Source organism: Aquarana catesbeiana, linkage group LG05 (genome assembly GCF_042186555.1).
Source record: "Aquarana catesbeiana isolate 2022-GZ linkage group LG05, ASM4218655v1, whole genome shotgun sequence".
Taxonomy (NCBI): Eukaryota; Metazoa; Chordata; class Amphibia; order Anura; family Ranidae; genus Aquarana; species Aquarana catesbeiana.
In genome coordinates, this window is record NC_133328.1 from 195,398,281 (window position 1) to 195,466,864 (window position 68,584).

General features: G+C 43.6%; 1 protein-coding gene across 1 annotated transcript; it reads right to left on the bottom strand.

Moving 5' to 3' along the window:
* Positions 1-10,449: 10,449 nt before the first annotated feature.
* Positions 10,450-47,730, bottom strand: KBTBD2 (kelch repeat and BTB domain containing 2). The gene is made up of 4 exons (XM_073630464.1): positions 47,477-47,730; positions 21,541-22,025; positions 17,469-17,634; positions 10,450-13,190 (listed from the first exon to the last, which is right to left on the bottom strand). Exons 2-4 carry the CDS (start codon positions 21,708-21,710, stop codon positions 11,658-11,660), a joined length of 1,869 nt encoding a protein of 622 aa, XP_073486565.1. The 5' UTR covers positions 21,711-22,025; positions 47,477-47,730; the 3' UTR covers positions 10,450-11,657.
* Positions 47,731-68,584: the final 20,854 nt, after the last annotated feature.

Consider the following 68,584-nt stretch of genomic DNA (forward strand, 5'->3'; position numbering starts at 1 on the left):
TAGCTGACCGCCGGCCGAAAACGGGGATACCGGGGTTATGGCAGCTAGCTGCTGCCATAACAACGATATCCGCCGCCAAACTTAGGACGTATATGTACATGCGGCGGTCGGCAAGTGGTTAAGGGGTATAGGGGGCGTGTGCTCGCCCATCGTGGTACTGATGAGCCCATGCACGTGCCCGGCAGCAGCTATGTCTGCCGGGCACACGCGATCACTCTTGACAGAGCCAGAACAAGGATCTGTGTGTGTAAACACAAATCCACATTTTGACGGGGAGAGGAGACAGATCGTGTGTTCCTAATATATAGGAACACCGATCAGTCTCCTCCCCCAGGCAGTCCCATCCTCCCCACAGTTAGAACACACTGAGGGAACACATTTAACACCTTAATCGCCTCCTAATGTTAACCCCTTCCCTGCCAGTGACATTTATATAGTAATCAGTGGCTATTTATAGCTCTGATAGCTGTATAAATGTCAGTGGTCCCAAAAAAGTGTCAAAAGTGTCCGATCTGTCCGCCGCAATCCCACTAAAAATCACAGATCACCGCCATTACTAGTAAAAGAAAAAAAATGATAAAAATGCCATAAATCTATCCTCTATTTTGTAGACGCTATAACTTTTAGAAGAATACATATCGGCCTAAACTGAGGGAAAAAATGTTTTTTTTAAAAAAAATTGGGGATATTTATTATAGCAAGAATTTAAAAAATATGTTTTTTTTTCAAAATTGTCACTCTTTTTTTGTTTATAGCGCAAAAAATAAAGACAGCAGAGGTGATCAAATACCACCAAAAGAAAACTCTATTTGTGGGGAAAAAAGGATGTCAATTTTGTTTGGGTACAGTGTCGCACGACTGCGCAATCGTCCGTTAAAGCGATGCAATGACGTATCGCAAAAAATGGCCAGGTCAGGAAGTGGGTAAATCCTTCCGGGGCTGAAGTGGTTAAATATACAAAGACATTTTATTGCCAATCCTACTAAACCACAGTCTGTGGCTGTTTCAGGAGGAGCTGTTCATTCAGGCCTCTCTAATCCATCTCTTTTTAACCCCCGTCTCGACGGCCCCTTCTATCAATGTTTTTCGTGATTTAGTTCTCAAAGACTTCGGGAAATTGCCTATTAAGAAAGTATGTAAACACCCAAGATATTAGATTAGGTTTGAAACAACTATGCGAAAGGAAAAAATGTAGTAATTTGCCCTGCCGATAAAGGTGGATGCATTATAGTTCTCGATAAAATTGATCAAAATGAGATTTTAAGGTTACTTAACAATGCAAACACCTATACCCAATTACCCAGTGATCCTACCATTAAATACAAGAGAGAATAAGTTGAATTGGTTGAAAGGTTTTGGTAAAGGGATTCTAGATAAAAAAGAGAAATCTTATTTGGTACAAATTGCCCCTAGAATTCCTGTCTGATATTACCTCCCAAAGGTTCATCAAGACTCTCTACATCCTCCTGGACGGCCGATAGTCAGTGGCATAGACTCCGTTACTGCCTGCATAGGAAAATACATGGACTTTCACCTTCAAGCCCTAGTTAGACAAGTACCCTCTTACTTGAAGGACACTAAAGATACAATTAGATTATTAGAGAACGTTGACTACCAAAGTGAGTGTCTTTTGGTGACAGCTGATGTTGCGGCTTTATTTACATGTATCCCTCACCATTTAGGCCTCTCAGCTCTGAAATATTAGTTATCCAGAGTGATACTCTTCCCCTTTATCAACAAGATTATATCATGGATTTATTGGCGTTTGCGATAAAATATAACTACTTTTAGTTCAATGACACTTTCTATTTACAACAGAGAGGAGTCACCATTGGGGCAAAATTTGCCCCCAGTTTGGCGAATCTGTTTATGGCCAAGTGGGAGGAGGATGTCGTCTATGCCCAAAATAGACCACAATGTGTCCTCTGGTCAAGGTACATAGACGACATCCTCCTCCTATGGAATGGTGACCATGATTCCTTGAACAGTTTCATGACACAATTGAATAATAACAATTGTGGTATCTCTCTAACGTATGAGGTCAGCAAAGAAAGTATTCATTTTTTAGACTTGGAGATTACTGTAATCAACCGTCAGCTTTAAATGAAAACTTATTTCAAGCCTACGGACCGCAGTGGTTATATTCCAGTTGACAGCTGCCATCACAATGCATGGCTGAAGGCAGTCCCGCGGGGTAAATTTTTCAGATCGCAATGTAATTGCACAAATATATTTCTTACTTTGAATACTAATCGCAGGTTCTGCAGTGTAGATTCCTCGAAAAGGGCTACCAAGCTAATGAAATGGATATAGAAATACAAAAGGTGTCCCTTCTTGATAGGAATACACTGCTGATGGATAATATACAATCAATTAATGATAATAAGTTTAATTGGTCATTTTTCACGTCCTTTTCGATCCAACACAGACAAATTAAAGATATCATTAATAGGCATTGGAAAGTTCTTAAAATAATAGGTTTTTGGGTCCTGTTCTTCCCGATCACACTGGAGTCATATACAGAGGTGCACCATCTATGAGAGGGAATGTTGCCCCAAACGTTATAGACCCCCCCAATTCAAACCTCATTTTTTCATACTATCTACTCGTCACATCATTTCAGTGAGTGTGAATGAGCATATAGCTAACATTAAGAAAGGTAAGACACCATGTCCCTAAACATTACCTTCGATATCACAACAAGGATCTGACAGGTACTCTGTTTTTTATTATAGACAAGTTCATACCCCATTGGAGGGGAGACTCTTAGAGCCAGAAACTGACCGGAAACTGCATGGTGTGAACTAGAGCCATTGGATTACATGGAAAACACTGTGTATGCAATTTTAGTGCAGAAAAAGAAACATTATGGATACATGAGCTTAAATCTTACTAGCCTTTTGGCATGAATGTCGATTGGGACAACAATGCCTTTATTAACCACTTGCTTACTGGGCACTTAAACCCCCCCTCCTATCCAGACCAATTTTCAGCTTTCAGCGCTGACGCACTTTGAATGACAATTGCGCAGTCATACAACACTGTACCCAAATGAAATTTTTATCATTTTTTCCCCACAAATAGAGCTTTCTTTTGGTGGTATTTGATCACCTCTGCAGTTTTTATTTTTTGTAAAAAAAAAATGTAAAAAGACTGAATTTAAAAAAATTTTTTTTTTTTATATTGTTATAAAAAATTTAAAACAGGTAATTTTTCTCCTTCATTGATGTACGCTGATGAGGCGGCACTGATGGGTGGCAATAATGGGCACTGATCAGTTATACTGATAGGTGGCACTGATTGGCACTACTGGTGGGCATTGATAGCTGGCACTTGTGGACATTGTTAGGTGGCACTGTGGGCACTGTTAGGTGGCATAGATGAGGCAGATGTCCCTCGCATCTGAGCCGGTGATCGGCTTTTTTTTCTACTCGCGCTATCAGCGCGAGTAGAAAAAAAAAAAAAAAAGATTACCGATGTTTTTACATCATTTTACATCATGTGATCAGCTGTCATTGGCTGACAGCTGATCACATAGTAAGGGGCCGGGACCGGCCCCTTACTCGGATCGGTGATCACCTGAGTCTCAGTGACTTGGTGATCATAGCGCGCTCGGCGCACGCCCTGCAGGGAGCGTGCAAAGGGGAGGCTGTCATATGACGGCCTCCCAGGAATTCAGGTCCGTGCTGTGGCTGTCGTTTGGCCATAGCGCGGATGTCAAGTGGATAATAAAGCTTGACCTTTGTCCAAATTTAGTTATCTAGGGTGTTCACATTCATATTAATCCTTATTTCATTTTTATAAATATATTTGTATTGTGTATTGCTAGCGGCGATTTTAAATAATTAGCTGTCTTAGCACAAATGATCTAGTATGCATAGTTGTGATTTAATATTTCTCTAATAGGTGGCATATGGTGAAGCTTTCCTAGGTGTTCCATGATCTTAGTTGGCCAATTGCATAGCCCATACAGTTTCTTCAATTAGCTGACTTTGAGGCTGGATTGTTTACATGTGGCTTAATATCGTGGGATTACCGCGGTATGTCACATGATATTTGGCCAAAGCGAGGCTTGGTTCACATGTTGGACGGTCATATTGCTAGTGCCTTACCGCATATTAGCTTTTATATTGAGGAGTGGATTGCACGCTTAGATGCCATGTTTGATTAATATCCAGCACCATGAGCGGGCTGTGTAATTGATTGAGCAATTGATTTTTTATATATATATATATATATATATATATATATATATATATATATATATATATATAAGCACAGTACATGGGGGGGCTAGCTCATACCCCAGATGATGTCCTAGGGGATGAAACGCATCAGCTCATAGTGAGCTAGCTCCATGTTATTGCACTTCCTGGATTCAATTGTGATCACATTTTCTAGGTGCCTGAACTTATCATTGATGTAAGTGTTTTACCTTTTACAATAAACCCTTAGTATGTGGTTTTACACTATGTGGCAGCTTCTTTCTTTTATGAGCGGTGGAGTTCAAGACTTCTGTTGATGAGATAGTGTTGAAGTCGATCCTCTAAGCTGTCCCCTGCAAGTGACTACATTCCCAGTTCTCATGCTTGTTTGATTCTTTGCCAATGGCATGGGCTCCACTTAGTCCAGTAAGAGTATTCATTCTCACTGCTTGGCGGTGGATGTACAGTGAATTACATTGGATGGTGGTCTTTCTCTATAAATTCCGAATATATCTCCAATTTACCCTGAACTGTTCGCAGCCCTCAGAGATTCATTTCTCTGTTCTATACCATCAAGGGTTAAAAGAAGTTTTTATACCCATAACTTTGTGCTTGATGTTTCACATGTGGATTTATTGTCTTGCAAGGTGCACTTCAGTTATTCATTATTTGTATTTTTGCACAGTCATATGTTTATTGATTGCATATTTCCACATTATTGCTTGCTTACACATGCAATATTGAATAGCGCACTTTATCTGGATTCTCTACCTTCACAATTTGTCTAATTGTAGTGTTAACTGCTTTGCTCATCCTCTTTAGTAGCGCAGTAATTTTGTTTTGTTTTTTACATTTATTCTGAAGGAACCGTTGTTAGTCGGTGTCCATGTACAGTGAATCTGTATAGAAATAATTTTATAATCCTCAGTCAGCTGCTGCACCTGCAGGGCTCTAATGAGGAAAATTGCAGGATCTGCATCCCTTCAGATGTGGTTTCCCCTTGGGAGTATCTCACAAAAAAATTACATTTTTGTTGCAGGGGAGGCTTAAAATCTGACTAGTATCTTAGTGTAACCAATCACACGCAGTAAATGACATTTCTGGGGGGAGGTTCTGTACACAAATTGTGTACGGAACACCTCCAGGTAGCCATATTGCATTTTTCAGAAAATGACAGCGCTGCTGAGTGAAAGGGAATTTTTTTTTTTTAACATTCAATTACTATGTGACTTGTGTCAGAATTATTTACACAATATTTTTTTATTTGCCAATTTTAAGTTTTCCCCACAAAAGTGGAGCTACCCATTCCAATGGTACATTTTCTCAGTTTAAAGAATTGGTGTTTTCTAGAAATAAATATTATATGGGCTTATGAGAGTTTTGTAGATTTTGCACAATTTATCCCGTTTATTTTGGAATTGGGGTTGTTCCTATATAATGTTAAATGACTCATTTTTTTTATTTGTTCATAATTATCTACTATACACAAACATTTTAAAAAGTGCTAGTGTAACATTCTCAGTGAATTATTTCAGCAATATAGTGCTCTCGGAGTCTTGAGGAGTCAACTTAAATTTTGTGATCACGTGTGTGATATTATAACAGAATTCCAGTGATCAAACCTCTGTTTAGTCATTTAAAATAACTTACAATATTGTCCACAACAGGTTGAAGCTGTGCAATCCCCTTCACAAGGTGTGTAAATTCTTCCTATATTATAAAAAAAAACCATACCTGATTCAATCATGCTGCCCACAAAGTGGACAAATTATCATCTTCCTAGGTGTACCTCCTAAATAAAATAAGGTTTTTAGCATGTTATACTTCTCAAGTGCATCCCAGAAGTGCACTTAGTTCTGCATTCCTGTGCCCCAGATTCAGCCAACGGTGGACCAAAAGCCCTGGGTTGGCTAACCTTACAGATCTGCACCAGGCTCTGCAGGGATTTCCCCCACCCCCAGATGTCTAACCAGGAGCTGGCTCAAACTCTCCCCTCACCACCTGAGAGCCTGAGGCAGCTGCTCCCTCCACAGTCCAGCATTGCCTTGAGCGATGAAGGAGTAGAGCAGAGAGCCACTGACTGTCACCAGCTCTCTGCTTACTCAAGACCGAGAACTGAGCAATCAGTTCTCATTGTAGAGCTGGAAAAGAAAAAGCTGCAGCCATCTTTTAAGTGGGAAGAGTCATGTCACGCATCTAGAAACACAGCATCAGTGGCACTCAAGATTCTGCCCTCCAAGCAACGAATGTGAAGTATTGCATTCAGTGACATGAGTGTTTTATGCACTGTTTTATTAAAGTGTCACTAAACCCACAACAGTAAAATCAGTCTGTATATGCAGCATAGCATGCTTGTTATACTCACTGTGGAATTTAAGGGGTTAATCCTCTGCATTGTGTAAAAAGGCTGTTTTATCCTACATGCACAGATCCTCCCCCTCCTGGACTGTATCTGGGGAAAGCCAGCTAACACAGGGAGGATAGCTGATCTGCACATGCTCAGTGTCTTTTATACTGAAGAGAACATTTACTTGTCCTCAGAGCTAACCATCACACATGTGGGCGTGTATACAGGCTGTAGCAGAAATCTTTTCCTACCTGAACTCTCAGCACTGGAGAAACTGTGCAGTTTATCATGTAACCATGGTATACAGATCATCCAAAAAGGTACATAGCAGCAGTATTTTAATGTAAAAAGATCTATAAGCTGTGGGCACTGTAAGGGGGTGGGGGGGGGGGGGGGGGGGAATAACTATTTTCGAATTACTGGGTTTAATAACACTTTAAAGAAGCTATTGATTTTATGGAAAGCACTATGTTCTCTGCTTACATTCTCTCTTAACTGAAGTCAATTGGAATCCTGTTAACACTGAGCTGTATAGCTGTGCACAAATATCTTGTAAAATAGAAGTGTGTGCATACACACACACACACACTTACTTTTTTTTTTTCTCCCTAAGAGGTGATCACATAATCTCTGTTCTCTCTGCTGTATAAGCTTAGAGAGTTGTGGGGGTCACATTAATAGCAGTACATGGATATTCCCAGCGATTCTGGTCATTGAGAAGACAGGCAGGCTATGCTCCCAGCACATCCAAAAAAGTGACCATACCGAGAGAAGTGCTCTCAAGCCTATCATGGTCAGTTTGAAACCGGAAAGCAAAGTGACTGGCAGGAATACCAGGTATCTAACACAAGGAAAGCAATACAGAGAACAGGATACTTACTACTATAAGTACATGGTACAACATGCGCATATCAGGAGTAGGGCTGCAACTAACGATTATTTTCATGATCGATTAGTTGGTCGATTATTGTTTTGGTTAATAACCGTAAAAAAAAAAAGTGTGGTATAAAATTTAGTTAATTTGTAAAGTTTAAAAAAAAGCAATTTATTCTTAAATATCGCTATATGCAGTGGTAAATATAAATAACCAACTATATGGTGAGAGCAAAATCCCTAACCCCCTCTGAGAATAACAGAAGAGATATACTGTATATACTATTAGGAGGAGATATGCTGTATATACTATTAGAGGTTGAATCTGGTAAATATCAGACTCAGATCTTTTTTTTAAAGAAAAAAAAAAAAAAAGACTGTTTTGCAGATTTTCAAACAGAACTGTAATATATTATATGCTGGCCATACGAAAACAATGTCTTCCTTCAAAAAAAAGAAAAAAAAAAACAATTTAATTTTAAGAGTGTTCGTTCGATTTTCGAATTGTTAGTGGGGTCAAATCGATGTTCGTTTTCAACCACAGTGACAGGAAAACTTAGAAATAATAGAAAACTGCTTGGTCAAAGGAATTTTCAGACAGTGTATGTGGTTTTCGTTCATAAATTACATTAGTTTTAAAACAGAATGTTAAAAACAAGTGAAAGTTTCAAACAACATTTTTTCATTCAACAAACGTACAAAGATTTTTTATATGAATATTCTCATCTGAAAATTGAGCCGTGTGGCCAGCATAAAACTCGGTACACACCTATGCAGCTTGCTTTTGATCTGTTTCTACAGCGCTTTTTGCTGTGCGTTAAGTACAGCATAGAGAAGCCCCCAATAGCAGGGTAAAGAAAACTTCTGCCTTTAGAACCACTCACTTCCTGCCCAGGACTACATGTCCCATGAGGCATTGCTCCTCACACATTCACAAGTTCTCAGGCACTTACTGACATGTATGGATGGTGTACTGAGCTGTATGAGTGCTGCACTGCATTTCCTGATATGTAAATAAATAATGCATTCTGTATGCAGGCCAACTAATCGGCTGGCCGATTAATCGATCATGAAAATAGTAATCGATTAATTTAATAATCGATTGACAACTAATCGATTAATTGTTTCATCCCTAATCAGGAGTAATATTCCCTTAACCTTTTGGGGGTGTAAAGCGCTATAGAATTCATTTATTATGAGATCTACCTAGAAAGGTTAGATTCTGTCTACTGTGTGGAAATGTGATTGACACAGAAGGGTGTTTACACACACTGAAAAAGAATTGCACATCTGTATCCTGTTGGACAATGTTGCAACTCGTGCTGTGAATATGACTGAAGATGGTCATACATGGCTCAGATTTTTTTAGTTCAACCAGCAGACAAAAAAAAAAAAAATAAATAATGAACCAATTCCCCCTCTCCATACAAATCAAGGTGGATGGGGGAATTCTGACAAGAGGGGGAGGTAGCTCGACTCCTCCACTGTCAGAACACACTGATCAGAGCTTCAGCATCCATTGGCATCTGCTGTGTTTAATCACGGCACTGCCGGGTCGTCGCCAGCCGTGCGCACCCACTACCAGATCGTGTACCTAGTACATCATCTGGTGCACGAGAGCTGCCTTGCTGCCATATAGGTTATATGGTCGGCAAGCGGTTAAATGATAGTTTTCCAATAAGTCCATTTGTGAGCAGTCGATTGACTTCCCTTGAACAGGACTGACCACAGATAGATCAAAATTTGGCCAGTCCCTACTGAACTGGCCAAATTTCAATCTACCTATGGGCAGCATAAAATGTAGGATTGATCACTGCAATGATGTGTTATAGGTCACAGAAGTGATCACAAAGTTGTGGTTTACAGCCTCGGCTTTTAAAAGGTGCTTTGAAAGTGCTGCCTATTCATTCCAATAGGCAGGGCGTTTTAGGAGCGCTAAGTATAGCGCTCCCTACCCACCAAAAAGCTGCTGCTTGCAGGACTTTTACAAACATCCTGCAAGCACACCTCCCCAGTGTGAAAAGACACACTGGAATGAATAGGAGGTTTTCAGGTGCTTTACAGAGTCTATTTCTAGTGCAAAAGCACCTGAAAACCTCCCCAGTGTGAAAGTGGTCCAAGTGTTAGGGTTCATGCACACTGCAGCGCAAAGGATCTCAAAGAAGCAGCTCCGAAAGGCTTTTGAACTATCATTTTTTTCTGCCTAGAAATTCCCCTCCATGTTAACCAATGTGTCCATGCACACTGGCTTTTTCAGGCATATGCTGTACAGGCAGAAAATCACCCACACACCCCAAACTCGCATTTTTGAGAGGAGCTAGTGCCCCAAAGAGCTCAAAAGAGCTGGAAAGTTTAAAAAAGCTTGAATATGTTTGTTCCAGCTTTTTGGTTTATACAGTGGTTAAGAAAATACTATCTAGGAGGTGTGGAAAAAAAAAAAAACCCACTTATGCTCAAATAGGAGCTCAATAAAAATGTGCACAAGAGCACAAGCTTATTCAAGCTGAAATAAAAACAGCTTTTTTTTTGGAGCTGCAGTGTGCATGAGCTACACCCGTTTTTACATTTTATATAAGTGACATACAAACGCCTTAATTTCTAAACAAATACAGTATTGACCAAATACAATTTAGACATAGATAACTCTTGGATGAATACAAAAATAAAAAATCATTCATGAATAATTGAGTCACAGTAAAATCTACAACACATCATTTTAATTTGCTTTTTAATAAATTAATTTCATTCAAAATACAGTGCCAAAACATAATGCAGCTGAACATGCTAGTAGGGTTTGTCATGAAGCACCTGTGCTCATGTTAAGTTGGCGACAGTGCCCCTCTACTGCTAGTGGTTCCTGGGATTGAAAGTAATGCCAGAGCAGCACAAGATATCTGCTCTCTCATCTCTCATGCACCAGAGTGCCAAGGTATTTATTCCTGAACAGTTCTTTTCCCTTCCCCAGAAAAAATAAAAATAAAAAAAATCTGTCTCGCGTGTGTAACACACGCGAGACAGACAATGTACAAGTCAGGGAAGGGAAAGAAAAATAAATCAGCAGCAGGGTTTTTTGTGATTGAGCAGACACCACTATTATAGGAGGGTGAATGCTCTATTTATTTAATCCCTTCACTGTAAGGCAGCAGTAAAGGGTTAAAGCTCCACAGGGACCCGTACTACGAGGGGCTGGCAAATAGGTTGGATGCCCAGTTACGCCAGAATGAACGTTACAAGGCCATACTGGAAGACCTGTATTCTACAACAGAATGGTACAGGTTTTTGTTTATTTTTTTTTGACAACAGAAACACATGCTCCTTGTACAGCTTGACTGAACCCGCAGTCATTGTATTGACCTGTGTTATCAAATGAGATACTACATTTCCCGCAACAGGAAAGATATAGTTTAGCAAAAAATATATATATATAATATAGATTACATGTTAAAGTGGGACTTTGGTGATACATCACTTTGTAAAAAATAAAACCTGCAGGTAGTCTGCATATTTCCTCTACTGCTTCCAAAGTCAAGCTTGCTGTGGGTCGCTAGACAAACACGTTTTTTTTTTTTGTTTGTTTCATTTTCAGCACTTAAAGAATCCAAGGCTTGAGATATGTTTTCTGGAGATGATATCACACAAAGATTATGCCTCTTTTAGGAGTATATAGTATGCAAAAGAAAAGCTATTTATACAGTAGTAAATGTGAAGAGAAAATCTTGAAGTTTAGAAAAGTAAAAGTCTCAAGTAAACACTTTATCCCTGGAGATACACATAGTAGGATCAGGTCACGTTGCATGTTTGTATGTATAATCCAGCACATCAATTGGATTGCTAAGGAAAAGGAATATGGATAATGGAAGATTTCCCAACAAAGCATCAACATTTACAGTCCCAATAATAGCTTTTGGGTCACAAATTTTCTTTTTCCCTCCAATATGTGAATGGGGGCATCACAGGGATACAGATGAATTGCTCTTGGTAAACCAGATGCTAAGGCTAACATAATGAATGGTTTTCCATTAGCTTGTCAATTATTCCTGATAATGGAAGCATATCTCCCTATATAAATGCATTATAGGTTACAAATGTTAAGTAGGGCATAAAAATAAAAGTCTGAAAAAAGTAAGCGGCGCAAACATATTTCTCAGCCCACTTCCATAACAGAGTAGTTAAAGAGCTCTCATTGAGAAAACAGGAGATCCATGCATACATGTAGACTTGCTTGCAGCCAGCTATACAGGGGGTAATGTAGCCATGTTTCCATCAAGCTCAAAGTCATCTGCACCATCTTGTGAGAAAACATGCGTTAGCGGTTTCCAAGGAGATACTTCTAGACATGAAGGGTATAATTTCCCAACAGTGCACCGGAACTCTTTCCCCAAATCCCAAAGGACACGCTCTGAGATCTGCTGCCGCAGAAACCACTGGTCCAGGTCCATATCATACTGATAGATGGCATACTTTGCTTTTTCATTCATATGTGTCTCTCTGATAAAGACGCACAAGGAACTGGATATGACCACTGCTCGAACGCAGGGATCAGCAAAGCGTTTGGCGGGTATACTGGCTGCCATATACCATTCATTCTTATGAACATCATATATTTCAACAGCTACGGAAGAGCCATCCAATGTGCTGGATGGGTGCCACACACCAGAATTGTTGTCTGTTTGCAGACCTCCGAGGTAGAAGATTTTGCCATCAAAGGCTGCGGCAGAAGCAAAGCATCTACTAGTTTGTCTCTTAGCTACTTCTACCCAGATACCAGACCGTGGAATGTAGCAGTATGTTAGATTATAAGCCATTACATAAATGCAATCGTTGACAACTACTGCAACACTCCATGAAAATGCACATGGAAGAGGGCTCATCAAAGTCCACTCATCCTTCTCACAGTCGTATCTTTCCACTGTTCTTCTGTTCTGTTCACCACCTACGCTATCTCCACCAATTGCATAGATGTAGCCGTCACACCATACCAAAGAAGGCTTAATTCGAACGCATAACATGGGGGTCTTTGGAATCCAGGTATTCTGCTGTGCATCAAACCAGTAGAAACTATTCACAGCCCTGAAAGTAGCCTGCAGTTTGCCAGGCTTGCTGTGATTGCTTTTGGTCGTTTTTACAGGGACCTGTCCTCCAGCAATAAAAATATCATTATCAGGAGTCACCACAGTCCCAACTTTATGTAGCTCAGAGGGTGGGTTGCAAATCTTGTAAACTTTCTCTGCCTGAGGACTGTAACAGATGGTGGAATAAGAACCAGGATTTTCAAGAGCAGCTTCTATGATGATGATCATCTCTTCTTTTGTCATACCAAGCCTTGGTTTAAAGAATCTCGGCATGGATTTGTAAAGTCCTTGCACTACTACAGACTTATCATTTGGTGGCAAACCTTGGAACCATTCACGCTGAACGACCTCTGAAAGAGCATCAATGCGCAGGTGGCTTAAAACAGTGGACAAGTACTGCGAGCGGGATACAGTGTTGTACTCTAACCAAGACATTGCAGCTTCTCTCACCGTCTCCTCTTTTTCCACATTTAGATTGTCACTGCTCACAAGGTCTATCAAAAGCTCCCTAGATAGCTGCATGAAAGCATCCTGGCGGTACACTGTGGTAAACTTGTGCTCCACCATTCTTTTGGCGCACTGCTTCAATTCTTCACAGCTGAACAAGTCAGCAAAACTCATTAGCCGGACACAGTTTTTGGCATTGATTTTCTTAATTAAATATTCCCTACAGAGCTGCAACACATCTTCCACCTAGAAGAAATAAATAGAAATAAATATAAATGCAATAGAAATGCAATAGAAAATCACGCAATTTAGCCATTTAGTGCTGCTCAATATTAGCCACTTGCCAACCTGCTGCCGCAGTTTCACTACGGCAGAATGGCACGGCTGGGCGAAATGTTACCTTACGTTGCTTCACCTTTTGGCCACTAGGGGCGTGCGGGCAATGACTGCTGGGCACCCGCGATCGCTCCTGAGAGCGAGAATCGGAATCTGTGTGTTCTTTCAGGGGAGTAGAGACAGATCGTGTGTTCATTCGAAGTATGAACACAGATCTCTCTCTCCTAGACCAGTGATGGAGACCCTTGGCACCCCAGATGTTTTGGAACTACATTTCCCATGATGCTCATGTACTCTGCAGTGTAGTTGAGCATCATGAGAAATGTAGTTCCAAAACATCTGGGGTGCCAAGGTCCGCCATCACTGTCCTAGACAGTCCCATCCCCTCTACAGTTAGAACACACCTAGGGAACAGTTAACCCCTTGATCGCCCCCTAGTGTTAAACCCCTTCCCTGCCAGTGACATTTATACAGTAATCAGTGCATTTTTATAGCACTGATCGCTGTATCATTGTCAATGATCCCAAAAAATGTGTCCAATTTGACCCCAATATCGCAGTCACGATAAAAAAAAAAAAAAAAAAAAAACCCAGAGGCGATCAAATACCACCAAAAGAAAGCTCTATTTGTGGGGGGGGGGGGAAGGATGTCAATTTTGTTTGGGTACAGCGTCGCACGGCCACGTAATTGTCAGTTAAAGCGACGCAGTGCCATCTCAGAAAAAATAGCCTGTCATTGAGCAGCCAAATCTTTCAGGGCTGAAGTGGTGAAAAAAAAAAAAAAAAAAAAAAAAAAAAAAAAAGCTTTACGATATTTAAAGCTTAAAAAGGATAGTTTCACCTTTACAAAAAACCTGCCTATGCAGGTAAGGGATGTTTGTAGATCAACCACTTTAGCCCCAGAAGATTTTACCCACTTCCTGACCAGGCCATTTTTTGCGTTATTTTAACTGACAATTGCGCAGTCGTGCAATGCTGTACCCAAATAAAATCGATGACCTTTTTTTCTCACAAATAGAGCTTTTGGTGGTATTTGATCATCTCTGGAGTTTTTTTTTTTTGTTTATAGCGAAAAAAAAAATAAAAAACACTTTTGAAAATTATATATATAATATACACACACATTTTATATATATATATATATAAAATTGTATTTCTTCATCAATTTAGGCAAATTTGTATTTTTCTACATATTTTTGGTAAAAAAAAAAAAAATCCCAAAAAAGCGTTTATATTTATTGGTTTGCCCAAAAGTTATAGCGTCTACAAAACTATGGTATAAATTTTGGAACTTTTTTAAAAATGTTTTTACTAGTAATGGCGGCGATCAGCGATTTTTAGCAGGACTGAGACATGGCGGCGGACAAATCTGACACTTAGTGACCACTTTTTGGGGACCAGAGACACAAATATAGTGATCAGTGCTAAAATGCACTGACACTGAATAAATGACACTGGCAGGGAAGGGGTTAACATCATGGGCAATCAAAGGGTTAACTGTGTTCCCTATGAGAGTTTTCTTACTGTGTGGGGGAACAATGCACTAGAGGAAGAGATTCATCTGTGTTCCTGATTAGCAGAATCACAGATGTCTCTCTTCCTGTCCGACAAGACGATCTGCCTCGTTTACATGGGTAGACTGTCCTGTCTGTCCAGCGAACAACCGCCGGTAGCCGGCGGCCATCGCTGCTGCTAAACCCTTTGACAGGTACGTGATTTGGCGCTTAAGGGAGTATTCCAGTCAGGCTTCATAAAGGTATGAAAATGGCCTACACCTATAGAAGGGTGTTATTCAACTTTAGTCAGAGCTACACAGTTTGTTTTTATCTACAAATGCCCCTTATCTGCATAAGCAGTTGTGTGGAAAAGGGGAACTATCCCTTTACGTTTAATTTTTGTAAAAAACAGCACAAAGGATGGTATTTACATTTAATGAAAAAAAATGTCCCTTGTGCATTATGATCGCTATGTTCATTCACAAAAACTGGAGCAGCTGTGTATACTAACAATCAGCGTCTAGCTTCAGCCTGTTTAGGTAAAGTGGTTGTAAACCTCGGACATGAAATCTGAACATAGCACATATTTCTATAATATTTAGTTACCTCTCTCCAAAGCACAAAGTATAATTTCTCTCTGCTGTCTTGTTCTCCTGATATGTGCAGGAGTCAATTCTGACAATTTTTCCTGACACCAAGAAGTAACAGGGGAGGCAGCTCCAGCACACAACCTGTAACTGACAGCCTCGACACTGAATATGTGTGTGTGTGTGCGCGATCGCGAGTGTGTGCAAGGTGCACCTTCCCTCCAATCAGCCCTTAGGGCTTGTCACTACCCTGTGTTTAATCAGCATTTATTCAGCATTTTTAAAACCTCATAACTGCCCTTTTACACCTGCCATAAATATTACAATGGCACCACACACTGCTGTTCACACAGGAGCAGTAGTGTTGTGTCACATTAAAAATTAAGCAGCATGTACTTTTCATGGATCATCAACACTTGTCAGCCGTCTCCATGGATTTCAATGGTAATGCTATATAACCACACCTTAAAAAGCAGTTTTAAAGTCTCATGGCTTTTCACCCTAATGTATTCTATGCATTAAGGTGAAAAACCTTTTGCGCTGCAGCTGCCCCCCAGAGCCCCCCCTTTTTATGTGAACCTGATAGTTACCGCCACAAGAACGAGCCCAGCAGCTGTCTTGGGTCTTTATTGGATAGATTGATAGCAGCAGGAGCCATTGGCTCCTGCTGCTGTTAATCAAATCCAGTCAGGGACTGGCCGAGTCCTGCTGTCTGTGTCTATGGATGCAGCAGCAGGACTCGGGAGTGTGCCCACACGGGTGCCCCTATGGAAAGCGGCTTTCCGAGGGGGCCCCTGATGAAGAGGAGCCAATGGTGGACCCCAGAAAAGAGGGATCGGGGCCGCTCTGTGCAAAACAGGCAAGTATAACATGTGTTTGTTAGTTAGGGAAAAAAAAACAAAACAAAAAAAAAAAAACACACACACAAACCTTTACATTCACTTTAACAGCACCTAGGGCATTTATGGTGCATTAGTGAAGCATCTATAAAGTGTTAGCTGGGCATTGGGGGAAAGGCAGCGGAGGCTCCTGTATCCCAGAATGCTCCAGGAAATAACTAGGGCAGAGCAGCTCCAGCCACTTCCTGGTTGTACAGAGCAGCTGTGTGGCAACAACATTTGCTTCTGTGTGCTGGCAAAAGAATAAAGCCTGCCAGCAATACTGACAGTGCCAAGAAGGAGCAGAGCCATAGAGAATTATTGCCAGTGGCAAAGTTTTTGTGTCAGCAAAGTTGAGCTGGACCAAGCCAGTTATCAAACAAATCAAAGTATACAAATCCATCTTGCAAAGCATTCACAAAAATGTCTAACCTAAGCCCTCAAATTAGATCATTTCCTATACATCACTTCCCCTTTAAGCTAGGGTGGCACCGATACAGTTTTATAGTACCGATACAAAAGCAAAAGCAAAAGCACTGCCTCCTAGAAAGACAACACTGCATTTATTGAGTATTCTTGAAGCATTTTCAATGCTTAATAAACCCAACAAAAATATGTCATAAATGCTATAGGAGATACTACTCCACCCCAACCCCAGCCAGAATACACTGATCAGCGCTTGCAGCCATTGGTTGTCAGCGCTAATTGAATGCTGGTTTCAGTCAATGGTACACACAGAACAAAAAGTTGGCCAGTTCCATGTATACCACTACTCCCTCGGCCAGCTTCTTTTCCCTTGGACAAGAGAGGCTGTGTTGATGGGCTTTTGATTACCCATACAAGTTGATAGGAGAGCAAAACCCACCTAAAGCAGAAAGGAGGTGGTCAAATGCATGATCTCAAAAGCATTATAAAACCGATGCCATTGATACAAGCTCAAAGCCCTATCAAAACATTCCCTAATGGTAAGGATTCAATGCCTGGAGGTAGAGAGATGACATAAGTCGTCACAAATCTGGGCTAGGAAGATGAAATGTTGAGCCAGGAAAAGTTTGTCACCTGTCTGGCTGTGCATTGTGCAAGAGATGTCACACCAGAATTACAAAAACTTATGCAGGTATAAAGTAAAAGGAGTGTATATCAAAATATTCCCTCAAATTATACTGCGAATGCTACACTTTGCTACTTCAGATTTTTAACAAAAAATACATTTAGTATATTACATTACCTGTAAAAAGCATGCGGTTTCATACAGCTGTTCAACAGTGCTTTCATTTATTGCCAAGTTACCCGTGTATGCATATGTGATAATGATCTGCAAAGAAGCTGCATCCACATTTCTCAGATGGACATGCGTTTGTTTACTTTCGCTAAGCCCACTCATAAACATTGCCCTGCAAAAGAAGAAAAATCAAGTTTAAAAAAAACAAAAAAAAAAACAAACAAACACACACAAATCAAAAAGCAAACAGATTCAAGCTGGTCATAAAACTAAGGCCTCTTTCACACGGGGGATCCGTATGTCCGTTTTTCATCCTTCCATTTTCAGATGAAAAACGGACATACAAGTATCCCTATGGAGCGTCGGATGTCAGCGTTGACATGTCCGCTGACATCCGACCCGCTCCGATCCGAAAAGTGTAAACGGAGGAAAACCCTACTTTTCCATCCGTTTTCGGATCGGATGATGACAGACTCTACGGTCCGTCATCACCTGATCCCCCATAGGGGAGAGCGGCGCTCTGACAGGTCCGTCGCTGCACGGTGTGCAGCGACGGACCTGTCATTTTCCAGCTCAGCGGGGATCGGCGGAGCGATCCCTGCTGAGCAAGCGGGTGTTCATGGGGCGGATCATCACCGATCCACCCCGTGTGAAAGAGCCCTTAGACAGGCCATACACGGTAAAGCAGGAACTGGCCAAGATTCAAACCATGTATGGGCCAGCTGAATGTACCTAGTTGATCAATCAACTTAAGCACAACCAGGCTGCCGGATTTTACTTGCGATTTTCGCTAGCGGCTGGTAAAGCCGCTAGCAATAATCACTGTCTTCTCCTGGCGGGGGGGGGGGGGGGGGGGGGGGAATTCAGGGAACAAAGCCATGGGAGAGGCAGGAGGAGCCCAAGTCGCAGATGTCCACAGTTGGATCGGGAGCCAGTGGAACACTGTCATGCAGGCAGGTTTCCCACAATGTTCCTGTGTGAACTCAGGCTCAAAATCACTATGACAAGCCTGGGTTCACACAGAAGCGGTGCAGGAAACAGCATGTGATTTGAACAGGAGCAACACTGCATTCCTGTGCAAGTCGATTGCAATTTTTTGCAGCGCGATTTGCGCCCATTCATTTTGTATGGACGCAGATTGCACCGGAAAGTATCGGTTTCGGGAACATTCTCACAAGCACTGGTGAAAATATGCTTTATCCACTATCGGCACCAATACCGGTATAGGTGCATTCCTACATACAGAGGATGCTTCTGCACATGTTTTTAGCCCACCAGTCCAGGATAACCATTCCTACTACCAGGATACCTTAGTTTTGTAGCAATAAGTACAAAGAGCATGATCATAAACTTAGCTTGACGGGACCTGTGCTTCTTAAAGTGGCTGAAGGTTTTTTACCTTAATGCACCTCTCTTCCTCCTCATAGGCTGACACAGCAGCAGGAGCCAATGGCTCTCAATGTTGCCAATCACAGCCAGTGAGGAGGGAGTAGGGCCCAGCTGGCTGTGTTTATGGACAGTAAACCACTGTTTAACAAATGCAAACAGATCCGGAAAGCATTAGGAGACTAAGCTTCCAAACCCCATACAGGAATAGCTCGAAGAGCACATGCATTGGTCTTTCCAGCTAAGACCTGAGATTGCAGACAGCAGGCTGATCCTCCAAATGATAGAGATCCAAACAAAAATCATTTCCCGCTCTAAGGGCCCTTTCACACTGGGGCGGTTTGCAGGTGCTATTGCGCTAATAATAGCGCCTGCAAACCGACCCAAAAGTGCCACTGCTTTCATTCCAGTGTGAAAGCCCCAAGGGCTTTCACACTGGAGCGATGCGCTGGCAGGACGGTAAAAAAAGTCCTGCTAGCAGCATCCTCGGAGCGGTGAAGGAGCGGAGTGTATACTGCTCCTTCACCGCTCCTGCCCATTGAAATCAATAGGACAGCGCGGCTATACCGCCGGCAAAGCGCCTCTGCAGAGGCGCTTTGCGGTGGTTTTTAACTAGCGGAGGGTAAAACCGGCCCGCTAGAGGCCGCATACCGACGGTAAAGCGCCGCTTACAATAGCGGCGCTTTACCGCCGACGCCCGCCCCAGTGTGAAAGGGCTCTAATAGGTATTCCAAGGTGAGGAGAAACAGGTGTCAGATAAAATGGTGGTGTGAAAGGTATTTATGGTATCCCAGAACTAGGTGGATGCTGCCCTCCTCAGATGGGGTAATCTGAAAGGAAGTACAAGAAAAACAGAAATGGAAGGCACGCACACCTAGTGCATTACCAGAGATGAGACATTTTTGTGTAAAAATGGATACTGATAAAACGCAGCTTTGTCAGATGCATTTTGTGAGTACCCATTTTTATACAAAAATTTCTTATTATTAAATTATCTCTGGTAATGCACTAGGTGTGCACGCCTTCCATTTCTTCTTGTTGATCCTCCAAACGAGTAGCATGTATCACATCAATAACAATCAATTGTGATCTTCAAAAATAAGATTAAGCTACTTGACTCAAACTTCCTTTTCAAAACATACTGGTTGAAGGAAGCTCTTATTAAAAGTTGATTTCAGCTGCTATAAAAACACAAAAACGGGAAAATTTCACTAGGTGGGAGCCATCCAGCTTGAGAAAAGTTGCAGATCAGCTCAAAATTCCATAAATCTTTATTTCTGACAGTAGGTGGAAAGTAAATAGGAGTGGAAGCCAGAAAATCCCCCTTCATCGAGGCGTCAATTTATTAGCCCCAATAAATATATATGGATTTATAGTAGAATCTTATGAAAAGGGATCCTTCCCCCGTCCCCAGGACATTTAGAAAGCGCAGTACGCTTCGCAGTAATGAACGGCTGTGAAGCAGCAGGGCTTCACTGCCGGTTTCCCTTACAGGCAATGGCGGCGGCAGCACCCGAGAGCCTATGGAAACATTGGCTGGGGTGCCAACATCGCTTGATACCAGGACAGGCAAGTGTCCCAATATTAAAAGCCAGCAGCTACAGAAGGTGTAGCTGCTGACTTTTAATTTGCAGGGGTGGGGGGGGGGGGGGGATGGGAGACGACTCTGCTTTAACTTTACGGTTTATGCCACTTAAGTCACACCAAAGTCACAGAAAAGTAGTTCAGGAATCTTTTATCTCTCCCGTCACTGTGACTTGAGTCGCATTGATTAAGACAAGACAGCGCCCATTGAGGTGTTTTGACTTGTCATGCGAGTTAGGGTGTCGCAAGTCGCAGCAGTGTGAACCTGGGCCGCCAACACTCAGGTGGGGGAGGTAGATTATACATGAATTTGCCTTTACAATTCTAAACCACAACAAAGGATTCCTTAGGTACTAATATCCCTTATGTCTGCACCCCCTATAGCCATTTCACTACATCCTGTAATGTATGGCAAATGGATCCAGTTCAGGTGTGCTCACTGGCAGGAACCAGTCACATGAACAGAATAAAGCCTGTGGAGAGCAAGGAATAAGGCAAATATTTGAACTTCATTCTCTCTCCCCCCCTCTTCGGGAAGGGAAGGATTGGTTGGGACAGCACTGTATGTGTACATTTAAAAAAACATCCTGGAGTTGGGCTCTAGGGACCTCATAACACCTGCAATAAGAGCCACTTATTTTCTGTTTAGCAACTAAAACATGCATCAAGAATCATTAATTAGGCATTAAAAACATTCATGTTGTAGGTTTAAAAACACATTTGCTGCTGTACTTTGAAATCTGAAAAATGCAACTTTAAGGCCTCATGCACAATACAGCTAAAAAAAAAAAAACAACATCTGTTTTACAGGTGTTTGACTTTTTTTTTCCCTGCATCTAAACACCCCTCCATGTTAGCCTATGTATCCATGCACAAATAGGTGTTTACAGGCATTTAGAAGCAAAAAAACAAAAATACACTTTACTTGCACGTTCTGAAGAGAAGCGTTTGGGCTTGAAAAAAACTGCACAAAATGCATTAACACATTCAAACGGACAGAATTAACATACTTATACTATATATAGCTTTTTCAGCTGCTTTTCTCTTTCTTTGGAGTATAGTGTGCATGAGACCTAAATGTGTATGCAAATGAAAAATGTTCACCTACCTGAAATAAGAGCTGCATGTTGCAAGAACCATTTTGTGACATGGAAATTCAGTGCCCTCAACAATTAATACTATGTCTGTTAGTAGTTGTTGCTCATAGAACAGTTTTAGCTGCTCAAGTAGAGAAACTGCATATTCAGTATTGATCTGCCGTTCGTCCTGGACAGACATGATTGTATTCCATTAATGTATACAGAGATCCAAAATGCAAAGTCAATGATATATGTTTAGAAAAAAAAAAAAAAAAAAAAAAAAAGAAGTTCAATACTATTGAGGCGTTGGCTTTAAAAATGTAGAAGGCAGTTCCACGTAGTAGCTTCCGAGGCGTTAGCAGCACTAGCCACAATACGGCCGATGAACACTGATCCAAAATAGTTTAGATGCCATCTTCTAAAAGGTCCACAAGTAAAATCCAGTAGCAGATTTAGAGAATTAGTTGCATCACAAGTACTTGCTGTAAAGTAATCCACAATATTTTCCTAAAACCTGGGAAAGGAAACAAACAAACAAAAAAAAAAATATATGAGTAGTGACAGTCGATGGGGCATTTGCATACACATCGGTTGTGTGAAAAATACATACAGTGGATATAAAAAGTCTACATACCCCTGATAAAATGTCAGGTTTCTGTGATGTAAGAAAAAAAAAAAAAATGAGACAAAGATAAATAATTTCAGAACTTTTCCACCTTTAATGTGACCTATAAAAACAAACAAACAAAAAAAAAATAAAAACCCTGTGCAACTCAATTGAAAAACAAACTGAAATATTTTAGGGGGGCGGCTCTGATTAACCACAACTAAAGTTCAGCTGTTCTAGTAGGTCTTTCCTGATATTTTCTTAATCGCATCCTACAGCAAAACCAATGGTCCGCAGAGAGCTTCCAAAGCATCAGAGGGATCTCATTGTTAAAAGATATTAGTCAGGAGAAGGGTACAAAAGAATTTCCAAGGCATTAGATATACCATGGAACATAGTGAACTGGACGTCCCTCCAAATTTGATAAAAAGGATAAGAAAACTGGTCAGGGAGGCTGTCAAGAGGCTGACAGCAACATTAAAGGAGCTGCAGGAATATCTGGCAAGTACTGGCTGTGTGGTACATGTGACAACAGTCTCCCATATTCTTCATATGTCTGGGCTATAGGGTAGAGTGACAAAATGGTAGCCTTTTCTTAAGAAAAATATCCAAGCCCGGCTAAATTTTGCAAAAACACATCTGAATTCTCCCAAAAGCATGTGGGAAAATGCGTTCTGGTCTGTTGAAACCAAGGTTGAACTTTATGGCCATAATTCCAAAAGGTTATGTTTGGCGCAAAAACAACACTGCACATCACCAAAAGAACACCATACACACCGTGAATCATGGTGGTGGCAGCATCATGCTTTGATGCCGTTTTTCTTCAGCTGGAACAGGGGCCTTAGTCAAAGTAGAGGGAATTATGAACAGTTACAAATACCAGTCAATATTGGCACAAAACCTTTAGGCTTCTGCTAGAAAGCTGAACATGAAGAGGAACTTAATCTCAGCACAACAACTGACCCGAAGCATGCATCAAAATAGAAGGAATAGCTTTAACAGAAGAAGATTAAAGTTTTGGAATGGCCCAGCCAGAGCCCAGACCTGAATCCAATAGAAAATCTGTGGGGTGATCTGAAGAGGGCTGTGCACAGGAGATGCCGATGCAATTGGACAGATTTGGAGTGTTGTTTGCAAAGAAGAATAGGCAAATATTGCCAAGTCAAGATGTGCCATGCTGATAGACTCATACCCAAAACGACTAAGTGCTGTAATATAATCAAAAAGGCGCTTCACCACAGTATTAGTTTAAGGCTTAATGTACACGGGACATTTTTACAACCTCCCCTGAACGATTTAACTTGACAGATAATAACCCATGTTTAAAACGTCCGTTTTGCTGCGTTTGAAAAAAAAAATTATTTTTATTCTTTCAAAATAGCTAAAAAACGAAAAACGCCTGTAAACGAAACGTGGCTAAAATGCGAGTTACCGCATTTATATATTATATTTGGGCCCTTATCTATATTTGGACACAGGCACAATTTTCGTTTTTCTCAGGTATTTACCAAAACATATTCAAGCAATCATATAATGGATATAGGCTGAAAGAGCACACTCAGGTTTAATTTGAGGGTATGTAAATCCAAATCGGAGGAAGGGTTTAGGAATTACAGCTCTTCAGAATAGCCAACCCCCTTTTTCAAGGGGCCAAAAGTAACTGGACAATCAAAAGCCATTTCATGGCCAGGTTTGGGCTACTCTGTTATTTCTTCATCAATTAAGCAGGTAAAAGGTCTGAAGTTGATTCTAAGTGGGGTATTTGCATTTGGAATCTATTGCTGTGCACCTACATCATGTGTTCAAAGGAGCTGTCCATGCAAGTGAAACAGGCCATTGTAAGGCTTCAAAAAACAAAACAAATCTATCAGAGTGATAGCAGCAACATTGGGAGTGGTCAAATCAACATTCTGGAGAAAAGAACACACTGGTGAGCTCAGCAACATAAAAAGGCCTGGACGTCCACGCTAGACAACAGTGGTGGATTATCGCAGGATCCTCTCTATGGTAAAGAAAAACCCATTCACATTATCCAGACAAGTGAAGGACACTCTCCAGGAGGTGGGCGTATCCTTGTCAAAGTCTACAATCAAGAGAAGACTTCACAAGAACAAATACAGAGGGTTCACCACAAGGTGCAAACCATTTATAATATAAGCCTGAAGAATAGAAAAGCCAGATTAGACTTTGCCAAAAAACATCTAAAAAAGGCAGACCAATTCTGGAAAAGCATTCTTTGGACGGAAGAAACTAAGATTAATCTGTACCAAAATGACAGAAAGGAAAAAAAAAAAAAAAAAGTGTGGCGAAAGCTTGGAACAGCTCATGATCCAAAGCACCCGTCATCTGTAAAACATGGTGGAGGCAGTATGATGGCATGGGCATGCATGGCTTCCAGTGGCACTGGGTCATTGGTGTTTATGGATGATGTGACAGAAGACAGAAGCAGCCGGATGAATTCTGCAGTGTTTAGATATACTGTCAACCCTGATTCAACGTTGGAATGGACGGCACTTCACAGTCCAGATGGACAATGATCCAAAAAACACTGAAAAAGCAACCCAGGAGGTTTAGAAGGGTATGAAGTGGAATATTCTGCAATGGCCGAGTCAGTCACCTGATCTCAACCCAATTGAGCATGCATTTCACTTGAAGGTAAAACTAAAAAGGCAGAAAGACCCACAAACCAAAAACAACTTAAGGCAGCTGCAGTTAGAGCCTGACAAAGCATCAGAAAGGAGGAAACCCAGTCTTTGGTAATATCCATGGGTTCCATACTTCAGGCAGTCATTGCCAGTAAAGGTTTCTCAACAAAATATAAAAAAATTAACAATTTATGATTATATTCATTTATCCAATTACATTTGAGCCCCCTGTGTATAAAAAAAGTTGCAGTTCCTAAAATTTTTACTTGACTTTTATTTTCAAAGCTGAAAGTCTGCACTATAAAAATTCATTTGGATTGCTGCCTTTTAATTTTATTCTGGTGGCATACAGAGCCAAATGTATTACAATTGTGCCTGTGTCCAAATATATATGGACCTAACTGTACCCAACTCTACACGTGGGCAGAGAAAGAGCGCGAGAGAGAGGGAGAGTATCCCACATTGCATGTAGAAAGAAAAAAAAAAAAAAAAAAAAAAAAAAAAAAAGTAGAGGCAGCATCTTCTTAGATATGTACAATCCATGCCAATTCATGAATGGCAATTATGGCGCTAAGTCTATGCAGAACACACATCTTAGGGATCTCAGGAATGCCTTATTTGATAAAAGATGAAAGCTCAGTGTCTGCAGAACTTAAGAAAAAGCTGACTGGATAGGATCCTTATCAGTTTCAGTACAGCACTCATAGGATATTACCAGAAAGGGAAAGGTTGTAAAATGTACAACTTTTTCACTTTAAAGAATTAAGGCAGTTACATTTATTCTTTAACCACTTGCCCCCCGCCCTATAGAAGAATGACAGTGGCAAAGTGGTTTCAATATCCTGACCGGGGGCGCGCAATTGCGGCGATCGTTGTTGCGGGGTGTCAGTCTGACAAACCGCAACACCAATCTAGGTAAAGAGTCTCTGACGGAGACTCTTTACCACGTGACCAGCCGTGTCCAATCACGGCTGATCACGATGTAGATAGGAAGAGCCGGTGATCGGCTTTTCCTCACTCGCGTCTGACAGACGCGAGTAGAGGAGAGCCGATCGGCTGCTCTCCTGACAGGGGGGGGTCTGTGCTGATTGTTTATCAGCACTGCCCCCCATCGGATTCCACCCAGGACCACCAGGGAAGCCGCCCAGGACCATCAGGGAAGCCATCCACACTGGACCACCAGGTATGCCCCCTAGTGCCCGCTCATTGGTGCTACCTCATCAGTGCCTGTTAGTGCCACCTTATCAGTGCCCATCAGTGAAAGAGAAAACGTATTTATTTAGAAAAATTTATAACAGAAACAAATGCAAAACTTTTATTTTTTTCAACATTTTTGGTCTTTTTTTTGTTTAGCAAAAAAAAAAAAAAAAACCGCAGAGGTGATCAAATACCACCAAAAGAAAGCTCTATTTGTGGGAACAAATATATAAAAATTTAGTTTGGGTACAGTGTTGGATGATCGCGCAATTGTCATTCAAACTGCGACAGCGCTGAAAGCTGAAAACTGGTCTGGGCAGGAAGGTGTATAAGTGCCCTGTATTGAAGTGGTTAAAGAAGAATTCGGAGTATGGATTTTTTTTTTTTTTTTTTTTTAAACAGTCTAATTGATCCAGCTTGGACCCAGAGATGCTGCACATGTCTGGATCGTTTCCAGTACCTTCTGATTTACTCAAATGCAAGGATATTCTGTCTTGATCACTCCTGCACATTTTTACTAGCAAGTGAGGCAGCCCATCACAGCAATGGGTCAATAGGGCTGAGGAAGGAACATCACTAGTGCCGACAGTGCTGGTGCTTTGCCCGTGTGAATAGGTCATCACTTAGGCAAAGGAAGCAGTAAACTAAAAGGTCGATTCAGGTATAGTGTAGAGCTGAACTGAATACGGTCAGCAGTTTTAGTTTTTCATAAATTGACAATATTTTAAACATTCCGTAAAAACGCTGCTAAATCCCTGTAGGAGAAAAAACGTCTTTAAAGTGGATGTAAACCCTCTCCTATACCCAGTGAAGTGAACAGCCTCAGATGATACACAGATATGAAACAGATCTCCCTACATGAGTTTTACATGTATATCTGCTGTCTTCATCTTTATAAACGGTTTAAAAAGTGCACATCGTGTTAGGGGATTTTCTCTTCCTCGTTAACACTGCAGTGATGCCTTAGGCTTTTTAACCTCCCTGGCGGTATGATTATTTCGGATTTTAGGTGCTGAAAGCGGTACAATTATTTTGCATGGAAATTTGGCATTTTATATTGTAGGCCTGTAATTCTTAATAACACACTTAAATCTGTCCAAACATGAGTCTAGTAGATATCCCGGGTATGATGAAGTTTGAAACACAAAAACATAAATTATAATATAATAAATAAATATAAATAATTAAAAAAATAATATAATAATAATAAAATAAATTTCCCCATGATTCACTATCACTCAATTCTGCAAGTGTTCTAATTTACTATCGCTGTTTTCTAGCTGGTCTAAAGCCACTTTTGACATAAAAAGGGACACTTTTTGGTAGCTATGGACAATCTCCAGTTTCCAGGCAGAAAGAACAGTATATATAACATAAAACTGCATGCAGGGCATGGGCCAAAGCACTGGGGACAAAAGGGATGTGAAATAATTTCATACAGTACTGTAATCTGTAAGATTACAGTACTGTATGTGTTATGGTTTGTACATTTTTTGAATTTGCCGCCAGGCTCCGCCCCCGTGTGTAGCAACGCTCGCAGGGAACGGAGCCTGGCACGGAGAGGCTTCGGAGGAGACAGAGCCCACAGACACAGCGGGGGACATCGCAGGATCCTGGGGACAAGGTGAGTAACTCCGCACCAGGATCCTGCAATGTAATCCCGAGTGTGGCTCGGGGTTACCGCTAATGGGACTGAAATTTAACCCCGAGCCACACTCAGGGATTGTGTATAAGTAAATGGTGCTGCGCTGATCCTTAGTGTATAAACAAGTGAACATAGGATAATAAATAATAATAAACAATGCGCTAGATAGGAAAGTGGTAAAATGGCGTAAACGTGAGGGATAATGTGTATTAAAAAATGTTCATTTGAATATTCAATAACTTCAATAGTGCATAAAAAATGACATAAGTATACTCAAACAAAATATCACTTCAATTATCTTAAAAATAAAATCCACATAATAACAGTATAATAACGTGATAGTATCAGAGCGCTAGTGACTAGCTCTGAATTAAAAAATAAGGTGCATAGTAAATGTACATATATACTTGGACCAGCGAAATTTAAAGTGCGGACAAAAGGTGCTAAGTGCAAAAATTGGAAGAATAGTGACTGGCTATTTCTATATAAAGTGCATATTGTGCATGTTGACATCAAATAATGAATAAGATAAGATAAAAAAAAAAAAAAAAAAAAAAAAAAAAAAATTTTTAAATATAATGTGACAGCCACGTGCTACCATGCACACGTTGCAATTAAAGTGCTAAGGAACGCATTCATAAATGCTCAAGTACAGTCCTTGTGTATAGTTGTGACAGCAACGTCCTGGCATGCACACGTTGCAGTTAGAGTGCTGGGTGAGTCACATCTAATTTTTTCTTCGTGTGCTAAACACTTTGGTGGGTAATAGCCCCTTACCTTCAGGTAATGGGGCAAAAGCAGGTAACAAAAAGGTTGTTAAGGGCGTCCGCCTATGGGTCCCAGCGCGTCCCTCTCTATCCTGGATCTTGGGTTGAAGTTCCCTCAGGTATAATGCAGGGGGGTTGTATTCATAGGGGGTAATCCACAGAAGAAAAGCCCAATAGTGTAATCCAGTTTTAAAACGTAACACTCTTTATTGTAAAAAATGCAGGTACTCACATAACGATAGGGAAACAATAATGACAATCCAACGAGCAGCGAGCTCGTGTGCCTCTGTCTGTGTTTGCAGCCTGTCTCGTCCCTACGCGTGACGTCACACCACGTGACTTCATCAGGGGATCATCCCCTGATGAAGTCACGTGGTGTGACGTCACGCGTAGGGACGAGACAGGCTGCAAACACAGACAGAGGCACACGAGCTCGCTGCTCGTTGGATTGTCATTATTGTTTCCCTATCGTTATGTGAGTACCTGCATTTTTTACAATAAAGAGTGTTACGTTTTAAAACTGGATTACACTATTGGGCTTTTCTTCTGTGGATTACCCCCTATGAATACAACCCCCCTGCATTATACCTGAGGGAACTTCAACCCAAGATCCAGGATAGAGAGGGACGCGCTGGGACCCATAGGCGGACGCCCTTAACAACCTTTTTGTTACCTGCTTTTGCCCCATTACCTGAAGGTAAGGGGCTATTACCCACCAAAGTGTTTAGCACACGAAGAAAAAATTAGATGTGACTCACCCAGCACTCTAACTGCAACGTGTGCATGCCAGGACGTTGCTGTCACAACTATACACAAGGACTGTACTTGAGCATTTATGAATGCGTTCCTTAGCACTTTAATTGCAACGTGTGCATGGTAGCACGTGGCTGTCACATTATATTTAAAAATTTTTTTTTTATCTTATCTTATTCATTATTTGATGTCAACATGCACAATATGCACTTTATATAGAAATAGCCAGTCACTATTCTTCCAATTTTTGCACTTAGCACCTTTTGTCCGCACTTTAAATTTCGCTGGTCCAAGTATATATGTACATTTACTATGCACCTTATTTTTTAATTCAGAGCTAGTCACTAGCGCTCTGATACTATCACGTTATTATACTGTTATTATGTGGATTTTATTTTTAAGATAATTGAAGTGATATTTTGTTTGAGTATACTTATGTCATTTTTTATGCACTATTGAAGTTATTGAATATTCAAATGAACATTTTTTAATACACATTATCCCTCACGTTTACGCCATTTTACCACTTTCCTATCTAGCGCATTGTTTATTATTATTTATTATCCTATGTTCACTTGTTTATACACTAAGGATCAGCGCAGCACCATTTACTTATACACATTCATCTAAAAGGTCAGGTGTTCACCTTATCGGTGTATGCGGCTTTTCCACCCACAGCCCTTTCCATAATAGATAGCGCGGGAATAACCTCCCTTATTTATTAAGTCCCACACTCAGGGATTACCGTCAGGGAGGCTACATTGATCAGCTTTGCAAGGCAATTCTTTGATGGCTAACTATATGTACAGCCCTGTCCAAAAGCTTTGAAAACTATAACTGTTCATTTTCACAAAGTCTGCTGCCTCAGTTTTTATGATGGTAATTATCATATACTCCAGAATGTTTCGAAGAGTGATAAGATGATTTGCAATTATTTTCAAAAGTCCCTCTTTGTCATGAAAATGAACTTGATCCCAAAAAAACATTTCCAATGCATTTCAGCCCTGCCACAAAAGGACCAGCTGACATGTCAGGGATCCTCCCCACTTCCAGGAGTCCGGGCCGCGGCCCATGACATCACGGTGGGGCTCCCCCCTCCTCCTCTCCCTGTGGCTGGGCCAGTAGGAGAGAGAAGCGGGGCCTCGCGCATGCACAATAGGGTTCCCGGCGTGAAGACATAAGGCTACACTGCCATGGTCCTTTACCCGCAATGGAAACATCAGTGCGGTGCCGACATCTCTGGACTCCAGGGCAGGTAAGTGTCCTTTTGTTAAAAGCCAGCAGCTGCAGTATGTGTAGCTGCTGATGTTTAATTTTTTTTTGGGGGGGGGGGCGGAACACGGCTTTAAATACTTCCGGATCTTCCCGCCGTCATTGTAGATCGGCTGTTTGAAGTTGAATATCGTTGCTATGGCAGCAGATAGCATTTTAGTGTAAATGTGAGATCTGAGGTCTTTTTGACCCTAGATCTCACATTTAAGAGGTCCTGTCATGCTTTTTTTTCCTATTACGAGGGATTTTTACATTCCTGAGCCAACTGTCGTAGCTATACGTCGGCTCACCTTTTGACCACTAGGGGGTGCGCGCCACGATGCCGGAGCCAATGCCCTGGGCACCCGCGTTCGCTCCACGGAGACAGAACGGAGATCTGTCAATGTAAACAGACAGATCTCTGTGCTATCAGGGGTGAGGAGAGCAATCTGTTTTTCATACTAAGTATGAACAACGATCTGTCTCCTCAACCATTCAGTCCCATCCCCCCCAGTTAGAATCACTCCCTAGGTAACACAGTTATCCCCTTCCCTGCCAGTGACATTTACACAGTAATCAATGCATTTTTATAGCACTGATCGCTGTATAAATGCCAATGGTGTCAAAAGTGTCCAATCTGTCTGCCACAATGTTGCAGTCCCAAAAAAAAAAAAATAAAAATGCCATAAAGCTTTCCCCTATAACTTTTGCGCAAACCAATCAATATACACTTATTGCGATTTTTATTACCAAAAATATGTAGAAGAATACATATTGGCCTAAACTGAGGAAAAAATTAGCTTTTTAAATAAAAAAAAAAAATAATATAATTGGGGATATTTATTATAGCAAAAAGCACAAAATATTGTGTATTTTTCAAAATTGATGCTTTTTTGTTTATAGCGCAAAAAATAAACGCAGAGATGAACAAATACCACCAAAAGAAAGCTTTTTGTGGGGGGGGGGGGAGAAGAAAAGAAGAGGACGTCAATTTTGTTTGGGTACAACGTCGCACGACCGCGCAATTGTCAGTTAAAGCAATGCAGTGCTGCATTGCAAAAAAAGGCCTGGTCATTGAGCAGCCAAATCTTCCAGGGCTAAAGTGGTTAAAAAAGGACAGCGTAAAACTTATAAAAAGTAAAAATAAGAAAAAAAAAATTTAAATAAATTTAAAGCGCCCCGTCCCGCCGAGGTGGCGCGCAGAAGCGAACGCATACGCAAGTCGCACCCGCATATGAAAACGGTGTTCAAACCACACGTTAGGTATCGTCGCGATCGTTAGAGTGGGAGAAATAATTCTAGCACTAGACCTCCTCTGTAACTCAAAACTGGTAACCTATAGAAATTTTTAAACGTCTATGGAGATTAAGGGTCAAAGTTTGTCGGCATATCACGAACGGCCGCAATTTTGAAGCATGACATGTTGGGTATCAATTTACTCGGCGTAACATTATCTTTCACAAAAAAAAAATTAGGCTAACGTTACTGTAGTCTTATTTTTGAATTCAAAAAAGTGTATTTTCCACACAAAAAAAATGGGCTTGCAAGACCGCTGTGCAAATACGGTATGACAAAGTATTGCAACAACCGCCATTTTATTCTCTAGGGTGTCTGAAAAAATATATATAATGTTTGGGAGTTCTAAGTAATTTTCTAGCAAAAAAAAAAAAAAAAAAAAAAGATGATTTTAAACTTGTAAACACCGAGTCTGAAAAATAGGCCCGGTCCTTAAACGAGAAGCATGGTTTTTTGTTTTTTTATTTGCCCATTATACTTATCTAGGTGGATACAGCATCGGACTGAGCCACCGGACACCGCCGATGGCTCGGTTCTCTCATCTCCCCGAGCCGGAGAGCTACTGCCTGTCAGTCAGCAGCTCTCCTCTCTGCTCCTCCACGCTCATTGGAGCTCTGAGCTGTGGAGGGGCGGGGAGCGGCCATCTCAGGCTCTCAGCAGCTCGCCGAGTGGCTGAGACAGGTATCAGTCCAGGCACCTGGCGGATCCAGACTTCATTGTCGTGATGACGCGGTGCCTGGACTGATTCCAGTGACTTCAGCAGAGAGCGGACTTCAGATTGCTCTGCTGAAAACGGATCACAGGAGTGCAAAATGAAATGCTTGCCTGTGACCTGTAGGAGAACCCAAGCTATATGAGCTCAGGCAGGACTTCTCCTTTAAGTAGTTAACACAGGTGTCATTGTCGACAAGGCTGGAAATCACTATAATGCTGTCCGAGTTAGAATAACAGACTGGGAGCATCAAAAGGATGGTGGTGCTTGAAAATCATTGTTCTTCCTCTGTTAACCATGGTTATCTGCAAGGAAAAATGTGCAATCACCATTGCTTTGCACAAAAGGGGATTCACAAGCAAGGATATTGCTGCTAGTAAGATTGCACCTAAATCAACTATTTATCAGATCATCAAGAACTTCAAGGAGAGAGGTTCAATTGTTGTGAAGGAGGCTTCAGGGCGGCCAAGTCCAGCAACCACCAGGACCATCTCCTATAGTTCATTCAGCTGCAGGATGGAGGCACCACCAATGCCTTTTGGAGGATGGCCTGGTGTCAAGAAGAGCAGCAAAAAAGCCATTTCTCTCCAGGAAAAACATCAGGGACAGACTCATATTCTGCAAAAGGTACAGGGATTGGATTGCTGAGTACTGGGGTAAAGTCATTTTCTATGATCTATGATGATGAACAATGTCTTTTCCAGCATGATGGAGCACCTTGCCATAAGTGATAACCAAGTGGTTTGGGAAACAAAAAAAAATTAACATATTGGGTCCAAGGCCAGGAAACTTCCCAAAACTTCCCAGACCCACTGAAAACTTGTGGTCAAACCTCAAGAGGCGGCTGAACAAAAAACAACCCCACAAATTCTAAACATAGATTATGCAAGAATGGGAAGCCACCAGCCATAATGTGGCCCAGAAGTTGATTGACAGCATGCCAGGGCAAATTGCAGAGGTCTTGGGGGGGGGGGGGTCCAACACTGCGAATATTGACTCTCTATAAACTTAATGTAAATGTCAATAAAAGCCTTAACACTTATGATGAAATGCTTGCAATTATACCTCAATACAGTGGAACCTTGGATTACGAGCATAATCCGTTTCAGGAGAATGCTTGTAATCCAAAGCACTCGCATATAAAAGCGAGTTTCCCCATAGCAGTCAATGGAAACAAAGATAATTTGTTCCGCATTGACTTCTATTACATGCAATACCGCATGTGGCCAGAGGTGGGGGTGGCGCCGGAGAGCCTCGAAAATACTCGGGGACAGCTCGAACCGAGTGTTTCCGAGTATTTCCGAACGGCTCCGAACAGTTCCGAGTGTCCCTGGCGCCCCCCTACCTTTGGCCAAATGCAGTACCTCAGCACCCATTAGCTTGAATTCTGCTCGTTCTGCAAAACAACACTCGCAAATCAAGTCAGAATTAAAAAAAAAAAAAACAAAAAAAAAAAAAAAACAAACACACAAAAAACTTGCTAGTCTTTCAAAAAGCTTGTTAATCGCGTTACTCGTAAACCAAGGTTCCACTGTATACCATAGTAACATTTGACAAAAAGGATCTCAAAACGCTAAAGCAGCAGACTTTGTGAAAATCAATATTTGTGTCATTCTCAAAACTTTTGGCCCGGGTTATAAAACCATATGAGCATATGATCAGCCATTTGCTGGCTTTTAGAAAAAATACAATAAATGGATGTGCTGTCTCAGCACGGCACAACACCACAACAAAAGCACAGGCAGGTTCCACTTCTTTCATCCTAAAAATTTGGGGGTTTATGCAGGGTGCATACGCTACAGCAAATGTGAAATGTGTGGTGGCCAACTTACTTGACCATTTTTAAATCTTTTTTTAAACAGGTGAATCAATTCTACTTTTAATGTGCAAAAAAAATAAATAAATAAAATTAAACAAAATAAAAATTTAGCTTTATAAATAAATCCCAAATACAGCAATTACTTGTTGTATATTTCTATACAAAAATATACAACACAAAATATTAAAGAAACAAAAATAGAAGTCAGTGAATGCAAAGTTAGATCAAATACTAAATTACAACACAAAAATAATGACCCGATTCTAAAACTTGCTTGATCACTCACGCCATTTAAAAGCAGAGCGGTGTCTCCAAATGGTATAAACCCTGACACATGACACCATCTTCGTATAGTATAGACATGGCACAGTGTCCTTAAAAGACCGCATGGATCACACCATTTTTCTATAGCATAGACATAGCTCTGTGTCCTTAAACAACCCTTCACGTCATGCTGCACGAGAGGGAGATGAAGCTTTTAACAGAATAAAACAATCTATTGAAATGTCAGAGAGGAGACGTAATGCAGAATCTCCTCTCCCACACACATTTACTTCCTGGCTACATAAAAAAACACAAGTACAGTAAAACCTTGGTTTGAGAGTGTTTTGCAAGACAAGCTCAATTTTTTCATAAATTTTGACTTGATATACAGTGGGGCAAAAAAGTATTTAGTCAGCCACCAATTGTGCAAGTTCTCCCACTTAAAAAGATGAGAGAGGCTTCTTTGGTTGCAACTCAGCATTCTCTCTCCTCCAAACACAACGAGTTTTGTTTCTACCAAACAGTTCTACTTTTGGTTTCATCTGACCATATGACATTCTTCCAAACCTCTTCTGGATCATCCAAATACTCTCTAGCAAACCTCAGATGGGCCCGGACATGTACTTGCTTAAGCAGGGGGACACGTCTGGCACTGCAGGATCTGAGTCCCTGGCGGCGTAGTGTGTTACTGATGGTAGCCTTTGTTACGTTGGTCCCAGCTCTCTACAGGTCATTCACTAGGTCCCCCCGTGTGGTTCCAGGATTTTTGCTCACCGTTCTTGTGATCATTTTGACCCCATGGGGTGAGATCTTGCGTGGAGCCCCAGATCGAGGGAGATTATCAGTGGTCTTGTATGTCTTCCATTTTCTAATTATTGCTCCCACAGTTGATTTCTTCACACCAAGCTGTTAGCCTATTACAGATTCAGTCTTCCCAGCCTGGTGCAGGTCTACAATTTTGTTTCTGGTGTCCTTCGACAGCTCTTTGGTCTTCACCATAGTGGAGTTTGGAGTGTGACTGTTTGAGGTTGTGGACAGGTGTCTTTTATACTGATAACAAGTTCAAACAGGTGCCATTAATACAGATAATGAGTGGAGGACAGAGGAGCCTCTTAAAGAAGAAGATACAGGTCTGTGAGAGCCAGAAATCTTGCTTGTTTGTAGGTGACCAAAACACTTATTTTCCACCATAATTTGCAAATAAATTCTTTCAAAAAACCAGACAATGTGATTGTCTGGATTTGTTTCCACATTTTGTCTCTCATAGTTGAGGTATACCTATGATGACGACAATTACAGGCCTCTCTCATCCTTTTAAGTGGGAGAACTTGCACAATTGGTGACTGACTAAATACTTTTTTGCCCCACTGTACAAGCAATGTCTTGATATACAAGTAGCGTCAAGTCGCAACTGAGTATAAAAGAGAAGAGAGGAGCCTCTAAGTGTGGCAATATGATTACATTTTAATGAAGGTATAACAATTAGCAACTCACATGGTTGATGATTAAAAGAGGCACATCTAAATATGCAGGCATCCGGGGTAAAGCTGTTCACATAGAGCATCCTCCACACAGCCATCAACGTGTCATCACTTCCACGCTGCGCTCCACGAGTTCTTCAAGCCTCACTTTCAGATCGCTCTACTGCAGGGTAGGCTTCCCGGTCACGATTGCAGACCGACAGCAGTGAGAGCCGGAGGTGTGTTGGATGGTCTATGTGGACAGTTTTACCCCAAATGCCTGAATACTTAGATGTGCCTGTTTTAATCATCAACCATATGAGTTGCTAAATGTTATACCTTCATTAAATGTAACCATATTGCTACACTTAAGGCGCCTCTCTTCTCTTTTATACTCTGTAGCTCCTGCTGGATTTTGCTTCTAATCGCCTTGTGGAGGCTGCCATTTGTAAATGGACATTTTATGGTTACACAGCCTATCACATTGCTATAATCTTTTTATATGGAATATAAACTGAAGCACCTATGAATAAATGGTTGTGGAACTAATCATCTGAGTTTCCATCATTTCTTATGGGGAAATTTGCTTTGATATAATACAAGTGCTTTGGATTACAAGCATGTTTCCGGAACTAATTTTGCTTGCATTCCAATGGTACCCCTTCCCCTTGCAGCTTTCACCATGTTTCATATGGTTTCAGTCATTTACAAATAGCACTACATGCATATAATCTACCATTAGGAAAGAAAACTACACAGAGACAAATAGGAAAGACTGACAAAACATGACGTGGCCTGGGTCAAGTGCTCTTCTCTAAATACTTAACAAGCAAGGCGATATCAAGGGTGTTTCAGCATAGTTTTTAATTTGCTTGGCATGGTGAGGGTCTTCCCTGCTTAAAAAAAAAAAAAAAAAAAAAGACAATTTCCTTCTCTAAAAATGTTATGGCTATTTACCCTAATAAGCCCCCTTTCCAGATTCTGACAACATTAGAGATATGCCATTACACCCACCCTAGGGCCCCTTTCACGCTTGTACTACTTGTCCCACAATTCGGGACTGCAAAGTAGCATGACAAGTCGTTCCCCATGATTTCCAATGACAACCATTCATATTAGCACGACTTCAAGTCGTGCTGACTTCAAAGTAGTCCCTGCCCTACTTTGGTCCGACTTTGATCCTACTTCAGCCCATTGAATATCACTGAAGTCGGATCGCCTATTAACGGATCAGACTTTGGCATGCGACTTGTGCTCTGATGATATTGAAGGGGAACTCCATGCCAATAAAAAAAAAAAAAAAAAGGCATGGGTTCTCCCTCCAAGAGCAAAAAAATGGCGTGGGGGTCCCCTTAAAATCCATACCAGACCCTAATCCGGCAGGTCAGGAAAGGAGTTGGGACGAGCGAGCACCCCCCCGCCCCCGAACCGTCCCAGGCCGCATGCCCTCAACATGGAGGGGGGGGGGGGTGCTTTGGGACGGAGGGGGGCCCCCTGCGCCTCCCACCGCAAAGCACCTTGTCCCCATGTTGATGAGGACAAGGGCCTCCTCCCGACAACCCTGGCCCTTGGTTGTCGGGGGTCTGCAGGCGGAGAGCTTATCGGAACCAGGAAGCACTCTTTAACAAGGGCTCTTGCTCGTCCCCACCTCCTTTCCTGACCTACTGGGCTGTGTGCTCGGATAAGGGTCTGGTATGGATTTTGGGGGGACCCCCACACCGAAAAAATGGCGTGGGGGTTCCCCTTAAAATCCATACCAGACTGAAGGGCCTGGTATTGTTGGGGATCAAAGTTCATTAAAGTCGGACTTCAAATCGCAGGGCAAAGTCGGATCCATAGTCGTATGACTGTTTTGTCAAAATTGCGGCCGCGAAGTCGCACAAGTGTGAAAGGGGCCTAAGGGTTTATTCACTACTGTGTGAAATGTGATCATGCCACTGGCTGGTATCGTGGCTCCAGGGCTGTGACTGGCTGGAGTCGTGATGACGTCACTCCCGCAAATGCGCACGGGAGCCGCCACTAACGGCATATTGCCCTTAGCAGCAGCATGCTCAGTGCACCTGCGCGCCGCTGTCTACGGCACATGTGCCGTAGACAGTGGTGCCTGTCTTTTTGCAAGTATCTCCTAAACGGTGTAGGTTTAGGAGATATTTCTTGGACCTACAGGTAAGCCTTAATCTAGGCTTACCTGTAGGTCAAAGTGGTCTGTAAGGGTTTACAACCACTTTAAGCAGCACTGATATGATTGCTCTCCCTTCCTTTTATGTCAACAGAACAAGTAGTAAAGAAAATCTCTTAAAATGGACGCAGAAAGCAAAAAACTCCTGACCAATCTTTTACATTTTCCATATTCTAGGAAAAAATTGCTTTATAAATGCTGTAACCCAGAGTGTCCAACCTGCAGCCCAACACAAAATCATAAACTTAAAGGGTAACCACTTTCTTGGGAAAAAAAATAATATAGCGTATACAATTGCAACACAAATCATATTGTAATTTAATGTTAAGAATTACCTTTCCTTTTCGAACTGCAGCAATTTTCTGAAAATGCAATATGGCTACCTGGAGTGTTTCTGTACACACAATGTGTAATGACCACTCCCCAGTATCATCATTTCCTGCTTGTGTGATTGGCTCACCAATTTTCCCAGAAGGCTGCCTAAGATACAAGTCAGATTTTAGGCATCCCCTGCAAACAAAAATGTAATTTTTGCTGAGATACTCCCAATAGGAAATCACGTCTAAGGCTCCATTCACACTAAATGCGTTTTTTGATGCATTTTGCAGAAATGCATGGGAATTTTTTAACATGGCTTCCTATGGAACATGTTCACATTAATGCACTTTTGTGCCTCTGAGTTTTTGGAAAAGGTGAGGTGCAGCGTTTTGCATGTAATAGAATTCAATGGACCAGCGTCAAAAAACGCAAGTACAGCGTTTTTGCGGCGTTTTGCGTTTTTTTTTTTTTTATATGAAAAAAAAAAAAAAGGCAAAACGCCACAAAAACGCTGTTCAAAAACACCGCAGAAACACTCAAAAGCAACATGCATACATGTGAATCGAGCCTAAAGGGATGCCGGCCCAGGAGCTTTCCTTATTAGTGCTCTGCAGCAGCACAGCTGACTGATAATTATGAAACCACTCCCATTAGACCTACTCAGCACATAGGAACTAACAGGAATTTCTTCACAATAACAAAAAGGTAGGTTATTATCCTTGCAATGTACATAGATCACCCAGAGGGGAATGTTTTTTCTCAGCAAAAGTGGAGTTAGGCTTTAATTAGAAATTTAACATTTTAGGGGGAATTTTTTGTAAAAATTTGTTTACACTTACCGAACAAACACATGCGGCCGAAGAAAAAATATCCCACTCCTCACAATTATAGACATTGAAGGGGGTGCGGGACTTTAAATGAGATTTGTGAAAACATAATCTCCATCCCTATTACTTGAATTGAAGGACGGGGTTTGGGACTTTAAATGAGGAATGCATGAGAGGAGCCAGGGATAAGACAATGTAATACGGATGTGTTTATTAGTATAAAACACCCAGCAGAGCGTGCATATGAAAATACATACATATATACATAGTAGTAAGCATACATAACAGTAGACATGTATAAGAAAGCATGATGCATGAGACCATAAGACACAGTAAAGCGACTACTCAATCGCATTGCCGTACAATCCTTTCACGAGTGAAAACATTAAAACCAGGGTGGGTCCTAGAGTAAAATCATGTTGCATCTGTGTGCGCCGACGCGTTTCATGGCGTACCAGCCAATCTTCAGGGGCGGATGCATAATTAAGTAAAATTCAGTTGCAGGGTGCGACAATGTGCGTGCGAGTCACGTGGCCACCGAATGGTCTGCATACTGGGAGCTGAAGTGGGGCCAGTGGCCTATCCAATGGGGGGCCTCGCCTGGCTTCAGCGTGACGCTAGTGGGGCTTGTCGGACAAACATTGAGCACACTCCCCTCGGCTATCCCTTGCAGTCCACTTCCATGCTTTTTGATACATCTCCACTGCTGGGCTGTATGTCTCTTTGGGGCAATCCAGGTATACATACACTGTTTGTTTATGTTCCTACTGGGATTGGGGGCGTTTTGGTCCACTTCCTATCAACCCATTTTGGTTACTTATGATTTTCATTACTTATTCAGATTGGAGCCCCTGCAGTTTATACCCATCAGGTGGACATCCATTTACCTGGAATTATCTACATGGTTGTTGTTTTCCACTGGCCCCACTTCAGCTCCCGGTATGCAGACCATTCAGTGGCCCACGTGTTCTGACTCGCACGCACATTGTCGCACCCTGCAACTGAATTTTACTTAATTATGCATCCGCCCCTGAAGATTGGCTGGTACGCCATGAAACGCGATTGAGTAGTCGCTTTACTGTGTCTTATGGTCTCATGCATCATGCTTTGTTATACATGTCTACTGTTATGTATGCTTACTACTATGTATATATGTATGTATTTTCATATGCACGCTCTGCTGGGTGTTTTATACTAATAAACACATCCGTATTACATTGTCTTATACCTGGCTCCTCTCATGCATTCCTCATTTAAAGTCTCAAACCCCGTCCTTCAACTCCTCACAATTATGCCTTTTTCAGGTCATCAGTTTTTCACAGCACCTAGATTTGTGAGCAACTATTTTCAAAGAATGAAGCACATGAAGGGCAAAATTAGAACCAAAAAAAAAAAAAAAAAAAATCTTTTTAGCACCTTGAGAATTGCTACTACATCCATCAAACCAGATAATTATGTGTTCTAATCAAAAACAGTGTCAAATATTGCACTAGTTATGTTGCCCTCTTTTACTTTTATAATAAAGAAAATTACTCAGATAGGCAAATTAATTGCTCTTCTTCCAACGTGGCCCAGGAAGGTCAAAATTGGGACACCCCTGCTGTAACCATTCCTTACTCTTTCCAAGTTAAACAAAAATCTCAACTTCAGATAGACTGTATTTTTAATAACTAATTTTATAATGAAATACATTTTAAAGCTTAAAAGGTGCAATAGTTAGTTACCTTCTCTACAACACTGTCACCTGCAGAAAAACAATTTCTGTCTGTCCTTTTCCAGGTTAAACAATGCTATGTCACTCAATCCACTTCCTGTGTGGCCGGACTGTCATGGACACACCCCCTAGATAACATCTTTATGTCGGTCCTGTGCTCACAGGAAAATGCTGTAGGGAACAGTTCTGAAATAACTATGTGAGAGTTGTTCTGTGCAGTGTTTAACCACTTCACGACCAAGCCTATTTCACACTCGTTTACAAGTTCAAATTTCAAATTTACAAGTTCAAAAATTACTTAGAACCCCCCAAACAATATATTTAATTTTTTAGTAAAGACCCTAGAGAATAACATGGCAATCGTTAAAATATTGTCACACTGTATTTCCGCAGCAGTCTTTCAAATGCAATTTTTTTGGAAAAAAAAAAACGCACACAGAGTTAGCCCAATTTTTTTGTATAATGTGAAAGATGTTACGCCATCAGAATCATGATTTTTATTCAAAGCAAAAAAAAAAATGAAAATTGTGATTCTCATTTTGGCCAGAATCGTGTAGCTCTATGCCACAGCCCTTGCCACCCCTCTGAAAAGCCACCCATGGTAGATTGCTTTTGCGAGGGCACTATATTTCCTTCTCATTTGTTTTAAACATATAAATGCTACACCCTCCTGCTAAAACTGAGTGCAATACATGTTGCTGTGGTGGAGCCCCAAACACTTAAAGTGGAACTAAACCCTCCTATCCTTTACAGCTACAGTATCTCACAAAAGTGAGTACACCCCTCACATTTTTGTAAATATTTTTTTTATATCTTTTCATGTGGCAACTAGGGGTGCAACGGATCAAAAAACTCACGGTTCGGATCGTTCCTCGGATCAGGAGTCAAGGTTCAGATCATTTTCGGATCAACAAAAAAAATCTCCCCCACTGTAATATCCACGTCATCTCCCCCACAGCCACATCAGTCTCTGTACAAAGGAGCCATTTTTGCTGGGAGGGGACATTAGAGTGTAAGCTCCTCTGTACAGAGACAGATGTGATGAGCTCAGTGTACAGAACTATGGTATATGTCGGCTCTATAGAAGAATTAGAGATAAAATCGGAGTCTGCTGTGACTTCTCTGTTATGAGATATAAATCTATGCCCTCCCCTCCTTCCTCTCACATTATTGATCACCTATCATTTGTATTATTCAAAATTCCCTCCATGTATCCTCCTCACCTCTCAATACAAGGCTTCTTCCTGTCTCGTCCCCCATATAATAGAGGACAACAAAATATAGCTGAGGCTCTGGCTGGTGGCCATTTTGCGTAGGACCAAACGCCATAATACACTGTATAGGGACACACAGGAAGTCCTCCAGCAGACACTAGAGGTCACACACTGCTCTGTGAAGGGACTCCAGCAGGGGGCGGCCGGGTGTACCAAGATAGCCGCGGCTCCGGAGTTAGGCCGAAGCCGCGGCCTTTCCTAAGGCCGAGGCGGCGGCGCGCTCCGCAGAGCGCATGTGTGCCGATCCAAACAGGCTGAACCGTTCGGATCACGGATCGGTGACGATCCGTTGCACCCCTAGTGGCAACACTGAAGAAATGACACTTTGCTACAATGTAAAAGGAGTGAGTATACAGCTTGTATAACAGTGTAAATTTGTTGTCCCCTCAAAATAACTCACGCAGCCATTAATGTCTAAACCACTGGCAACAAAAGTGAGTACACCCCTAAGTGAAAATGTCCAAATTGGGCCAATTAGCCATTTTCCCTCCCTGGTGTCATGTGACTCGTTAGTGTTACAAGGTCTCAGGTGTGAATTGGGAGCAGGTGTGTTAAATTTGGTAATAATCGCTCTCACTCTCTCATACTGGTCACTGGAAGTTCAACATGGCACCTCATGGTAAAGAACTCTGAGGATCTGAAAAAAATAATTGTTGCTCTACATAAAGATAGCCTAGGATATAAGAAGATTGTCAGGACCCTGAAACTGAGCTGCAGCACGGTGGCCAAGACCATACAGTGGTTTAACAGGACAGGTTCCACTCAGAACAGGCCTCTCCATGGTCGACCAAAGAAGTTGAGTGCACGTGCTCAGCATCATATCCAGAGGTTGTCTTTGGTAAATAGATGTATGAGTGCTGCCAGCATTGCTGCAGAGGTTGAAGGGGTGGGGGGCACATGCCCAGCTTAGTTTACATCGCCAGAGAAGACAGCTGGTAGGTAGGTATATTTTTTTTTATTGATGTCTGTTCTGCAGCAAAAAGCTTGCCTGCTCACTGTGACAGTGGAACTTTAGTTCTGGTTTAAGTGCCGGCTCAGAGCAGAGCAGTGTTGGAAAAGTGCGCTTTCCGCTTCACAGGTGAACACACTGCCCTTGAGATCTGCATGCAGGTGCCAAAACGAAACATGTGGGAATGGTCCCTGAAGCTGAACAGTATTGGGGCATTAGCTACGTACGGCTAAGGGCTTGTTCACGTGAGCAGCCAGGGGGTGGTTAATGCAGGCAGTTGAGCTATAGTTATGCAGCCGACTAAAACATCATGCTACTTTTGGCAGATGGCTCCACCGCCAAACGCAACCCATTTCAAGCAGAACTAAACTCATCAATTTAACTATGAATGCCAACTGTCACATTTGCTTGCGCTCTCAACTGAACTGTCAAGCCAAACGGCTGGTATCATAACTGATCACGTGCAGCACCATGGCAACTGCAGATTAAACAGAAGCCAAGATGGCAACTTACACACAGTATCCACAAGAGCAAAAACACCCCTCACATTTTTGTAAATATTTTTATTTTTTCATGTGACAACACTGAAGAAATGACACTTTGCTACAATGTAAAGTAGTGAGTGTACAGCTTGTATAAGTGTAAATTTGCTGTTCTCTCAAAATAACTCAACACACAGCCATTAATGTCTAAACCGCTGGCAACAAAAGTGAGTACACCCCTAAGTGAAAATGTCCAAATTGGACCCAAAGTGTCAATATTTTGTGCGGCCACCATTATTTTCCAGCACTGCCTTAACCCTCGGGCACGGAATTCACCAGCGCTTCACAGATTGCCAATGGAGTCTTCTTCCACTCCTCCATGACGACCTTGCGCTCCTCCACCTTCCGTTTGAGGATGCCCAACAGATGCTCAATAGGGTTTAGGTCTAGAGACATGTTTGGCCAGTCCATCACCTTTACCCTCAGCTTGTATAGCAAGGCAGTGGTAGACTTGGAGGTGTGTTTGGGGTCGTTATGTTGGAATACTGCCCTGCGGCCCAGTCTCTGACTGGAGGGGATCATGCTCCACTTCAGTATGTCACAGTACATTGGCATTCATGGTTCCCTCAATGAACTGTAGCTCCCCAGTGTTGGTAGAACTCATGCAGCCCCAGACCATGACACTTCCACCACCATGCTTGACTGTAGGCAAGACACACTTGTCACCACACACGATTCACATCATCTGAACCAAATAAGTTTATCTTGCTCTCATCAGACCACAGGACATGGTTCCAGTAATTCATGTCCTTAATCTACTTGTCTTCAGAAAACCGAGGGCTTTCTTGTGCATCATCTTTAGAAGAGGCTTCCCTCTGGGACGACAGCCATGCAGACCAATTTGATGCAGCGTATTGTCTATGCTTAGGCTGGAAAGCATGAGATCAAAAAAATAAATAAAAATAAATTCACGATCCCATGCTTTCCAGCCACGATCGCGGCTTTGTTTACAAGCTCGGCCTGGACGTGACGTTATAACGTCGCGCCCAGGCCTCCGTCCATAGAGATGACTAGTGGCCATCAGGTCACCGGAAATCTCTACGATTGTCATCCGGCGGCCGATTCTTTCTCCGGGTCCCCGATGGCACGGGATGGTCCCCTCCCGTCGCCTGTAAGAACGGTCTAGCAACTAAACTGCCACTATGATCATTCTTATGGTGCGCATAATCGCTGGCTGAAAAAGAGGATATCTGAATGATGCCTGTAGCTGCAGGCATCATTCAGATACTCCCACTGAAAGTCAAATGACATATGACGTCCTTGGGCTGGAAGGGATTAAAGTGGAACTTTAGTCAGAAAACGAAGTCCTGCTAAATCACGTCAGGCTGGCCCCTTTTACAGGTATAGCTATGTAAAAAGCTATGTAAAACATTAAAAATAAGTGTCTACATTGTTTAAAATCCAGTAATACACTGTCTTACCCTGCTCTGCACATAATCATTTGCTCTCCATTTTAAGGCAGTGCTGAGTTTGTAGAGGCCAATCTGTCGACAGCCTTAAAGCGGAATTAACCCCTCCTATCCTTTACAGACAATGAAGCTGCTTCTGTTTGATCTGCAACTGCCATGGTGCTGCACATGTGATCTGTTAGGACACCAACCATGTGATGGTTTGACAGTTCGGTTGAGGACACAAGCAAATGTGACAGTTAATACTGGCATTCCAGGAATGTAACTTTTTTTTTTTAACTGTTAAAAGAAGAAGTTCACTTTTCAACCGGTTCCCGACTGGCTCACGCAGATATACTGCGGCAGAATGGCTCTCCTGGGCGAAATCCACATAGATATATCTATGTGGATATCTATCTATCTCTATCTATCTATCTATCTCTTTGCCCAGGAGAGCCACCAGAGGGCGCACGAGCGCCACCAGGGGCACACCCGCTGCACAGTGGGGGACCCGATGCGCGCGCGGGGGGGGGGGGGGGGGGTGCGTGCGATCGCCGCCGGCCACGCATGATCGCGTGCACGAGCGTCAGCACAGGGAAAACACACAAATCCCTGTGCTGGCGCTTGTGCACGCGATCATGCGTGGCCGGCGGCGATCGCACCCCCCCCGCATCGGGTCCCCCACTATGCAGCGGGTGTGCCCCTGGTGGCGCTCGCGCGCCCTCTGGTGGCTCTCCTGGGCAAAGATAGATAGAGATAGATATAGACAGTTTAGGCCGATATGTATTCTTTTACATATTTTTGGTAAAAAAATAAAAATAAAAATATTTGCAATAAGCGTATATTGATTGGTTTGTGCAAAAGTTATAGCGTCTACAAAATAGGGGATACATTTATGGCATATTATTACATTTTTTTTTTTTTTTTTTATTAGTAATGGCAGCGATCTGCTATTTTTATTGTGACTGCGATTTTATCGCAGACACATTGGACACAATTTTGGGACCAGTCATTTATACAGCGATCAGTGCTATAATAATGCACTGATTAATGTGTAAATGGAACTGGCAGGGAAGGGGTCCTAGGGAGATGTTCTAACTGGGGGATGGGCTACCACTGACATGACAGCGCTCACTACTCCCAATCACAGGGAGCAGTAGATCCTTGTCATGTCACTAGGCAGAACAGGGAAATGCCTTGTTTACAAAAGGTATCTCCCTGTTCTTCCTCTCCATGACACGATCACGGGCCCCCGGCAAACACTGAGTCCGCGGGAGTGGTCACGGAGTACGCGGTGGGCACGTGCCCACAATGCCGCGATTTTAAGGGGGGATGTACCTGTATGCCCATTTGCCCAGCCATGCCATTGTGCCGATGTATATTGTTGTGTGCTGGTTGGCTGGTGGTTAAAACATGGCTTTGTTAAAGCTCTCTGAACGCCAGTCAAAGCTCCTGTAAGCTAACCATTTTATTTATTCACTGGAGCTTTGACTAGCCTTCAGAGAGCTTTAACAAAGTCTGTTGAAGCCTTGTTGAAGCCAAAGCAAGTGTAAATGAGCCCTATAAGTAAGGATGAGCTCCGGCGTGTTCACACACTCCACGTGCAGAGCCCGCCAGGAAGTCGGCAGTGCGCTAATCACAGGCAGTGAGACATTTTCCCGATGTGCGGCTGCAGAGATCAGGAAATGTCTCACTGCCTGTGATTAGCGCAGTGCCGACTTCCTGGCGGGCTCTGCATGTGGAGTGTGTGAACACGCCGGAGCTCATCCTTACCTATAAGTAACTCAAGGACTGCCTGTACCCAGATCTGGCCATTTTCATTTGAAATACCAAAACGGGGCTCAATTTACGCCATAAAAGCATGGTGGAGCGCACACGTGTTGCCGGGCAGGGCTGCCCATTCATTTCAATGTTCTGCCCCACGCACTAACAAATTGTGCAAAGCCCCCTATCTTTTTTCCCCAAAACTGAACCACATGGTGTTATGGAAAGGTTTGCACAGGCACACACATAAGCAGATTCGTGGGAGTGCCATTGACAATAAATGGCACCACCGCATGTCTGCTGAAGGGCATATGTGTGTTAGGAACGTGTGCATTTGCACACACAGGGTGTAAACATAGGCAGGGCTCCAGGGGGAATGTGTGATAAAAGCCGGTGCTGTGTAGTAGATGAGGCTCCCAGTGAGAGATGAGAAGTTGTAAGTGTGCCTGTACAATGTGACACCCGGTGAATTATTCATAGCACACAGGAGCCGTACTATCTCCATCTCTAGGGGAGGGGAGGCCATAGGCCGTCCATTAATGACCAGAGCGGACATTCACACATACACAGGGCGCCGAGGAGGATGGGGCTCACCAGGCTGTATGCGGCGGTCAGACACGGGCTCACACTTCCTCGGTCTTCTCTCCGCTTTCTTCCGGGTGTGACCTCGCCGTGCCGTTGTTGTTGCCACCGCCGCCCCTTCAACCAACCAGCGGTGTGCGAGAGAGGAAGAGAGCAGACAAACACCAGGGCGGAGAATGCAGGAAGGCGGTGGTGGTGGCGGACACTCTGTAATTTAAGGTGCGCTTGCAACCTCTCAATAAAGTTTTATTCAAAAAAAAAAACACACACATCGCGTAGGAAGTACGCAAGGCAGTGTCCAGCCATTGAGGAACGCCCTCCAATTCTCTGCGTCACGCCCTGTTCGTGTTTGTGGAGCGCTTCAGTTTGCGTTGCTTGGCATAACGTAGGGCCGAGTTCTGTGCGCCCACACGCTTATAACTTTCAAACCCATGGTACAAATGGGAACACGGTATACAGCGCAATTCATAGACGTTCTACGCTACTCACACTGCGGCAATGAATGGGGACAGAGCGTCCGTCACCAGGGCTCCGTTGAGGTGGCTTCACCAAAATGGTGCCGAGTGTAACGTGAGGGAGAGGGAGTAATACACTGCACTCGCTCTAGCGTTGTCTTGTAAGCGAGTAGTCAATGTGTGTTGACGTCACGAACGGCATTCCTAGCGTCGTTTCCTGACCTCCTCCAGGTCTTGTTTGAACGTCATTACACTAACACGTGACCGACTTCCTGCCTTCCCTCCCGGGCTTTGAGTCTTCAAGACTGAGCTCTGTGTTTCTACAAAGGATCTGTCCCTTCCTGTATTCCCTATAGAAACATGGAGGTGAAATACAAACAAAACTAGAATAAATCCAGCTTTAAAATATATATTAATGTGGTTGTAAACCCGAAAAAAAAAAAACCTGTAAGACAAAGGCATAATGAGCTAGTATGCATCGCACATTATGAAATACCTTAGATCAACACTTTTGCAGCGGTCCCCGTACACCGCTGTGACCGGAGATATGTCTCCCGGCATTATCCCCAGGTTCGCGTGCTCTGGCGCTGTGATTGGCCAGAGTCACCGGTCACGGCACAGCTGCTGAAGTCAGCTGCTAAATCGTGCAGGTTTAGGAGATGTTTTCAGTACCTACATGTAAGCTTTATTATCGGCTTACCTGTAGGTACAAGTGGTGTAACAGGGTTTACAACCACTTTAATTCTCTGTACTTAAGGCGCCTTTCACACTGGGGCATCGGCGGTAAAGCGCTGCTATTTTTAGCAGCGCTTTACCGTCGTATTTGTGGGGGTATTCGGCCGCTAGCGGGGCGCTTTTAACCCCCACTAGTGGCCGAGAAAGGGTTAAAACTACCCGCAAGCGTTATAGCCGCGCTGCACCATTGATTTCAATGCTCACGAGCGGTATACTCACCGCTCCAAAGATGCTGCTAGCAGGACTTTTTTACCGTCCTGCCAGCGCACCGCTCCAGTGTGAAAGCCCGAAGAGACAGGAGCAGCTCTTTCAGGGCGCTTTGCAGGCACTATTTTAACGCTGTAGCGCCTGTAAAGTGCCCCAGTGTGAAAGGGGTCTAAAGGGAAAGTTCACCTGTTCACACACAAAAAAAAATAATGTCTGTGATGCCCCGGGCCGTGCTGCTAGTGTAGCGCTCTATATATCACATAGCACAATACCCAGCCCAGGGTCTCTATATTAATGGTTGCAACAGCAAGCTCAGCCATGTGACCATGCTTAGGGCTCATGCACACAGGATGTTTTAAAAATGGCAGCTACAGCAGCGCTAAAAAGCGTTTAGCCGTGTTTTTACATTAGCGTTATTCCGCATTTTTTGGCGTTAGCATTTTTGGGTGTTTTTTCATTAAAAAACTCTTTATAATGTAAAAACGTCAAGCGTGGGCGGCTGACGCGTTTTTTGGCGTGTTTTCGTTTTTACTGCACCTGGAAGCACAGGCTGTCATTTTTTTTCTACTGCCCCTAAACGCTTATGCCTCCAAATGCCTCTGACAGTTTATGTGTGAATGAACACATAGGCGAACATGGAGGGGCTTTTAGAGGCAATTAAAAAAATGTCAAATGCCCCTAACAGCATCTGTAAAAACATCCTGTGTGCATGAGCCCTTAGACACATCTGAGGTTTCTTCTTCCAGTCAGGTGTCCCAGAAGACATGCTGATAGGGTTGCCACCTTTTCTTCAAGCCAATCCCAAACACTTTAGTGGCGCACAGCAGTTTGTTCTTGGGGTATACTGAGAGAGGTTTCATCTGGAAATCCTCATCGCCTGCAGGAGCAGGGTTCTTTTTCGTTGCCAAAAAGGATGGTACCTTGAGACCCTGCATCGACTATCAAGGTTTAAATGCAGTGACTATCAAAAATCGATACCCCTTAATATCTGAGCTATTCCACAGGTTGAAAGGTGCCTCCATTTTTACCAAGTTGGATCTCAGAGGTGCATATAATCTGATTCAGATACGGGAAGGTGACAAATGGAAAACCATGTTTAACACTAGAGACGGGCATTACGAATACTTGGTTATGCCTTTTGGTTTTTGTAATGCCCCATCTGTGTTCCAAAACTTTGTCAATTAATTCTTCAGGGATCTGATTTATCAGTTTGTTGTCATCTATCTGGATGACATTCTCATGTTTTCGGAAAATCGGCTTGTCCACAGAAACCATGTCCGCACTGTACTTCAGCACCTTAGAGAGAATAATCTGTATGGCAAGATGGAGAAATGTTCTTTTGAATGTTCTGAGGTCCTGTTTCTGGGATGCTTTGTCTCGAGTTTGGGTCTTCATATGGATCCTGGAAAGGTCTTGGCCATTACCAACTGGCCTCTTCCTGCTAGCCTCAGGGTCACACAGTGCTTTCTTTAGTTCACAAATTATTATAGGTAGTTCATTAGGAATTACTCTTCCATTGCTGCGCTTTTATCGCCTTGACCAAGAATAGTGTGAATACCAAGGACTGGCACCCTGAAGCTGTCTCTGCATTTCACGACCTGAAACAGGCCTTTGTATCTGGACCTCTCTTAAGGAGACCTAATCCTAGGGATCCATTTTTATTGAAGTGGATGCTTCTTCAATGGGGGTGGGAGCTGTGCTTCTCCAAACTTTTGAGAAGAGACGTCAACCATGTGTGTTCTTCTCCAAAAAATTTTCTCAGGCAGAGAGAAATTATGCTATTGGTGATCGGGAACTTCTTTCAATTAAATTGGCGTCAGAGGAGTGGCATTATCTTTTGGAGGGTTCCCCTCACTCCATAACGATTTTTACTGATTATAAGAATCTACAGTACTTACAGAATGCTAAATGTCTGAATCCCCGACAGGCCAGGTGGAGTCTTTTCTTTTCCCGTTTTAATTTCAGGATTACGTACAAATCTGGTCCCTGCAACGGTCGGGCTGATGCACTCTTTAGGTCATTTAACACTTTGGATGATAAGTCCACCCCTGAACCTGAGCCAATTGTTCTGACCTCATGTATTGTTGCCCATTCTACCACCCTGGAGTCCAAAATTCCTCCTGGCAAGACCTTTGTCCCCACTGAACTAGGTGCTAAGATCCTCCGTTGGGGACATGATTCCAAGGTGGCAGGTCATGCTGGGTTCCTCCGATCCTTCCTGCTCATCAGTCGCCACTACTGGTGGCCTAATCTCCGCTCAGATGTCAAAGACTACATTAAGGCTTGTCATGTCAGTGCTCAGTCAAAATCCTCTACACAAGCCCCTCCTGGTCTTCTAATGCCCTTGCCCATTCCTAAGGAGCCCTGGTCTTACATTGCCATGGATTGTATCACTGATCTCCCACTGTCTGAGATTAATATGGTAATTTGGGTGGTAATTGATCGGTTCTCCAAGATGGCTCATTTTGTTCCTCTTCCTGGTCTCCCTTCTGACCCTGCTTTGGTTCCCATTTTTGTTTGAGAAATCTTCCGCCTCCATGGGGTTCCTTCTTATAATGTTTCTGACAGGGGCTTTCAATTTCCGTCTCGTTTTTGGAGAGCTTTTTGCAAATCCCTCAATATTGTCTTGGATTTTTCCTCTTCTTACCCCCCTCAATCCAATGGACAGACTGAGAGAGTTAATCAGGAGTTAGAGGTCTTTCTCCGCACCTTAGTCTCTGCTCATCATGACGATTGGTCCTCTCTACTCCCGTGGGCAGAATTCTCCCACAACAATCATGTAAATACCAGTTCTCAGAAGACACCCTTTTTCACAGTTTATGGAAAACACCCTCAACTCCCTCTTCCCATGACCTGTTCTCCAGACATTTCAGCTTTGGCTATGGCTCAGGAGTCTTTCAATGTCTTTTGGGGTGACATTCATGACTCCCTCCAGGCAGTTACTGGCAAATTCAAAGGCTTTGCCAACCGTCGCAGGCGTAAACCACCTTCTCTATAGCCAGGGGACAAAGTCTGGCTCTCCACCAGGAACATCAAGCTCCGAGTTCCATCTCTGAAGTTTGCCCCAAGATTTATTGGTCCGTACACTATAACCTCTAAACTGAATCCGATTTGTTTCAAACTTCAGATTCCTAAAAGCCTCAAAATCTCAAAACTCCTTCCATGTTGCCCTTCTGAAGCCTTTAGTCCTCAATAAGTTCTCTTGTCCTCTCTCTACCGTGGCCCCGGTTTCTGAGAATAATCGGGAGTATGAGGTTAATCAAATTCTGGATTCCCAGCTCTGTAGAGGCATTCTTTAGTACCTTGTGCATTGGAAAGGGTTTGGTCCTGAGGAGTGGTCTTGGATCACTGCATCTGAGAGCTTTGCTCCTCGTCTGTTGAGGAGGTTTCATCTGAGGTTTCCCTTTAAGCCTGGGCCCAGGTGGGGGAGGGCTAGGCCTCGTAAGAGGGGGTACTGTCATGGATCCACAGTAATGTTTGTCTGTCAGCTTACCTCTCCATGTGTTTAGCTTGAGAGACCAGCCGCCCTTCATCTGGCTGCTTAAGTAGTCTCTCTTCAAAGCATGGCTCCACCCCAGACCCTATCAGGGAACACTATATTAACCTGTGCACTGCAAGCAAGCCCTGCAGATGAATATTGTGTGTTTGGCTTCCGTGTGCTCCTTGCTGTGTGTTCTACATCTGATTCTAGTTACTGATCTTGGCTTGTTCTTGACTGTCCTTGTCTGCTTCATATCTCAACCTTGGCGTGTTCGTTGACTATCCTTACCTGCTTGTTGCCCCAACCTTTGGCTATCTCCTGACTATCTGTTGTTGTTGCAGTCTGCTGCTTCCTCTCTACCTACCTGTACTCTACCGTGAGCGTGAGCCGGGAGGCCCTGGGGGTCGCGACCTGGAGCCAGACTGCAGCTAAATCCATCACCACCACTAGGGGCCTCTGGTGAACACCAGCTGGCTCTTAGATTCCGCGCCCTAGGAAATCTCATGCTGTAGCTCCCAGTGTGATCAGTGTGGGTGCTCCAGAATACCTGCTCTCCTGGATCACCTAGAGCTCCATCCTCAGCAGTCAGCCGTAGGGTCCACTACCTTTCGGTATATTTCAAATGGAGTACTTTTAATGGCTCTTGAGGGTAGTCTGTTCTGTAGGCAGGTTGCAGTCATGACTCCTTCTCCCCAGTACTTGTGAGGTAGGTTGGCATCCGACAACATGCACCTGTCCATTTCTATAAGAGTGCGATTTTTTCTTTCTGCTACACCGTTTTGTTCAGGAGTATATGGTGTGGTTGTCTGGTGTATTATTCCTTGTCTCTTCAGGTATGAGGCCACTTCTTTGCTTATGTATTCTCCACCATTGTCGGTGCGTATTATTCCTAGTTTGCGTTGGAATTTGTTGCTAGACATGGCAATGAACTCTGGAAGTTTCTCTGATGTTTCATTCTTGTGTTTCATCACATAAGTAGTTGTGTACCTGGAATAATCATCAATGAAAGTCAGTAGATATCTGTTTCCACCTGACATGGGAGTTTTCATTGGACCACATACATCACTGTGTATGGGCTGCAGGGGGTGGGTGGTTTTTCTTTGAGATGCCTGCGGAAGAGAAGCATGTGTGGCTTTTGCTTCAATACAGCACTTGCATTTCATAAGCACTTTGCAAGGCACTATTGTCAAATCTTCTGATAAGCCTCTCTTTATAATGTCCTCTATAGTATCTGGACTTCTGTGCCCCAGCCGCCTGTGCCATAAGTGAAAACATTTGCTGTGTAGGTCATTAGAGACTATATTGGCTTGCTGGTCTGTGGTGATGAGCCTGTATAGGTAATCATCCAGTTTTCCTTTTGCGAGGAATCTCTTATTATTGTGAATTGTGCATTCATCATCCTGGAACTTAACTGGGAGACCGTTTTTGCAACGGGCTGGGTTCACGCTATTGCGAATTGGATGCTGCTTACTCCGCATCCGATTCGCAGACCATTTGAAAACATGTTAATTTCTATTAGTAATGTACATAAATGTGCATTTCATCCGCACTCCGAATTGCACAAAATTTGTGTGCGTTTTCTAGGCAGTGCGGTAATTGCAGGCACATAATCTTCAATGGGAACGCATCTGAATCGCAGATGTGTTCAGTTCTGAACAGGAATTCTCTCCCCCTCCTCCTACACCTCCCCCCTCTCCCTGGTCAGCTGATCTGCAGCTACAATGGAGAGGAACCGCTGAATGAATTATTTTTTATCTTTGCAGGGAAACCGAAGCTGCAATTCGCACCGGACTAGTGTGAATCCAGGCTCACTGATAGAAGGCTGCCTTCTAAGGCTGCCTTCTGGTTCTGGAACATACAGCACTTTCTTTACAAGGATACTCTGCTTGCCTTGTGGTGTAATGCAGTTCAGGAAGCCCTGGCCTTTACCTAGGGAACTGATGCTTTTCCTGTTTGCTAGGAAAACTTTGTCTTTTTTCACTGTAATCAAGGTTTGTGAAGAAGGTCTCATTGCTAGTCATGTGGCTTGTCTCACCTGAGTCTATGCACCAGCCACGTGGCTTATCGCTTTGTGTTACTTTAAAGGTGCCACTCCATGATGTGTCTGCAGATTCCTTTGTGATTGCTTTGACTCTTTCTTTTGTGAATAGCTCTAGCTTTCGCTGCTCAGCTTTCCAGGTAGAACAGTCCTTTTTTAAGTGACCGGTCTTCTTACAGCGAAAACAGGCTCTGCTTTCTTTGTTGTGCGTTGTGCTTTGTGCCTTTGTGCATCTTAAGAGCTTTATCATCATGGTGCGTATTTTCTTTCCTTCTGTCATATTCATCAATTCACTTGCCTTTGACATATTCCAGTGTCAGCTCCTGTTTGGGTCTGGTTTCTAAAGCGTTAATAAGAGCAGTATATGTCTCTGGAAGGCTGCAGAGTAGCAGGGCAACAATATGGTTTTCTTTGATGGCCTCTCCGATGGCACGTAGCTGCTCTATGATTTCTAGCATAGCTTTCACATGGTCACACATTTGCCGGCCTTCTTCTAGTCTCATCTTGTAAAGCTTTCTTATCAAAAATAGCTCGCTGTTGAGGCTTGAACGCTCATGCAGTTTTTGTAATGAAGTACACGTACCTTTGGCTGTTTTCTCTGTTCTTATGTGGATAAGCTGGTCATCTTCCACTAGCAAGCTCCCATTCCTCCATCTCTCCATTTGTGGGTCTGCCTGTATTCAGCACCTGCCACAAGTCATCCTTGTTCAGAAACATTTGTAGTTTAAACTTTCACAGCTGGTAATTGGCATTATTCAGCTTTGCAGTTGCAAACTTCACAGCTGAACCGTGTAGTAAGGGGTGAAACAAAGAAAAACCAAAATTAGTAACACCACATCCCAAATGAACATTAATAAAGAGAAATGGACTTTGAGGCAATAAGCCTCGGGACTTTAATGGTGTATCAGATTAATGATGTTCAGGAATTTATCCAGAATTGTAGTTTTTGTTAAAAAAGAGAGATTTTATTTAAACAATGTTTAAAAAGCCATAAGACTGATTAAGGTACAAAAATCACAAAAATTCCATAAAATACAATGACAGATCATAAAAAAATACCACTTTTCTCAACATCTTTCGCTCAGTGGAGCTTCTTTAGGAGACTTAGCATGTGGCATCGTTATTATACTAGAGGTTACATAAAAGGAAAAAACAGAGGATCAATGATTTGAATACAACATAAAGTAAACATACGTAGTTTTTCAATTAGTCAAGAGAGAACTTGTATGTTAGAATATAAGCTATATTTGAAATTACAAGACAATGTATACAGACATAAAGTCTAATATTTCATATAGGGAGATGTTAAACTACTATATAAAGATGAACCTCACCCAAAATTTGTTTCAATAGGTTACACTTAGAGCTGGAAAACATAGATATTTTGAGGTCTAGTCCATGAGTTGCCTTCTCCTTATAGCTTCAGGCCTCACAAAAAGTTTCCAGAGACAATACAAGGGCGATCAAAATTGACAAGGTCCTTGCTGATAAAGAAAGGACCAATAAAGGTAGAATTACATATAATTATATCATTAATATATATAATTAAATGGGTAGAGATTTATCAGATTGAAAAAGTCATTTTTGAGAGTTACTCCAGCAGTATTGATTTGTAGAATCAATATTGTCTAAGGCTGGGTTCACACTGGTGCGACACGACAGCCGTCCTACTTTGGATCCGACTTTGCCCTGCGACATGAAGCCGGCATGTGTCCGACTTTCAATGAACGAGGATCCGACTTGGATCCCCGCCAATGCCGGCACTGTGTTTGGTATGAATCTTTAGGGGGGAACTCCGCGCCAAATTTTAAATAAAAAACCGGCATGGGTTCCCCCTCCAGAGGCATACCAGGCCCTTGGGTCTGGTATGGACCTTGAAGGGAACCCCCTACGCCGAAAAAACGGCGTGGGGGGTCGCCCCCAATCCATACCAGACCCTTATCCGAGCACGCAGCCCGGCCGGACAGGAATGGGGGTGGGGACGAGCGAGCGCCCCCCCCCCTCCTGAACCGTACCAGGCCGCATGCCCTCAACATGGGGGGTGGTGCCTTGGGGGAGGGGGGCGCGCTGCGGCCCCCCCACCCCAAAGCACCTTGTCCCCATGTCGATGAGGACAAGGGCCTCTTCCCGACAACCCTGGCCGTTGGTTGTCGGGGTCTGCGGGCGGGGGGCTTATCGGAATCCGGGAGCCCCCTTTAATAAGGGAGCCCCCAGATCCCGGCCCCCCACCCTATGTGAATGAGTATGGGGTACAGCGTACCCCTACCCATTCACCTAGGAAAAAAGTGTCAATTTAAAAAAAAACACTACACAGATTTTTAAAGCATTTTATTAGACAGCTCCGGGGGTCTTCTTCCGACTTCGGGGGTCTCTCCGGTTCTTCTGCCGGGCTCCTCCGCTCTCTTCTGCTCTTTTGCCGCTCTTTTGCTAAAGCGGAGGAGCCCGGTCTTCAATCTTCTGCCTTCTGCCTTCTGCCTTCTGCCTTCTGCCTTCTGCCTTCTGCCCTCTTCTCCTGATGTTGACACGACGCTCTCTGGGGCTAGAATGCTCTCTGTGCGCTCTGCTCTGACTTATATAGGCGGTGACCCCGCCCCCTTATGCCGTCACAGTCCCTGGGCATGCTGGGACTGTGACGTTTTAGGGGGCGTGGTCATCACCCGATGACCACGCCCCCTAAAACGTCACAGTCCCAGCATGCCCAGGGACTGTGACGGCATAAGGGGGCGGGGTCACCGCCTATATAAGTCAGAGCAGAGCGCACAGAGAGCATTCTAGCCCCAGAGAGCGTCGTGTCAACATCAGGAGAAGAGGGCAGAAGGCAGAAGGCAGAAGATTGAAGACCGGGCTCCTCCGCTTTAGCAAAAGAGCGGCAAAAGAGCAGAAGAGAGCGGAGGAGCCCGGCAGAAGATCCGGAGAGCGTGGAGAAGAACCGGAGAGACCCCCGAAGTCGGAAGAAGACCCCCGGAGCTGTCTAATAAAATGCTTTAAAAATCTGTGTAGTGTTTTTTTTTTAAATTGACACTTTTTTCCTAGGTGAATGGGTAGGGGTACGCTGTACCCCATACTCATTCACATAGGGTGGGGGGCCGGGATCTGGGGGCTCCCTTATTAAAGGGGGCTCCCGGATTCCGATAAGCCCCCCGCCCGCAGACCCCGACAACCAACGGCCAGGGTTGTCGGGAAGAGGCCCTTGTCCTCATCAACATGGGGACAAGGTGCTTTGGGGTGGGGGGCCGCAGCGCGCCCCCTCCCCCAAAGCACCAACCCCCCATGTTGAGGGCATGCGGCCTGGTACGGCTCAGGAGGGGGGGGGGCGCTCGCTCGTCCCCACCCCCATTCCTGTCCGGCCGGGCTGCGTGCTTGGATAAGGGTCTGGTATGGATTGGGGGGGACCCCCACGCCGTTTTTATCGGCGTAGGGGGTTCCCCTCAAGGTCCATACCAGACCCAAGGGCCTGGTATGCTCTTGGAGGGGGAACCCATGCCGGTTTTTTATTTAAAATTTGGCGCGGAGTTCCCCCTCAAGAACATCTGAGCACAAGTCGCGTGCCAAAGTCGGATCATGCAAGACGGCAATCCGACTTTGACCCGACTTCAATGATAGTCAATAGACTGAAGTAGGATCAAAGTCGGACCAAAGTAGTACAGGGAGCATTTCTAAAGTCGGAACGACTTGTGTCGGACCAGTTAGGACGGCTCCCATAGGGAAACATTAAATTTCACACGTCATGCGACATGAGCTCCCAATGTCGGAGCGTTTGTCGGACCAGTGTGAACCCAGCCTAAGGCTGGGTTCACACTGGTGCGAAACGACAGCCGTCCTACTTTGGATCCGACTTTGCCCTGCGACATGAAGCCGGCATGTGTCCGACTTTCAATGAACGGGGATCCGACTTGGATCCCCGCCAATGCCGGCACTGTGTTTGGTATGAATCTTTAGGGGGGAACTCCGCGCCAAATTTTAAATAAAAAACCGGCATGGGTTCCCCCTCCAGAGGCATACCAGGCCCTTGGGTCTGGTATGGACCTTGAGGGGAACCCCCTACGCCGAAAAAACGGCGTGGGGGGTCGCCCCCAATCCATACCAGACCCTTATCCGAGCACGCAGCCCGGCCGGACAGGAATGGGGGTGGGGACGAGCGAGCGCCCCCCCCCTCCTGAACCGTACCAGGCCGCATGCCCTCAACATGGGGGGTGGTGCCTTGGGGGAGGGGGGCGCGCTGCGGCCCCCCCACCCCAAAGCACCTTGTCCCCATGTCGATGAGGACAAGGGCCTCTTCCCGACAACCCTGGCCGTTGGTTGTCGGGGTCTGCGGGCGGGGGGCTTATCGGAATCCGGGAGCCCCCTTTAATAAGGGAGCCCCCAGATCCCGGCCCCCCACCCTATGTGAATGAGTATGGGGTACAGCGTACCCCTACCCATTCACCTAGGAAAAAAGTGTCAATTTAAAAAAAAACACTACACAGATTTTTAAAGCATTTTATTAGACAGCTCCGGGGGTCTTCTTCCGACTTCGGGGGTCTCTCCGGTTCTTCTCCACGCTCTCCGGATCTTCTGCCGGGCTCCTCCGCTCTCTTCTGCTCTTTTGCCGCTCTTTTGCTAAAGCGGAGGAGCCCGGTCTTCAATCTTCTGCCTTCTGCCTTCTGCCTTCTGCCTTCTGCCTTCTGCCCTCTTCTCCTGATGTTGACACGACGCTCTCTGGGGCTAGAATGCTCTCTGTGCGCTCTGCTCTGACTTATATAGGCGGTGACCCCGCCCCCTTATGCCGTCACAGTCCCTGGGCATGCTGGGACTGTGACGTTTTAGGGGGCGTGGTCATCACCCGATGACCACGCCCCCTAAAACGTCACAGTCCCAGCATGCCCAGGGACTGTGACGGCATAAGGGGGCGGGGTCACCGCCTATATAAGTCAGAGCAGAGCGCACAGAGAGCATTCTAGCTCCAGAGAGCGTCGTGTCAACATCAGGAGAAGAGGGCAGAAGGCAGAAGGCAGAAGGCAGAAGTTTGAAGACCGGGCTCCTCCGCTTTAGCAAAAGAGCGGCAAAAGAGCAGAAGAGAGCGGAGGAGCCCGGCAGAAGATCCGGAGAGCGTGGAGAAGAACCGGAGAGACCCCCGAAGTCGGAAGAAGACGACCCCCGAAGTCGGAAGAAGACCCCCGGAGCTGTCTAATAAAATGCTTTAAAAATCTGTGTAGTGTTTTTTTTTTAAATTGACACTTTTTTCCTAGGTGAATGGGTAGGGGTACGCTGTACCCCATACTCATTCACATAGGGTGGGGGGCCGGGATCTGGGGGCTCCCTTATTAAAGGGGGCTCCCGGATTCCGATAAGCCCCCCGCCCGCAGACCCCGACAACCAACGGCCAGGGTTGTCGGGAAGAGGCCCTTGTCCTCATCGACATGGGGACAAGGTGCTTTGGGGTGGGGGGGCCGCAGCGCGCCCCCCTCCCCCAAGGCACCACCCCCCATGTTGAGGGCATGCGGCCTGGTACGGTTCAGGAGGGGGGGGGGCGCTCGCTCGTCCCCACCCCCATTCCTGTCCGGCCGGGCTGCGTGCTCGGATAAGGGTCTGGTATGGATTGGGGGGACCCCCACGCCGCTTTTTCGGCGTAGGGGGTTCCCCTCAAGTTCCATACCAGACCCAAGGGCCTGGTATGCTCTTGGAGGGGGAACCCATGCCGGATTTTTATCTAAAATTTGGCGCGGAGTTCCCCCTCAAGATCATCTGAGCACAAGTCGCGTGCCGAAGTCGGATCATGCGAGACGGCAATCCGACTTTGATCCGACTTCAATGATAGTCAATAGGCTGAAGTAGGATCAAAGTCGGACCAAAGTAGTACAGGGAGCATTTCTAAAGTCGGAACGACTTGTGTCGGACCAGTTAGGACGGCTCCCATAGGGAAACATTAAATTTCACACGTCATGCGACATGAGCTCCCAATGTCGGAGCGTTTGTCGGACCAATGTGAACCCAGCCTAATAGTCACATCCATAGTGTTAATTGGACAAAAACACATTATAGACAGGATGTGTAGAGTAGATAAAACGTGGTGTAGCAGAGGTGCTGGGGGAGACCTGGAGAGGGAGAGGGCAGCATCCACTCAATTCAAGTCAGACTCTGGACCGCAATGGTAAACAGAAAAACTAAATGTAGTTGTAATGTAATTAAATTAGTTTTGCATACATGAATGAGTTAAAATGTCAAATAATGAAGAAATCAAATAGAGACCGCAGGGCAATATAAACCTACCTTAGTGGAACATGGCCAGGGGTTGGACTGGATCAACAAGGAAGGAAGGTTCCTTTCGTCTTATCTCTAAAGTGTACAGCAGAGGAATGACGGGGAAAGAAGGAACAATTCCCCGTATTTGTATTAGTCTCCAGCGTGGCGGCGTCTGACATCACCGCCGTGGACATAAAGGAGGTGTCACAGCGCATGCGCCCGCACATATAAACAAGGCTTCAGGAGCTGTGCTGGATGACGCGCAGCCATTGATCGCCATGTTTAAAAATACTTTGCCCAAAGAAGATGGAAAGAGGGCGGAGATGCACAAGGGGAAATGAGGCTGGATCGATTGTAGATCAATCGCGGAATCATACCTCGAGGCAGCAAAAAGGGCTAGAAAACAATACTGGGGGACAAAAGCAAGCGCAGGGACACTCAAAAGGCACAGAGGGCGGGGGTCATTGAGGTCCCCAATCAATGACCCCTGCCGTCTGTGCCTTTTGAGTGTCCCTGCTCTTGCTTTTTAAACATGGCAATCAATGGCTCCGCATCATCCAGCGCAGCTCCTGGCGCCTTGTTTATAGCACCTCCCTTGTGATGTGACCGTTTTCTATTAAAAAACATTTTTTGGACAATTCTGTTTGCTGATCCATGGTGTGCTGGCGAAGATGTACTTTTGTCTGATGCTTCCAGAACCCCACTGGTAATCGTTACAGCACCCATTAATGTTTTTTACCATTTGTCGAATTGACTGAATTAATTGATTGTTTATATGTGCGGGCGCATGCGCAGTGACACCTCCTTCATATCCACGGGGCGGCGGTGATGTCAGACGCCGTCGCGCCGGAGACTAATACAAATACAGGGAATTGTTCCTTCTTTCCCCGTCATTCCTCTGCTGGACACTTTAGAGATAAGACGAAAGGAACCTTCCTTCCTTGTTGATCCAGTCCAACCCCTGGCCATGTTCCACTAAGGTAGGTTCATATTGCGCTGCGGTCTCTATTTGATTTCTTCATTATTTGACATTTTAACTCATTCATGTATGCAAAACTAATTTAATTACATTACAACTACATTTAGTTTTTCTGTTTACCATTGCGGTCTAGGGTCTGACTTGGATTGAGTGGATGCTGCCTCTCCAGGTCTCCCCCAGCACCTCTGCTACACCACGTTTTATCTACTCTACACATCCTGTCTATAATGTGTTTTTGTCCAATTAACACTATGGATGTGACTATTAGGACAATATTGATTCTACAAATCAATACTGCTGAGGTAACTCTCAGAAATGACTTTTTCAATCTGATAAATCTCTACCCATTTAATTATATGTATTAATTATATAATTATATATATAAATATTTTTTCAGTAATTCTACCTTTATTGGTCCTTTCTTTATCAGCAAGGACCTTGTCAATTTTGATCGCCCTTGTATTGTCTCTGCAAACTTTTTGTGAGGCCTGAAGCTATAAGGAGAAGGCAACTCATGGACTAGACCTCAAAATATCTGTGTTTTCCAGCTCTAAGTGTAACCTATTGAAACAAATTTGGGGTATGGTTCATCTTTATATAGTAGTTTAACATCTCCCTACATGAAATATTAGACTTTATGTCTCTATACATTGTCTTGTAATTTCAAATATTGCTTATATTCTAACATACAAGTTCTCTCTTGACTAATTGAAAAACTACATATGTTTACTTTATGTTGTATTCAAATCATTGATCCTCTGTGTTTTCCTTTTATGTAACTTCTAGTATAATAACAATGCCACATGCTAAGTCTCCTGAAGAAGCTCCACTGAGCGAAACATGTTGAGAAAAGTGGTATTCTTATCATGATCTGTCATTGTATTTTATGGAATTTTTGTAATTGTTGTACCTTAATCAGTCTTATGGCTTTTTAAACATTGTTTAAATAAAATCTCTCTTTTTTAACAAAAACTGCAATTCTGGATAAATTCCTGAACATCATTAATCTGATACACCATTAAAGTCCCGAGGCTTATTGCCTCAAAGTCCATTTCTCTTTATTAATAATTCACATCTGAACCGCTTGCCATCTTTTTGCCGATTGTATACAGTATTCACAGACTTGCAGAATTCTTTCTAGTGCCTGCTGGGTGCTTCCAGGTGCCTGGGGTATCCTCTCCAATGTCTGGGCCCATAACCTATTAGCAGAGTATTGCAATTAAGCGCTAGAAGCTTCTTGGATGCAGAGAATACTTTATAGAGGATTATCGGAACATGTCTTTAAATGTTCAGCAGGGCAATAACTTCTCCGCGGGATGTGGAAACCTTGCAAGAAGATCTGAACAAATTAATGGGGTGGGCAACTACATGGCAAATGAGGTTCAATGTGGAAAAATGTAAAATAAAGCATTTGGGTGGCAAAAATATGAATGCAATCTACTCACTGGGGGGAGAGCCTCTGGGGGAATCAAGGATGGAAAAGGACCTGGGGGTCCTAGCAGATGATAGGCTCAGCAATAGCATGCAAGAGCACCAGAACGACCACAACATACAGGGATATACAATGTAATACTGACATAAAATCACACACACATGGGTTGGACTTGATGGACTAGTGTCTTTTTTCAACCTCACCTACTATGTAAACATAGTTGCCAACATTGTAAAAAATGTGGGACACTTTTGTGGCTGTAGGCGGAGCCGTACAATAATTAGGGGGCGGGGCATTCGTTTGTAGGCGTGGCTCAGTAAAAAAAACCACAAGTGCGGCGCGCAAAGCGTGTCGCGGCGAAAATGGGCGTGGTTTACGCGTCATAGTGGGATATGGAGGTGGGATATTACATGTAGATTGATGGAGGCTTCACCTCCCTCTTATTTTAAGACAGGCTGAAGGGGCGTGGCACAGCCTGTGACTGGTAGAAATCCATCCGCACCATGTTATTGTCAAAAAATTATAAAGATTTCATTTCAAATATATATTTGTATGCCAATTTTAAAACAGTTTATTGCTATTAATTATTTATTTATACTCTCTATTCAAAGGCTGTTTTTTGGGGATTTTTAACATGTGACCAGTGTAGCACTAACTCTCGATGGAGCTGCTGGTTTAAGCGGGCTTGTTACCTTCACTCTCCTTCGCTCTGTTTTACCGGCACCGGGTCTAGGGTTCCGTTGAGTTTACCTTTGGACGACACACGCACCAACACTTGAGTACGTTTTCAATGCTTTATTAAACAATTAACAAAGAAAGTAGCAGGAAAGAGGCAGAAGGGAAACTGCAGAAGAAACTCAAATATCTTCTTGTAAGATTCTTGACAAATGACCTGGTAGAATTTGGATATTACAATAGAATGCGCTCCCCTTGTGTTACACACTCTTTGCTCGCCTGGACAGGCCTCTCTCACTTGCCTAGCAGCCAGTACGTAGCACGAACAAAAGTCTCTACCACAGACTTGTTTGGGATAAACCTGTACTATCCTCTGCCACAGGATGTATTGGTCTTTATGCGATGAACGTCAGTTGCAGTGCTTGAACCTTTAAGCCAACCCGGGAACACTATGCTGTATAGTACTTTAGGATACGTCCTCCAACCGAGTCACCAGGCCCCTCTCCAGACCAGCACGCTGCATGATCCTTCCATGATGGGTCCTCCCCTGGGATCTCCTCGGTTGTCCAGCTTCTTCACTCTGGATAGACAGCTCAGGACCATTCCTCGGCTGCTGTGGAAGGCCCCAGACAAGCTTCTGGGCCCATAAATACCCTCGCCCCTCGGTCAGTCTGGAAACACACACAACGTCAGCCAAGCTGGAACAGAGGCAAACTTAACCTTCTTAACGAACAAGTTACTAAATTTACCTAGCATATGGTAGATCGCAAATCTACCAGCGCTACACCAACATCAGAGGACTATAAGCTTCTCCTGCTTTTGTTTCTCTGTAGACAGGCTGGGAAAGAGTTGGGTCATGTGACAGCTGTATATCATTTAGGAAAAAGGTACTTTTGTTTATTTTATTTTTATTAAAATTAATTACAATGTCAAGGGACAATGTAAATTAAACAGTGAGTGTTTAGTATCACTTTAAGTAAACATCTTGGGGGGGGGAGTTGAACAGGGGCTGGAGTCAACCCATGTGTGATGCCATAGAGATGTCAGGAAAAAATAATTATAGTATGTATTAAATACATTTTCCATTTTACTGAAAACTTTGTACTCAGAAAAAAAGGATAGCAACTTTGTCAATCATTTATTCCAAGCAGTGCAAAAGTTAATTTTTTGCCCATAACTTTGTATGTTCTCAATTAAAAAAACCTAACAGACTAATATTTGCAAGAGCTCCATTTTGCTCCTGTTTTCCTTATTCAAATACTGATAGGTCAGATTCCAGTGTAACTAGTAAACTCTCCTGTGTGGGTAAAACTGGAACTGCTTCAGAATAAAAGATGCACCCTAATATGCCGCAGTATGTGACACTAAGCCCAGGTTCACACTGATGCGGGATTGAAATCCTGCGAGTTCAGGTGAACTCGCACGATTTCATTCTTGCATGTCAGTCTGATGATTTCAGAGACATCTGTGTGGTTTCCTGCACAGATGTCTATTGAAATCACACCTGAAGTTGGAAAAAGTAGTACAGAAACTACTTTTGGGAATCGTTGCGGTGTCACAAAGTCGGCGTTGCATCGATTCGGACGGTTCCATTGCGGGCAATAGACGCCGATTTGGCATGCGATTTGACATGTCAAATCGCATGCCAAATCACATCAATGTGAACCAGGGCTGAATGCACATTTTTTATAAAATAAAATAAACGTAATATGTTTGGTAGAATGAACCTTCTATCTCTCTCTTCCTATGATTTATCTTTTAAATGCAAGCTTTTTTCTGCTCTTCTCAGACTTTCTGTTCTAGGATGGCTACATTCTTTCCCCTTGCCCCCCTTGTATGTGAAAGTAGCCACCCTTTCCTGCTTGCTCTCGAGATGGACTACACATCTACGTACAGACCCATTCAGCGCTATGGGAGTTGTAGTGCACACAGAGCAGATTATGTGACCAGTAATATTGACACTGCTCACTCTACACTAGTAGTGGTGAGGGGCATCATTAGGGGATAGGGAGTGTGCACAGGACAAAACGCTGCAGTGTTTATCCTCATGACACATCACAGGAAGCACCCTCATGACTAACAGAGGACAGAATTAGAATAATGCCCCGTACACACGGTCGGACATGATCGGACATTCCGACAACAAAATCCTAGGATTTTTTCCGACGGATGTTGGCTCAAACTTGTTTTGCATACACACAGTCGCACAAAGTTGTCAGAATTTCCGATCGCCAACCACGTGGTCACGTACACCACGTACGACAAGACTAGAAAAGGCCAGTTCAGAACCAAGCGTGGCACCCTTTGGGCTCCTTTTGCTAATCTCGTGTTAGTAAAAGTTTGGTGAGAGACGATTCGCGCTTTTTCAGACTCGTGGCTTTCAGATCGTTTTCTGCGGTTCAGTTTGTGATTGTGAGTTTGTATCTGCTCTTCAGTGCGTGCAAGCAAGTTCCGCGTGACTTAGTCATTGTGTTCTTGTTCGTTCGTTACTGTTTTTCAGGTCGCTCTTCACAGGCCTTGCTGTTCTTCAGTGCGTTCTGTTACTTCGTTCTGAGCAGCCGACTGTTTTCTAGCCATGTTGCGTATACGTACTCCTCGTAGAGTTCGTGCTGTGCGGGGGCTTGGTGTTGGGGTCCTGACCTTGACACAAGTCCAGTCCATGAACAGGGTGGGGAGGAGTTCATGGACCAAGAATTGGTTGCTTCAGCGTGACCAGTTCTGTCACATGCCTTTGCTCCGTGAGATCCGTGAGAATAATCCTGATGATTTCAGGAACTTTCTCAGGATGACGGACCCCGTATTTCACCGTCTGCTGGCTTTGCTGACCCCCTATATCAGCAGGCAGGATACCTGCATGAGGCAAGCCATCACTGCGGAGCAGAGGCTCGTCGCTACCCTGCGGTACTTGGCGACAGGGAGAAGCCTGCAGGACTTGAAGTTCTCGACAGGCATCTCCCCCCAGACTCTGGGGATCATTATCCCAGAGACCTGTTCTGCCATCATCCAGGTCCTGCAGAAGGAGTATATTAAGGTAAGATTTATCCTTTAACATCACATTTTATTGTATTGAATGTTTGCTAATATATTGTATTTCTCTCCTCATTCCCTAATTACCATGATTGGAATATGCTGTGAATGTCCCCTTTGTTCTCATACATGCTGGATTTTTATGTAATTATTCTTTTGCTCCTTCATACATATTTACCTTCACTAACCTCCCCAGCATGCTCTCCTGCCCCTATATTCACCTCATGTAGTCACTTAACAATGTATTTTATCAGCTCCATAGTAGTGCTGTACCCCAAACACCCCCTGAAATGTTTTGAAATGTGATTTGTGCTTTAAATTCAGGCAGAGTGCCAGAGGCTTTTTTTTGTGGTGTCCCCAAATCATTTTTATTAACCCTCCCTCCCCCCAACTGCTAAGTCAGCTGATCCCAATTCTCTATCTATCCTCAATCATCTCTCTGCTGACTTTGCCAAACCCAGACACACTATACCCACCTCTTTTGTGGTCAGATGTATGGATGAATTCCCCAAAGCATGTAGTGCAAGGGCCTGCCTGTATACTTTCAAATGGTACTGTTTAAAGTTTTGGTATCCTATTATTATCTTGATAGGTAATAGCAGAATGTCTAAATGTGCTCAAATATGTACAGTGTGTATTTATATCTTTGTATTAGGACACTTCTTACCTGTCCAGTGGGCTGCCAATAGTGTAACTAAGGAGGGGCTGTTCCAAGTAATACCCTGTATTTAGGCATTCATCTCTCAATGAAGTGGAGAGGGTTACCTGTCCAAGATTCCCCCCCCTATAATGTTAGAAATGGCCCATGAGAGGGGGGGGGGGGATATGATAGGTGTACCTTATACTTTGGTGTTGTAAAATTCCCCTTAATAAATGTTATCTGGAGGTTAGCCAAGAATGTTTGTGTCTAATCTGCTTGCCATGTTTATGTGCAAAAATAGTAATTTTTTTTGTTTTCCTCTACAGTTTCCTTCAACGCACAGGAATGGCAGACTTTGGCCTCCCACTTTGCCCAGCGGTGGGACTTTCCTAACTGCGGAGGGGCAATTGATGGGAAACACGTCCCCATCGTCCCACCCCCCAACTCGGGGTCCTACTATTATAATTACAAGGGGTTCAATAGTATTGTGATGTTGGCGGTGGTGTCGGCTAATTACGAGTTCCTGTATGTGGACGTGGGGAAGAATGGCCGGATGTTCGATGGTGGAGTCATCGCCCAGACGGAGTTTTACAGGCGTCTCCAGAATGGCAGCTTGGACTTGCCACCTCCAGAAGACAATGTGGAAGGACTCCCATTCGTCTTCGTTGCGGATGAAGCCTTTGCTCTGGGGGACCATCTTATGCAGCCATTCCCGATGAGGACCCTCACCCCGGACCAGAGGGTTTTTAATTACCAGCTGGCCAGAGCCAGAAGAGTGGTGGAGAACACATTTGGAATCATGGCCAGCCGGTTCCGCCTATTTTTGACACCCATCCATATGGCGGAGTATAAACTTAATCATATAATCCTGGCGTGCTGTGTTCTACATAACTTTTTACGTCAACATTCTACCAACTATGCTGGCTCAGTTGGGCCTGAGGCCGGAATTCTAAATGAAACAACCCTGACGGCGCTTGAAAGTGGCCGTCCTGGCTTGCCCTCCCTGAGTGCCCGTGATGTCCGGTTAAGATACCTTGAGTTCTTTGCGGGTAGGGGGGCCATCAATATGCCAGACAATTTGTGAAGTCTTTATCAAATAAAAACAAAAGAAAAAAATAAATCTTTGGTGACATTTACTGCTTGTGTTTGTTTTAGCTGACCCTGACTGAAATGTGGGTAGTCCTGAAAATGGCGTGATTGTGTAACCTTATCCAAAGCACTGTTGGCTG

What these genes read in the sequence shown, in the direction of transcription:
- KBTBD2 (XM_073630464.1), bottom strand. Translation starts at nt 21,710, where the DNA reads ATGTCTGTCCAGGACGAACGGCAGATCAATACTGAATATGCAGTTTCT. An exon ending in ACATGCAGCTCTTATTTCAG is followed by an intron (nt 17,635 to 21,540) that starts GTAGGTGAACAT and finishes CTTCTTTTGCAG; the next exon opens with GGCAATGTTTATGAGTGGGC. An exon ending in AAACCGCATGCTTTTTACAG is followed by an intron (nt 13,191 to 17,468) that starts GTAATGTAATAT and finishes TATTTCTTCTAG; the next exon opens with GTGGAAGATGTGTTGCAGCT.